The following is a 60948-nucleotide window of genomic DNA, read 5'->3' as shown; positions in this document are numbered from 1 at the left end:
ACGGTTTTGAGGATACTGCGAAAATGATTCTCTCCTCCATGTGTCCAACCGCATGCGACCATTTGCAAAAGGTACATGCATCAGTATAGTTGCCTAGCTGCGCAAAATGTTATGCAGCAGTGATGCAATGACGCAGCCGGTGTGTTCGAAGCGTTACGCTTCGAACACGCCGACTGTAAATTGCGTTTCGATACACCAGAGGTACATTCATTTCCAATGGAACGCTGCATTTGCCTTGCAGCATTGCGTTGCAGAGGCAGTTGCAGTGCGTTCTGTGTGGTGCATACGTTCGATAAATCGAACGTATGCATCAAATTGTATGAGTGGACTTGACAGAAAGTAGCAAAATATGAATGTAGATTTTTATTTTTTTGCACATATACAGTAAAAAGGTGGGATTACATAAAAAAACAGTTTGATTGCATAATTTCTTTACATTTTTTATTTATTTATTTGCCAAGTATATTATTTATTCGATGACATCCTCAAATTAATTCTGAGAGCCTATAATATAATTTCCCTCCAAAATGCAGTTTTGGAGCGAAATGCAATAATAAATAGTCAAGAGGCAGAGTAGGCTCTTTCAACAATGAGACCAACGTTGAGGAAGGTGGTATGACTATTTCTTTCACACACACCTCATTGGCTAGGTTAGCAAGCTAGGTTAGCTAGCTAGCTACCGCTAACTAGCCACATCTAGCACAAGCTCACTACTAAACTGACCTGGCAATCCTACTATCGTGGACACTTGTCTCCAAGCAGCATTTTTTGCGTTTATGTCCCTGTAGCTGTCAGCAGTTGTGTCAAAAAGACACGGTTTTGAGGATACTGCGAAAATGATTCTCTCCTCCATGTGTACAACCGCATGCGACCATTTGCAAAAGGTACCTGCATCAGTATAGTTGCCTAGCTGCGCAAAATGTTATGCAGCAGTGATGCAAGGACACAGTCGGTGTGTTCGAAGCGTTAAAACTGGGGCTGCGTCCAAAAACACCTGGGAATTCGGACTTCTGAGTGTTCAGGACAACTGAATTATTTAGGGGAAAAAATTAGCTCCAACTGGCAAAAATCATTTTTGAACTGTCATCCAACTCGGAATTCAAGATCGGAAACTCCGGCATCTTTCTACAGCTCCGACTTCCCGACCTGAAGATCACTGAAGTCATGATTTTACCTAGTTTCCCCCTCCCCCCCAGTTTCCAATTGTTTCGAACGCGCCAGTGATCCCCGATGTATGGTGCTTTAGAAACAACTGGGAACTCGGAAATAACCGTGGTCAAATCATGACGTCGGTGATCTTCAGGTCGGAGCTGTAGAAAGATGCCAGAATTTCCAACTTGGAATTCCGAGCAGGATGTCAGAGATTTACGAGTTCCCAGTTGTTTTGAACAAAAAACATGACGGGAGAGGTTCTCTTCTCCACTGCAACCAATACAGTAAATGTTAAGGAGTTAAGTGGAGTGTCGCCTTGTTAACGTCCAAAAACGGAAGTCGCGTCACAAGCTCTCTTTACATTTCCCCTGAAAACTGGAACATCCGGTTGTTGAGGACTTGGCAGAGGCTAACTCCATTAGAGAAGAATCAGTGTATAATACCCATGTATATCCCAGTCTTTCAGTTCTTGACTGACTGTAGTACAGAGAGGGTGGAACTAGAATTCTGAAACAAAATGCACCAAGACAGTTTAGTCAATGAGAATAAATTATACTTGTCAATAGAAATCTGGTGGCATCAATGACTTCTTCACCACTCAGCCAAATGTACATTGGCTAGGCTCGCTTCACTTCAGCGTATGTGAACACAAGCATTCTAGAACACTAAACTGTGGAACCATAGACTCAGAACACTGATGCATAGATCTTAGGGCAAAACCACAGAACATTCTATAGAACACCTTGCATGATGGCTTTAGTAAACGTCTATTCCTGATATGGCATCACATTGTTTGGGCAATACACTACACTTCATTTGCACCCAATACTGATATGTGTACACACACAGTTGGTCATAGTGACTCTTGACCTAAAATTAAACTAACACAGGCTGCTTCTGAAATGGCACCCAATGGGCTCTGGTCAAAAGATGTACACTATGTAGGAAATAGAGTGCCATTTGAGACACAAATGATATTTGGGACACACACAATGTCCAAAGGGTCATTGTCCTTCCAGACAGTTTTCTAAAGAGGCTGAAATGTGTGATTGAAGATTTTCAGACAGCACAAAGTGTACATGGTTAGTAGCGTCACTTGGATCATACACTGTATGAAATTAACATTATGGACAGAAGTATAAAAAGAGAATATATATATATTTATTAATTACACACACTAACTATTTTAATTGCAAGAAGAGACTGACCCTACCGTTACACTTGTTTAAACCGAGCTGCACTGGGGTCAGAATGCAGTCATGGCTACATTAAGACACGTGGACCCGTCATGAGATATGGGTCAAAAACGCACCTCAATGCAGGGATGGGATGTGCCACTGTACTTCAAATTTGACCTTTTTCCAGTGTCTTCTGGAGAACATCTCCACTTCAGTCACAAAGATTTGTTGAAAATAAACAAAGACAAACCAGGAGAAAGATATTTCTCCTACAAGCGTTCCTATTGGACATTGCCGAGGATGCTGATTGGCTCATTTTGTAAAGAAAATTCAGATGCTCTCCCTGTTTGGCTGATGATTAAGAAGGCAGGTGTGTGTGTGTGTGTTCAGAGGCCCTTGTTGAAGTAGACGTATTGTACACTGCCCATGGAGCTGAAAGAAAGTGAGAGGAAGACAGAGTGAGATCCAAACCAAGTCTAATATGTTACTGTAGGTGTGATCTTGAGCACTATCCTATGTGATGGAAATGTTATACTTGTGCTTTTCTAATAACTAATTTCTGTGTTCATGCAAGTGACTGACTGAACAAATCCTCACTTATCAATATCTGCAATTTAGCAGTACACCCAGACCTTGTTTTGAGAACGAAAGATATTTCAGTTTCAAGGTCTCAGCTTAGAGAGAAGAAGCCTCGTGAGGTATTGGTCAGTCACATGAATGAAGCAAACGTTAATGATTAATTAATTAAGAATAAGCTAAATCATGTAAATATGACTTGCCCTGCAGTATGTAAGAGAACTAAGGGGACTGCCCCGTTAGAGCTTCTGCCAGACGTTCATTATGGTCCATCAAGTTTGTTGGAACCCCTCCAGCGCGTTGACAATAAACAATGATTCATTTAAGATTGACTTCGAGTGTCCCTGTGTAAGAATTTCCACAACACCTACAACATGCCTTTGCTGATCGTAAAGATGAGATGCTAAAACAGCTACTACATCATGGAGGGGCCCTAATAAACGCTGCCCAGTCGACAAGCTACTTACCATTGCTGAGAGAACAGGGAGCAGGCTACCGGCACCATGAAGACCAGGCTGCAAAACAGACATGGAGGGTTAGGTGACTGTGTGCCCACTAAGACAGAGACAAGTATGTTTGCGTCCCAAATGGTAACCTATTCCCTACTACATGGTGCACTACTTTTGGCTAGGGCCCCATAGGGCTCTAGTTAAAAGTAGTGCACTATATAGGGAATAGGGTGCCATTTGGCACACCCTGAGAAATGTAGTACCAAACAACAATCTTCATGGTGAAACCTCCTAAACAGTCCTACTTACAACGCTACCACCACTATCACTTGTAAAGGTCCGTGGACGAAGGTGATCCTCTGTTAACAGAAAGACAGGGCTGGTTAACTGGTTAGCTCACCAAACAGCACCTCAATCTGCACTCTAAGCACACTTAGTCAAGAACAACGTAACTGGATATGTAGTCAACAGAACTGTAACTCAATGTTTATTCAATAACATTGTAGCTAGTTAGCCTATGCATGTCTAGTAGCAGAATTTGGTGTTTTGATTAAAGGCCCACCTGCATAAACCTGTTATCCTCCAGTCTCTGCATGATGATGGGGAGAATGACTAGGAGAAGAGAGGGGGCACAGGAGAAGAGAAAGTAGATAAAGGAGGGCAGGTGGAAAAATAAGGAGAGGAATGACTCATTGTAGGGAGTAACAGGATCACGCTCCACTTTCCATTGTCTATGGAGCGAGGAATGATCTCCAATTCTACAGCCCTCCCTCTTAAACCTTTGACACGTACTCATGCCCGGTGCTGCCATGGTAACCCGGGAAATTACCACCTGGGTGATGCCCTCCACAGCTGCTTTCTGTCGAGTGTAAGAGGAAAATGTTAATTTTTCTGCTCTTGTATAACAGTCAGAAATACGATATTTAGTAGAATATTTAATTATTCAAACATTACCTTGGAATGACCCAGTTTGTTTCCATTCTCATCTGTTACAGCGATGCCATTCAGGAGCTCTCTGAGAGGAGAGAAGGAGATGGTCAACAACTCACTGTTGTGTCCTCATGGGGATGCTAATACACTAGGAGCACAGATGAACTCACTGTTGCCTCATTGGGATATTGACAGTTAGCTGACACAAATGGAACCCAGGGCGCCACCAGGGGAGGAGCTTTCTACAGGAAGGGGCAGAGACAAGACAGGAAGGGGAAGTGGAACATGTAATCAATCAAACCAGTGTGTGTGTGTGTCTGTGCATCCAACTGTACCTTTGTATAGAGGTTGAGTCCCACAGCAGTAGCTAGAGAAGTGCTAGTTGCAGTTAAATAGGCTACTCCTATCTGACTGAGGAGGGAGAGCAGAGATAGAGTGTAAGACATTTAAATAGCGCTTGATATTCTCCATGTGCATTACATTCAGCGTAGCTGTGTGTGGTCTGCATGGCCTTACTTGGAGGTGATGGGGAAGCAGCGTTTCCGTTGGTGTAGTTGACTGGAACGTTGAACGACTTATTCACTCACTGCCAGAACACTACAGTAGGGACTGTCCGAGAGAGAGAAAGGTTTGAAATACATGACTAGAAGTCATTGCACCAAACTCACCTATCTTTGGTTCATCTATAGATCGATAATTCTGTCAGAAATATATATATAAGTGTGTGTGTGTGTGTGTGTGTGTGTGTGTGTGTGTGTGTGTGTGTGTGTGTGTGTGTGTGTGTGTGTGTGTGTGTGTGTACCCGTAGAACTGTAGCATACCGCCTGTTATGGCCATCCCCCCGGGCACTTGGAAGGACATTCGACCAATCAGGTTCATGCGATCGCCGGTGTCTGGGTGAAAGGCGGAGTCATAGAGCTTCTTGGCGTAATACAGCTGTTCCTCTGTGGTGCCAGGGGGAAGGGAAGATGCTCTAGAACAGGAGAACCACACATAAACCAGGTTCTCATCATGAGGAACAACCACTGTAGATATAACATTGCAGAGAAATTACTACTTCATAGTGGTATAATTAAGCAATAAGGTACAAGGCGGTGTGGTATACGGCCAATATACTACGGCTAAGTGCTGTTCTTAAGCACGACACAATGCAGAGTGCCTGGATACAGCCCTTAGCCGTGTTATATGGCCATATATCTACCCAGGTTATATCCACCCAGGTTAGAGCGTTGGACTAGTTACCGAAAGGTTGCAAGATCGAATCCCCGAGCTGACAAGGTACAAAATCTGTCGTTCTGCCCCTGAACAAGGCAGTTAACCCACTGTTCCTAGGCCGTCATTGAAAATAAGAATTTGTTATTAACTGACTTGCCTAGTTAAATAAAGATACAAATAAATAACTAGAAATAAATATACCACAAACCCCCGAGGTGCTTTATTGCTATTATAAACTGGTTACCAACGTGATTAGAGCAGTAAAAATACATGTTTTGTCATACCCGTGGTACACAGTCTGATTTTTTCGTTTATTTTATTTATCCGTTATTTTACCAGGTAAGTTGACTGAGAACACGTTCTCATTTACAGCAACGACCGGGGGAATAGTTACAGGGGAGAGGGGGATGAATGAGCCAATCGTAAACTGGGGATTATTAGGTGACCGTGATGGGTTGAGGGCCAGATTGGGAATGTAGCCAGGACACCGGGGTTAACACCCCTACTCTTACGATAAGTGCCATGGGATCTTTAATGACCTCAGAGAGTCAGGACACCCGTTTAACGTCCCATCCGAAAGACGGCACCCTACACAGGGCAATTTCCCCAATCACTGCCCTGGGGCAATGGGATATTTTTTAGACGAGATGAAAGAGTGCCTCCTACTGGCCCTCCAACACCACTTCCAGCAGCATCTGGTCTCCCATCCAGGGACTGACCAGGACCAACCCTGCTTAGTTTCAGAGGCATGACTGAAGTGGTATGCAGGGTGGAATGCTGATATACCACGGCTGTCAGCCAAACAGCATTTAGTGTTCAAGTGTGTATTTGAAATGTGTTTCTAGCATATCCCAACTCAGAGACGCATGCAGAGAGCTGGAGTCAGAGCCAGGGTCCACTATTTTACCAGCGTCCCAGGAGCAAATAGGGCCTTGCTCAAGGAATTCGAACCAGCGACCTTACGGTTACTGGCCCACTGCTCTAACCTCGAGGTATCTGTGTGTGCGTGTACTTCACAGTGGTGTGTGTGCGTTACCTGCAGCTCTCCACCAGTGCTTTAGACTCGTCCAGTCGTGAGTCTGGCAGTAGTGCTGTCCTCCAGTCTGTGATGTTGACAAAGTGCTTCAGTCTGCCACTAAACGTGGACTGATCCCACCGCGGCGCATCTATGTCAAACCTGCTCACAGCCATCGTAACCCTCCGCCTCACCACCTAGGTCTAAAGTCACAAACAAGGTCTCCAAACCACCTCGGCCATCCCAAACTGAGTTGAGTCTGCAGTCACCGTTTAGCTCCTTGGTCCTGTACCAACATCAACGTGGTCCAATCAGCCCCTCCGGCCTGCCCCTGCAAGAACAGAAAGACATGTTGATTCTTTTTCCTGTTTTCAGTTGTGAGAATTGCCCACTTTAGTAGACCTAATAAAGCATAGGTCTAATCTTGAGACAACATATGTTATTACAGTATCATATCATTCACATTTTCCTTTGTAAAAACAAATCTCCCCTCCCAGGGTTCAGTGGGTAACCTACTTTCTAACCAATCAAACCCGCTCTGACCAGTTAGCCATAACCTTTGAACCCAACCCTGGGGCAGACCTGGGAGGAGAGCGTGATCACGCTCTCCGTAGCCGACGTGAGTAAGACCTTTAAACAGGTCAACATACACAAGGCTGCGGGGCCAGACGGATTACCAGGACGTGTGCTCCGGGCATGTGCTGACCAACTGGCAGGTGTCTTCACTGACATTTTCAACATGTCCCTGATTGAGTCTGTAATACCAACAAGCTTCAAGCAGACCGCCATAGTCCCTGTGCCCAAGAACACAAAGGCAACCTGTATAAATGACTACAGACCCGTATCACTCACGTCTGTAGCCATGAAGTGCTTTGAAAGGTTGGTAATGGCTCACATCAACACCATTATCCCAGAAACCCTAGACTAACTCCAATTTGCATACCGCCCAAATAGATCCACAGATGATGCAATCTCTATTGCACTCCACACTGCCTTTTCCCACCTGGACAAAATGAACACCTATGTGAGAATGCTATTCATTGACTACAGCTCAGAGTTCAAATACCATAGTACCCTCAAAGCTCATCACTAAGCTAAGGAACCTGGGACTAAACACCTTCCTCTGCAACTGGATCCTGGACTTCCTGACGCCTCCCCCCCCAAGTGGTGAGGGTAGATAACGACACATCTGCCACACTGATCCTCAACACTGGAGCTCCCCAGGGGTGCATGCTCAGTTCCCTCCTGTACTCCCTGTTCACCCACGACTGCATGGCCAGGAACGAGTCCAACCCCATCAGTAAGTTTACAGACGACACAACAGTGGTAGGCCTGATCACCGACAACGACGAGACAGCCTATAGAGAGGAGGTCAGAGACCTGGCCGGGTGGTGCCAGAATAACAACCTATCCCTCAACGTAACCAAGACTAAGGAGATGATTGTGGACTACAGGAAAAGGAGCACCGAGCACGCCCCCATTCTCATCAATGGGGCTGCAGTGGAGCAGGTTGAGAGCTTCAAATTCCTTGGTGTCCACATCAACAACAAACTAGAATGGTCCAAACACCGCAAGACAGTCATGAAGAGGGCACGACAAAGCCTTTCCCCCTCAGGAAACTAAAAAGATTTGGCATGGGTCAAGAGATCCTCAAAAGGTTCTACAGCTGCAACATCGAGAGGATCCTGACTGGTTGCATCACTGCCTGGTACGGCAATTGCTCAGCCTCTGACCGCAAGGCACTACAGAAGGTAGTGCGTATGGCCCAGTACATCACTGGGGCTAAGCTGCCTGCCATCCAGGAGCTCTACACCAGGCGGTGTCAGAGGAAGGACCTAAAAATTCTCAAAGACAGCAGCCACCCCAGTCATAGACTGTTCTCTCTACTACCGCATGGCAAGCGGTACCAGAGTGCCAAGTCTAGGACAAAAAGGCTTCAATAGTTTTTACCCCCAAGCCATAAGACTTCTGAACAGGTAACCAATGGTTACCTGGACTATTTACATTGTGTGCCCCCCCCCAACCCCTCTTTTACGCTGCTGCTACTCTCTGTTTATCTTATATGCATAGTCACTTTAACCATACATATGTGTACATACTACCTCAATTGGCCCGACCAACCAGTGCTCCCGCACATTGGCTAACTGGGCTATCTGAATTGTGTCCCACCTCCCGTCAACTCCTCTTTTACGCTACTGCTACTCTCTGTTCATCATATATGCATAGTCACTTTAACCATACCTACATGTACATACTACCTCAATAAGCCTGACTAACCGGTGTCTGTATATAGCCTTGCTACTCTTATTTTAAAATGTATTTTTACTGTTGTTTTATTTCTTTACTTACACACACACAGTCAAGACTTTTGAGATGCACACAGGCCCTGGGAAAGCTAGAAGCAGGCTGGAACCAGAGCTGTTTGTTTGAACAGCAGGGTCATGGTGTGTACTCTCTCTGCTGCAGCTGCACACTGACTGAGCAGAATAGCATCTAGCATCTCAGTACAGCAACATATGAACAAACAAATAAATATATGAACAATTAATTAATTAATTAGCAAATGTTTGGTATTGGTGGTGTGAAGAGAATTAGAGAGTAAGGGCAGAGGGAGAGAAAGGTGCAGGGAGGAAGATGTTAATGAATAAGAGGGGGTGAGAGAGTTGAAGAGAAGCCTTGTGATGTGATGAGGTTGGGACTTGTCTGAGGCAAGGCTATGATCAACCACAGGTATTCATTTTCCACAGGGCAGTCTAGTTAGACTGGATGTCAATCATCTACCTCTGCATCTCAAAAACCCCTTTCCTTGTCTCTTCCTTCATCTGCACTGATCTAAAAACACAGGGTGTGAAACCTGTTCTGCAGAACTGTAGCACATGAGGGAAAGCAGACTAGGACATTAAGGTACTGGTTACTAATGGGTCCTAACAGTTCAACCATGAGAGATAGAGAAACTACCATAAAAAGGCAATTAACTTAAACTGAAGCAGGAAACAAGTACCTAGCTAACTTACATGCGATGCAATCTTACAAGACAGTCGAGAATAATTGTTGACATCGATCCTTTGCCAAGTGCATCTGCGATTTCATGTCTAGAACAGCTGCACTCACATATGAATTGGACCATCACATATTGTGGGGACATTCTTGGAATCACCGTAAAGCTGTCATTCAACAGCCCGATACAACTTGCCTGTCAAATTAGCCGCATTTTGCAAAGCATGGACAATAGCAGCTGTGTCCAACAAGCACGTCCAGAAATACGAAACGGTGCAAAACATAGAGCGAAACAATCGTACTGTAACTGTATCAATACATGCAAACAAAACAACTTTACACATACGTTACCTTTCAGAGCTGAACTGCAAAAATGTTACAACTTGCTATTGCTAATTGTTTCAACTGGGGATTGTAGTTGTTTGCGTAGTAGGGGAGGGTGCACTTGGCACTGGCACCGCCTCCTCTGCAGACCGGGGCAGCTCAATCTCTCTAGAAAAATAACTTAAGGAATACATTATTATATGAACTTTCAGTCATCTCATCCTTTAAAATATGCACGCAAAAGATCTTGACTTTTCTCTTTCTAAATCAAACACAAAATACATTGCAAATAAGAACATGACAACAATGCTTGTTAGCTAGCTAACGTACCTAATTTATATCCAGCTAAAACGACACAATGAGAAATAAATAAGATAGCTTGTTGTTATTTATGCCTCCACTAGTACACAATGTATTTCAATCGTGGGACCAATTTACGTTGGGAATTGTTAGTTGACAGAGCTTTTGTTAATAGCTAAAGTAGCTAATTATAATGCTAAGTGGCGTGCCCTAGTTTACGCCCACACTTGTTGTGCTCTCGCGTGAACTTGTGTACAACGTCATCACCCCCTACTAGGGGCCCTAGTAACATCGGTAGCGTATTGGGGAGATAAAGCAACAAGATGGTGAGTTGAATTTATTGCGATAAATAGCTATTATATTGTAGATCGAATCAAATAAAAGCATAATTAACAATATGATTGTTCAAAATGTTGCCACTGTACCTTTTAAGACATTCATAAATTGGTGAAACATTTAGATTTTTTGGGAAAAACTGACTGCAGCGGTCTTGTTGCTCTGTTGGTTTATCATGAGATTAGCAGCGTAGCATAGCTAAACCCTTTGAAACTGTTGCTAGCTACATAATTAGTTAGCTAGCTCAGTCGCTTCAGAACGCTTTCCCTATTTGTAACCACCGTGAATTCCTAGAGAGGGAGAGAATAATTAGTTCGAGAATCATCTTCTTTTTTTGTGTCCTCTCTGCGCATCCTTGAGGCTCGAGTCGCAGGCAATTGTTGTGGAGGGATGCGAGTAGCCAGATAGCTAGTTACTGTAGTTAGCTGATTTAGAAAGCAGCTATGCTCCTGTTGCTGCCCCATTGCTCATGTCACGAGTCGGGATAACGTATCGGGTTTTGATATGTTGCAGGGTTTGCTGTCAATCCTTCGGAAGCTAAAGAGCACACCAGATCAGGAGGTTCGGATCTTGTTGCTGGGTTTGGACAACGGGGGAAAGACCACTCTGCTGAAACAACTGGCTTCCGAGGACATCAGTCACATCACCCCCACACAGGTACAGTACTACTGGGGAACACATACGCACATCACTCGGGGTTTGGGGGGTGTTATTTGTGCTAGACTATCACTTATAAACCCTCTCTCTCTCCAGGGCTTCAACATAAAGAGTGTTCAGTCTCAGGGTTTTAAGTTGAATGTGTGGGACATCGGGGGACAGAGGAAGATCAGACCCTACTGGAGAAACTACTTCGAGAACACTGATGTGCTGGTGAGTGGCTTAACCATAGCTTCCTTCATGGGGGTACGACTTATTTATATATATATATATATATATATATATATATATTGTTGAAGTCAGAAGTTTACATACACTTAGGTTGGAGTCATTAAAACTCATTTTTCAACCACTCCACAAATTTCTTGTTAACAAACTATAGTTTTGGCAAGTCGGTTAGGACATCTACTTTGTGCATGACACAAGTAATTTTTCCAACAATTGTTTACAGACAGATTATTTCACTTATAATTCACTGTATCACAATTCCAGTGGGTCAGAAGTTTACATACACTATGTTGACTGTGCCTTTAAACAGCTCGGAAAATTCCAGAAAATGATGTCATGGCTTTAGAAGCTTCTGATATACTAATTGACATCATTTGAGTCAATTGGAGGTGTACCTGTGAATGTATTTCAAAGCCTACCTTCAAACTCAGTGCCTCTTTGCTTGAAATCATGGGGAAATCAGCTGAGACCTCAGAAAGTCTGGTTCATCTTTGGAAGCAATTTTCAAACGCCTGAAGGTACCACGTTCATCTGTACAAACAATAGTCCGCAAGTATAAACACCATGGGACCATGCAATTGTCATACCGCTCAGGAAGGAGACACGTTCTGTCTCCTAGAGATGAACGTACTTTGGTGCGAAAAGTGCAAATCAATCCCAGAACAACAGCAAAGGACCTTGTGAAGATCGTGGAGGAAACGGGGACAAAATTATCTATATCCACAGTAAAACAAGTCCTATATCAACATAACCTGAAAGGCCGCTCGGCAAGGAAGAAGCCACTGCTCCAAAACCACCATTAAAAAAAGCCACTGCACACGGGGACAAAGATTGTACTTTTTGGAGAAATATCCTCTGGTCAAACAAAAATAGAACTGTTTGGCCATAATGACCATCGTTATGTTTGGAGGAAAAAGGGGGATGCTTGCTAGCCGAAGAACACCATCCCAACCGTGAAGCACGGGAGTGGCAGCATCATGTTGTGGTGGTGCTTAGCTGCAGGAGAGACTGGTGCACTTCACAAAATAGATGGCATCATGAGAAGGAAAATTATGTGGATATATTGAAGCAACATCTCAAGACATCAGTCAGGAAGTTAAAACTTGGTCACAAATGGGTCTTCCAAATGGACAATGACCCCAAGCATACTTCCAAATTTGTGGCAAAATGGCTTAAGGACAACAAAGTCAAGGTATTGGAGTGGCCATCACAAAGCCCTGACCTCAATCCCATAGAAAATTTGTGGGCAGAACTGAAAAAGCGTGTGCGAGCAAGGAGGACTACAAACCTGACTCAGTTACATCAGCTCTGTCAGGAGGAATGGGACAAAATTCACCCAACTTATTGTGGGAAGATTGTGGAAGGCTACCCAAAACATTTGACCCAAGTTAAACAATTTAAAGGCAATGCTACCGAATACTAATACAGTGTGTGTTAACTTCTGACCCACTGGGAATGTGATGAAATAAATACAAGCTCAAATAAATCATTCTCTATACTATTATTCTGACATTTCACATTCTTAAAATAAAGTGGTGATCCTAACTGACCTAAGACAGGGAATTTGTACAAGGATTAAATGTCAGGAATTGTGAAAAAAGGAGTTTAAATGTATTTGGCTAAGGTGTTTGTAAACTTCAACTGTGTGTGTGTATGTATATATATATATATTTATTTATATATATTTATATATATTTATTTATATATATATATATTTATATATATATATATATATATATATATAGTACCAGTCACACCTACTCATTCAAGGGTTTTTCTTTATTTTTACTATTTTCTTCATTGTAGAATAATAGTGAAGACATCAAAACTATGAAATAACACATGGCATATCACTGCAGAATGCTGTGGTAGTCATGCTGGTTAAGTCTGCCTTGAATAATAAATAGCTCACTGGTAGTGTTACCAGCAAAACACCATCAAACCTCCTCCTCCATGCTTCACGGTGGGAACCACATGCAGAGATCATCCGTTCACCTACTCTGCGTCTCACAAAGACAGCAGTTGTTGGAACCAACAATCTCAAATTTGGACTCATCAGACCAAAGGACATATTTCCACCCATCTCATGTCCATTGCTCGTGTTTCTTGGCCCAAGCAAGTTTCTTCTTATTGGTGTCCTTCAATAGTGGTTTCTTTGCAGCAATTCGACCATGAAGGACTGATTCACGCAGTCTCCTCTGAACAGTTGATGTTGAGATGTGTCTGTTACTTGAACTCTGTGAAGCATTTATTTGGGCTGCAATTTCTGAGGCTGGTAACTCTAATGAACGTATCCTCTGCAGCATGAGATCCAGTTTCATCATAGCGCTTGATGGTTTTTGCAACTGCACTCGAAGAAACTTTCAAAGTTCTTGCAATTTTCCGGATTGACTGACCTTTATGTCTTCAAGTAATGATGGACTGTTGTTTTCTTTGCTTATTAGACCTGTTCTTCACATAATTTGGATGTGGTCTTTTACCAAATAGAGCTATTTTCTGTATACCACCCCTACCTTGTCTCAAAACAACTGATTGGCTCGAATGCATTAAGAAGGAAAGCGATTTCCAAAAAATGAACTTTTAATAAGGCACACCTTTTATTGAAATGCATTCCAGGTGACTACCTCATGAAGCTGGTTGAGAGAATGCCTAGTGTGCAAAGCTGTTATCAAGGCAAAGGGTGGCTACTTTGAATAATCTAAAATATATTTAGATTTGTTTAACACTTTTTTTGGTTACTACATGATTCCATATGTGTTATTTCATAGTTTTGATGTCTTCACTATTATTCTATATTATGGAAAATAGTACAAATAAAGAAACCCTTGAAGGAGTTGGTGTGTCCAAACTTTTGACTGGTACTGTATGTACACACACACACACACTTACACACCATCAGAAGTGTGCTACTAATACTTTTGAATGGAAACATTACTGCGTTTCAGATTTACGTCATCGACAGTGCAGACAGAAAGAGATTTGAGGAGACGGGGCAGGTGAGTCTTGTCTCAAGTGATGTTTGTGTGCTGTGTAATGTGCATATTCTACATACACACAGGTTTATATTGGGATCCCATGCTGACTTGTGTGTTCTAGGAGTTGGCTGAGCTGTTGGATGAGGAGAAGCTGAGTGGGGTTCCAGTGCTGATATTTGCCAACAAGCAGGACCTGCTGACGGCAGCCCCAGCCTCTGAGATCGCTGAGGGACTTAACCTGCACACCATCCGGGACCGCGTCTGGCAGATCCAGTCCTGCTCTGCCCTCACCGGGGAGGGGGTACAGGTGAGATGCAACAGGGTTTAGGGGCAATTTGTGTTTTCAATTCAGGAAGTTAATTGTTATGTAATTTTCCTCCCATCTGTTTTCAGGACGGAATGAACTGGCTCTGCAAGAGTGTCAATGCTAAGAAGAAGTAGCACAGATGTCCGTTTTCACACACCCCTGAGCCTTGGGGAGGACGGGGTGTACCTGTGAATGTACACACTAAATCAACATGGACTTGAAGAGAGTTTTTAACCGCCTGGCTGGCCTCTACACATTGTTTACTAAACTACAACTCTCGCTAGAACTACAACTTCCATGTTGCTCTTCAAAATGGAGTGGGGGTACAAAGGGAACTCATCCCAGGAGACCAGAGACCCCCCTCCCCAGCCTAACCATCCCACCTCCACCCTGTCAAGACATTCCAGCCTAACCATCCCACCTCCACTCCTTCAAGACATCCCTCCCCAGCCTAACCATCCCACCTCCACCCTGTCAAGACATTCCAGCCTAACCATCCCACCTCCACTCCTTCAAGACATCCCACCCCAGCCTAACCATCCCACCTCCACTCCTTCAAGACATCCCACCCCAGCCTAACCATCCCACCTCCACTCCTTCAAGACATCCCTCCCCAGCCTAACCATCCCACCTCCACCCTGTCAAGACATTCCAGCCTAACCATCCCACCTCCACTCCTTCAAGACACTCCACCCCAGCCTAACCATCCCACCTCCACCCCTTCAAGACATTCCACCCCAGCCTAACCATCCCACCTCCACTCCTTCAAGACACTCCACCCCAGCCTAACCATCCCACCTCCACTCCTTCAAGACACTCCACCCCAGCCTAACCATCCCACCTCCACTCCTTCAAGACACTCCACTCCACCCCAGCCTACCCATCCCACCTCCACTCCTTCAAGACATTCCACCCCAGCCTAACCATCCCACCTCCTCTCCTTCAAGACACTCCACCCCAGCCTAACCATCCCACCTCCACTCCTCCAAGACATGCCAGATCTTTATACTGTCCTTCACCACAATATCAGCCTATTCACTCACTCTTTACAGGTTGTCCTGGAGACCCAGCTCTCTCTTCTCTCTCCTAGCTTGGGTGCCAGTCTCTTTAGCTTACATTCCACTCCTTGTACTCTGTGTCATATTGCAAAGCATGCCAGGAGTGGATTGATAGCCAAAGAGACTGTTATCCAGACTCTCATCACTCTCTCCCTCATATTCTCCTTCGTTCAGTTGTTTTTAATTCCATGACAAGCTCCTTTCTTGCTGCAGTTCTGTTTGAAGTGAGGTATATTTTTGTAATTCTTTATTTATGGTGAAGTAGAGGGTAATAGCGTACTGTGAGATGCTCGCAAACGACAGAAACAGTGTGTGGTTACTAGGATGACAGGGAAACATTGAATACTGTGCTTTACTCCCCTGTGAAAACGGTTATGCGTGTTAATATGTAAAAAAAAATATATATATATAACAAGACAAATAAATACACTTTAGGGCTAATCTGAAATGGCACCCTGGTACCTGAATAATGAACTAGTTTTGGCCGCAGCCCATTTGAGTAGAGCTCTACAAAGCGAATAGTGTGCCATTTCGGACAAAGCCTATTCAATCAAATGGGAAAAAATACACATTTTTTGATGATAAATTAGGCACTAGGGCACGAAGGGGTGTGGTATATGGACAATATACCACTGCTTAGGGCTGTTCCTCTGCACGACGCATTGCAGAGTGCCTGGACACAGCCCGTAGCCATGGTATATTGGTCATATATCACAAACCCCCGAGGTGACTTACTGCTATTATAAACTGGTTACCAGCGTAATTAGAGCAGTAAAAATAAATGTTTTGCCATGGCTGCCAGCATTCAGGGCTCAAACCACCCAGTCTATAATTGTATATAACCCCTATTCATATGTTATGTGCAAATAGTAGAGTGCGTATTAGACCTGTACTATGTAATCTAGCATATCTGCATATGTCATAGGTGTTGATTGATTTTAACCGGGTGTATGGCAATGTATTTTTCGGTGTGATGCATTGTCTTTGGTTTTAGAGGGCATTTACACAAAAGGCTTTTTCTTTTTGAATGTGATCTGTCCAAGGATTGAAGGTACGTGAATAAAATGTGAGGGGGGAAAAAAGAGAGCATTGTTTTCTGTCCTGGCTGTAGAGTGGTAGTATAAAGAGGCCCCAGCCAAAACACACAGTTGTGTGAGATCCTGTGGAGGACTCCACCACTTTACCCCAGACAACACCGCCACCTGCCCAGACCCATGTCATTGCCAGTCCCTGGAGACCCCACACCAGAGGCCTCTCCAAAACACTAGTGCCACACACACGGCAGGTGGGGTCAGCTGATTTTGACATTTACAGGGCCCAGCTGGTCGGGCCCCTGAATGGGCCTGCTCTCTCTGTGTGTCGTGGCGTGCAGCCTTTACAGTTAGCCTATCCACTCTACCACATGACTCCTACAGGCCTAAGTACTAAAGTCAGACCATAGCTGTTTTTTGGTTGGTTTAGGCCTGCTGCACATAGTTGTGGGTGTGTCACATCTGCTACAGGGGAGAGAGCACTGGCCATAAAACACTGACGTCCAGCTGTGTGTGAGCGAGAAATGCATTCTGAGGGCCTGTGGCTGTGGGACTATAAAATGTCTCTGCTCTTACAAAGACTCATTGTGAAACTCTTCTTTCTCTCGCCTCTCCTCTCGATTCCTACATGGGCCCCAGGCACTGTGTGATTACATATGCTGCTAACTGTATGTGACTTTCCGTCAAAGTGTCTGATAAATGAGATCTTTATTGTTTGCTTCGAGACGTTAATCAACGTGTTGTGGTCTTTAAATCTCTGGGCACAGAGAGAGGCTCCGTCCCAAATGGCACCCGATGTCCAACCCTATGGGTCCTGGTCAAAAGTTGTGCACTACAAAGGGAATAGAGTGCCATTTGGGCCCAGAGGCGGGGCTAAATCTCTTTAAGGCCTGTTATCTTCTACACAAGTCTATTTGAAAGCTCTGAATGAGAGAACACAAAGTTCTGTGGTTGTTTTATCTGTGCATAGAAGTGGTGTGTGGGCGACGTGAGGAGCCAGACGGGGGAGTGTGATGCCTATCTTTGAGGCGACAGGACTGCTGCCTTTTTCTCCTTGTGAATCAGACAGCTGTTCTACAGCTGTGTGTGTTTGAGAGGCAGAGAAACCAACCAGTCAAGTCCCTAACCACCAAGCTTCACACTGGCCCCTTTCTCTTCAACTCATCATGGCTGAGTTACTACGATGACAGATGAAACAGGAAACAGATTTCATATCCCACCAACAGATAGGAAAGAGGTGGGTGTTGCACAGAAGGTGAATACATAAGAATGTGCATCACTTTAAAGTGTGTTACGATAAATCAAACCATACACTCTCATTGTTTATTGGTAATACAGTCTTGGGGGTCATGGAGTCTTGTGAGTGAAGATGTGGGAAAGGAAATGGACACCTGTCTACTGGGCTATACCACCTCCTGGGCTTTTTGCTTCCTTTGTGTTTTTGGTATGTTTTAAATTGCATGGTTGTGAATGTTACCGGGCCAGAGGCCACCCTGAAAAGGTGAACTTGTGAAACCATGCCTTAATTAAATAAATGTTTGAAAACCAGTCCTTTTGACTGCCTCTACTTCCGCACATCAGACTCATGTGATACTGCTTGTTGGCCGGGGACAGCCTGAGCTCCTCGCTGCAGATGATCTGATCTACAAATCACCTCACCATCCAAACCCATCGCCATCAACTAGCTCTGGTCCAGGGCATTAAGTGGGGCTTGCTAAAACTGAGCTCAGTGTTAGCAAGCCGTAACAACACCCTGGACCAGAGCTAGGTGTCAAGGTGCTGATGGAGAGATTAGTGAACCTACACATGGCCTAGCTAGGACTATGGGTTTAAAGAAACGTTTAAGTCAAGCCCAACCTTGTCGACAACGAGGCGATAGTATTGTCATACTCTCTTTCACACACACAAAAACCAACACCAACAACCCCACCCTGTTAGACATCTTCCTCTCTCTGATGTGCTGCCACTACACATTAAGTTTCCACTGCAATAAAAACCTAGGGATATTACACTGCTGATGTTAGTATGTAGTTCTGTTGGTGGGAGGAGGATCTCAGTTTCTCTGACTCATTTCTCGAGTTAACAGATGACTGTGTGTGAGCTGTAGGGTTGAGGGGGCGGACAGCGAAGGTAAGACTGGCCCAGATTCAGCCACCCGGCCCCCCACAGACCAACCTCGCCTCAGAGATCAGCTGATTTCTCAGATGGAGAGTATGTTAAGTGGAGCTCAGCTCTCTCCTCAAGGTCTTACCAACATCCCCAACCCAGACTCCACAGAGACAGAGCAGAAGGACTTTCTCCAGAGTGTGAGATTGAGTGAACGAGTGGGAGGGAGGCTCCCACCCCCGACTCTTCACCAGAGAAAGAGCAGGACAACTTTGACTGTGTCTTTCTCCCACCCCTCACCACAGGATCTTACTCTCAGACTAACACCCAGTAAATAAGAGGCTTAGTCCGATGTTTTCCCATATGGGTGTTGGTTGTATTCTTATGGGAGTCGCCCTTCAACCCACCACATGACGACATTTAGTTCAGTTGTGTATTAGTAACTTAAAACAGTTGACAGATATGAATAGAAAGGCTGAATGGGAGAGAAAAGTAAGAAGCCTCTTGGGCTATGACGACAAGAAATGGAAAACTGAATTCAATTCTTTGATTTATTTGGAACCCTCCTCCAAATGACATGTCCTTAATTTTTCATTTCACAAAATATTTACAAAAAAGATAGTTTTCCTTTTTTACATTTTTATATTGGTCGACTGTTCTTGTAACAATGGTTCCTTTCAGGCGTTTTTTGACCAATGGTTACGTCAGGCAGTCCAGTTTCTCTTTAGAAAAAGTCCATGAAAAAACCCTCAACCAGTACTTTCGCTCATCCTTTTTAAAACGTTACCGATTATTTTCTCTTTTCTTTTTTTATATTCCAGAGTGCTTTATAAAACTTCCCCGCATGCTTACAGCCGCAAACTTGAAGCAGAGAGCTTGTGTGCTTGTTGAAAGGACGTGACATCACCCTGCAGGAAGTACATCATTAACGCATTGTCACAGTCACACCCCTGGATGCTTGAGCTGATTTGTTTTGTCTGTCCAGTCCAGCCCATATAGTGGCTCGGAGAGCCTCAGTCGTGTCTACCAGGCCAACTGGCTTTAAGACAAACATGAAACCTGCTCATATGGGGTTATTACTCATATGTCATATGGCAATAACTCACGTGTCATGATTCGTATATTAATAACTAGAAAATAAAAGGAGTCAGTCTCTTAGTCTTTCAGACGGAAGAATTTAATCCGAGGGGAAGCCTGACAGCAGGAGGGAAGGGGTTTGGATCCACTTTCCAGTGAGATGGGCATAGAGAACAGGAACAGAGAAGATCTAAAATGGAGGAGGCTTACCCCTACATCCTGAACTAGGGTCAGTCTCTGCCATTTGACCCTATGATGTTTAAGGTTAGGATTGGGGGGGGGGGGGGGGGGGGGGGGGGGCGCGGGGAAACTGATTGTAGACCTGTGTCTACGATTGAGGCAAATTCTACACAGAGCGAAATCCCAACACCCCCAAAGTGCATGGAGGGAGTCCCACACACACACACAGAAGAGAACCTGGAAGCATGAGTGTGTGTGTTCAAGCTGTACAGTACATTCCTGAACTCAGCAAGGAGAGGAGACAAAAGTGCTGCAACAAAACCAGAGCTTTAACAGTAATAAACCATCCTTCTCTTCACACATCCATCAGATACCCCATGTCCAACAGACAGAAAATAATAATTATAACAATATTATAAGGCTAATCGATCTCACTACGACAGGGAGGGAGATGTCGCTAAAACATTTTAGTTGAGCCGAACTGCTTCAGCGTCAACAGTTGCTGCACAAACACATATAATCATCATACAGTAATAACACTGTCTGTCTGACGAAGAAAACATACAAAACTAATACATCAACCCTGACCCCGAGTGTGGTGCGTGCGGAAATGCGTTTGAGCAGAGGATTGTCCGTATAACCTGTAGAAGTGTACTTCTGTGTGTGTAGCGGTATACATGTTCCGAATGTGTGTATGTCTGTAAGTGCATCTAATTGTGTGTGTGTGTGTGTGTGTGTTAAATAGTAGCGCAGTGCTAACCGGAGACCTATTTGCTTGTAGAAATGTGTGTGTTAACTGGTGACATAGTGCTTGGTGGAGGGCTGCCCATACAGCCCATAGAAGTCTGTGTGTCGGTGCGTCTGCTGTGCATCTATCCAGTCTCTGACAGCAAGCCCTTGCATGGCTGGAGCTCCAGAGGCTAGGCCGGGGGGATGGGGATAGTCCTGGGCGCTTACCCAGGGAAAGGAGCCTGAACGTGGGTAGGGCGGGTGGCCGCGGTGCCCCGACACGGAGGGTACCCCGGAGCAGTAGCAGTTATCCATGGTACACACCAGGATCTTACGCCCACCATACTGGGGGAGCACAGACTGCTGGGAAGAATGGGAGGAGCTACTGCCGGCAGGGGGGAAGTGGGAGGGACCGAACACAGACCCTGAATGGTGATTGGTCAGAGAGCCGCTTCCACTTCCTGTTCCGCCACCTTCGCTCATGTGGGAGGGGCCACAGGGGCCCAGAGGCTGCTGATTCGAGGATTGGCCCTCTCCGGGGGCAGAGTTTGGGCCCTGGAAGGACTGCTTAGAGGAGGAAGATGAAGAGTCCTTGAACCCGGAAGCAGTGTTTTTCCCGGCGCTCCCGTTGCCTTCTGGGAACGCCGAGGAGTGTTTGCGTTTCTCCGCCCCCGAGCCGAGGCCGCTGGGAGACGCAGGGACGGACTGGAGGAATGAGGAGGGAGGGTTTAGGGGGGCTGGAGGGGGGTGAGAGAGGTAGAGGAGGAAAGAGAAGAGGGGATCAGAATTACCTTGATCCACTAAGACAAACCAGATAAGGCTGTGATGGTTCTGTAAAGATAACACTCTCTACCTTCCATTGTTTTCCGTAGGCTCTTCTCTCTCTTGGAGAGTTCTGACAGGAACAGCTTAGAGTTGAGACTTCCCACCTTGTAGGGAGGGAGTGCACTGCCCACGCACGCTTGAGACCTGCAACACACACAAATATGTATGTAACAAGCCTCGTATCTTAGCGCTCCATTAAAAGTATAGTTGCGGGACCGGAGTCTAGATGAGTGGTTAACACTCTGGCCTCCGGAACCATGCGATTCCCCCTGTAGCGAGGATCCCAGTTCAATCCCTGAATGAGCCCTACGCATTTCTGCTGCTACGGCTCATATCCTGTAATAAAAACATACAAGGAGTCTGGAACTTCACCCGCCTCCCACAAACATACTGTACCTATAGTTGCAATGCGTGTAACAAGCATGACCATTATAACATGATTACAGTGGTAATGTGCATAATAAGCCTTGTGTAATCTCCTTTTTGTATCTGTAATAACATGTTTGTAATGGTCCTGTCTCTCACCGCTCCATGAGGATCTTGACAGGCTTGGTGTTCTTCATGAAGCCCAGCTCCTCAGATTTGCCAAAGGCCGTGTGGACTGAGCTGAGCAGCTTCTGGGCCTCGTGTCTCTGTTCTCCCAAAGCTAGAACCTGGCCTGCGTTCTCCTGGCAGAACCTAGAACGGGCCCGCTCTAGAACCTCCAGCGTACGGGACAAGTCTTCTTCCAAGAAGTGCTGCATCCGCAGATACTGCACACGCACCTCCTCTTTCAGCTCACACACTCGGTCCTGTAGGAGCGAACACATACTGTTATACACACATCATTATCTTAGTTTAATAGGATCTCTATGGTTATATACTGAACTAAAATATAAAATGCAACATGTCAAGTGTTGGTCCCATGTTTCAAGAGCTTAAATAAAAGATCGCAGAAATTTTCCATACGCACTAAAAGCTTCTTTTTCAAAAATGTGCACAAATTTGTTTACATCCCTGTTAGTGAACATTTCTCCCTTGCCAAGATAATCCATCCATTTGACAGGTGTGGCATACCAAGAAGCTGATTAAACGGCATGATCATTACACAAGTGCACCTTGTGCTGGGAACAATAAAAGGCCAAACATTTCTCAAGTTGAGGGAGTGTGCAATTGGCATGCTGACTGCAGGAATGTCCATCAGAGCTGTTGCCAGATAATTGAATGTTCATTTATCTACCATTTATCTACCTCAATCATTTTATAGAGTTTGGCAGTACGTCCAAACGGCCTCACAACCGCAGACCACGTGAAACTACGCCAGCCCAGGACCTCCGCAGGTGAAGAAGCTGCCAGTCGAGGACTTGAGGCATCTTGTTTCTCAAACTAGACACTAAATGTACTTGTCCTCTTGCTCAGTTGTGCACCGGGGCCTCCTACTCTTTTTATACTGGATAGAGCCAGTTTGCGCTGTTTTCTGTGAAGGGAGTAGTACACAGCGTTGTACGAGATCTTCAGTTTCTTGGCAATTTCTCGCATGGAATAGCCATTATTTCTCAGAATAAGAATAGACTGACAAGTTTCAGAAGAAAGTTCTTTGATTCTAGCCATTTTGAGCCTGTAATTGATCCCGCAAATGCTGATGCTCCAGATACTCAACTAGTCTAAAGAAGGCCCGTTTTATTGCTTCTTTAAATCAGACCAACCGTTTTCAGCTGTGCTAACATAATTGCAAAAGGGTTGTCTAATTAGCCTTTTAAAATGATAAACGTGGATTAGCTAACAACGTGCCATTTGAAAACAGGAGTGATGGTTGCTGATAATGGGCCTCTGTATGCCTATGTTGATATTCCATTTAAAATCTGCAGTTTCCAGCTACAATAGTCATTTACAACATTAACAATGTCTACACTGTATTTCTGATCAATTTGATGTTATTGTAAATGGACAAAAAAAATAAAATATTATTTTCATTCAAAAACAAGGACATTTCTAAGTGACCCCAAACTTTTGAACGGTAGTGTACATACATACATACAGTACCAGTCAAAAGTTTTAGAACACCTACTCATTCAAGAGTTTTATTTTTTACTATTTTCTACATTGTAGAATAATAGTGAAGACATCAAAACTAGGAAATAACACATGGAATCATGTAGTAACCAAAAAAGTGTTAAACAAATCAAAATATATTTTATATTTGAAATTCTTCAAAGTAACCACCCTTTGCCTCGATGTCAGCTTTGCACACTCCTGGCATTCTCTCAACCAGCTTCATGAGGAATGCTTTTCCAACACTCAAATATACGCTGAGCACTTGTTGGCTACTTTTTCTTCACTCTGCGGTCCAACTCATCCCAAACCATCTCAATTGGGTTTAGGTCGGGTGATTGTGGAGGCCAGGTCATCTGATGCAGCACTCCATCACTCTCCTTCTTGGTCAAATAGCCCTTACACAACCTGGAGGTGTGTTGGGTCATTGTCCTGTTGAAAAACAAATAGCCCCACTAAGCGCAAACCAGATGGGATGGCGTATCGCTGCAGAATGCTGTGGTAGCCATGCTGGTTAAATGTGCCTTGAATTCTAAATAAACCACAGCGTCACCAGCAAAGCACCCCCACATCATCAAACCTCCTCCATGCTTCACGGTGGGAACCACACATGCGGAGATCATCCGTTCACCTACTCTGCGTCTCACAAAGACACGGTGGTTGGAACCAAAAATCTCAAATTTGGAGTCAGACCAAAGGACAGATTTCCACCAGTCTAATGTCCATTGCTCGTGTTTCTTGGCCCAAGCAAGTCTCTTCTTATTGGTGGCCGTTAAGTGGTTTCCTTGCAGCAATTCGACCATGAAGGCCCGATACACACAGTCTCCTCTGAACAGTTGATGTTGAGATGTGTCTGTTACTTGATCTCTGTGAAACATTTATTTGGGCTGCAATTTCTGAGGCTGGTAACTCTAATGAACGTATCCTCTGCAGCAGAGGTAACTCTGGATCTTCCTTTCCTGTGGCGGTCCTCATGAGAGCCAGTTTCATCATAGCGCTTGAAGGTTTTTGCGACTGCACTTGAAGAAACTTTCAAAGTTCTTGCAATTTTCCAGATTGACTGACATTCATGTCTTAAAGAAATGATGGACTGTCGTTTCTCTTTGCTTATTTGAGCTGTTCTTGTTATAATATGTACTTGGTCTTTTACCAAATAGGGCTATCTTCTGTATACCACCCCTACCTTGTCACAACTGATTGGCTCAAATGCATTAAGGAAAGAAATTCCATAAATTAACTTTTAACAAGGCACACCTGTTAATTGAAATGCATTCCAGGTGACTATCTCATGGAGCTGGTTGAGATCATGCCAAGCTGTTATCAAGGCAAAGGGTGACTACTTTAAAGAATCTCAAATATATCTTGATTTGTTGAATACTTTTTTGGTTACTACAAGATTCCATGTGTTATTTCATAGTTTTGATGTCTTCACTATTATTCCACAATGTAGAAAATAGGAAAAATAAAGAAAAACCCTGGCATGAGTAGGTGTGTCCAAAACTTTTGACTGGTACTCTGTGTGTATGTGTATGGATAGATGACAGATATATCATAGATATACACACATACATACACACAGAGAGAGAGTTTGAGAAATCAGACGTACCTCCACCACACACTTATCAGAGTCCAGTTTACAGAGCTGCTCATCGATGTCCTGAACTCTCTCCTCCACCCTCTCCTGCTGCCGCAATAGATTTTGCTGTGGGAAGGGGAGACGGGGGAGAGAGAGAACGACGAGACAGAGAGAGCGAAAGTGGGAGAGAACGAGAAATGGTAAGTTCATAGTTTGGTTCCATAACTCTGAACAAATCAATATGATGAGTGAAGACAAACAAAACCAGCCCACTACCAAGCCTCCAGCAGGCTGAGACAGCTAATTTAGGCTCTATCTAACAAACACGCCATCTAAGGGGAAGAAGAGAGGGGGCTGTCATGGCAACCAATAGATATCTTCTGGTTGCATGTGTGTGAGGTATGAAGGGATGAACTGGGGGGGATAGCCACATAACTGACTATTTTTTAAATATAATTTAAGAACAAATTCTTATTTACAATGACAGCCTACCCCGGCCAAACCCAGATGACACTGGGCCAATTGTGCACCGCCCTATGGGACTCCCAATCACAGCCGGATGTGATGCAGCCTGGATTTGAACCAGGTACTGCAGTGACGCCTCTTGCACTGAGATGCAGTGTTTTAGACCACTGCGCCACTCGGGAGCCCTTTGTTTAAACTTGGACACCTGTTTGCTGCGCAGCCTGCACGACTCGGGAGAGAGGGTGCGCACTGCAGCAGGGCGGGGGATGGGCAGGGGCTGGGAGTGTGTTGACATGGGAGGGAGAGAAAAAGTAGCCACTGACTCACGCTAGTTAAACAAACTTATAAATGCCATAGGTTATCTATCATCCCATTTGCCAGCAGTATACCACCCTGCATCCCACTGCTGGCTTGCCTCTGAAGATAAGTAGGGTTGGTCCCTGGATGGGAGACCAGATGCTGCTAGAAGTGGTGTTGGAGGGCAAGTAGGAGGCACATTTCTCTGGTCTAAAAAAAAAAAAATCTGTCAATGCCCCAAGGCAGTGATTGGGGACATTGCCCTGTGTAAGGTGCTGTCTTCCGGATGGAACGTTAAAATTGGTGTCCTGACTCTGTGGATCCCATGGCACTTATTGTAAGAGTAGGGGTGTTGACCCCGGTGTCCTGGTTAAATTCCAAATCTGGCCCTCATACCATCATGGCCATGTAATCATCCCCAGTTTCCAAATGTCTCATTCACCCTCCCCCCTCCACTTCCCTGTAAGTATTCTCCAGTTTGTTGTTGTAAAAGAGAACGTGTTCAGTCAACTTACCTGGTCAAATAAGGGTTAAAAAAATATGGCAGTGGCTGTCTTTACTGTATCAAATTGATGTAAAGAAGCTAAGATTGCCAGACGTTAGCTAGCTAGGCTAGTTGAGGATATTTTGCTGCGATCCCTGTCCTTGTATACAACTCCATTCGGATTAAACAGACTACCTGTCGGTTACTCGTTGTAGCCTTATCCTCATTTAGCCAATTAAATTCCGTCATTTTAATTATATTTTGCACTGATTACGAGATCTCCCACGTCACGTTGCTCCACATTGAGCCTCCGACTGGTGCCAACAACAAGATGCACGCATGAACCTATGTAGGCTACAGTCTTTATATGGGGCACACGTCAATAAATCTACATACAAAAATGTGTTGGTTTATTGAATTAAGAACTTCAAATGTCATGGTATATCCGTGTGTGGCAATGTCACATAGATCATTTCAATTGAGACAAAGCCTTTTCATTGTTAAAATAGACCAATTATTTTTTTTAAAAATTATTCACAAGTATTCGAATATTAACGTCAGTTTGGATATTTGAATAGCCGAGCACATCCCTAGGGTGGAGAGCAACTGGGGGGCAGAGAGAGATGTTCCTACTCTTCCTTTCTCCCGCTGCTCCTCAATACTCTTTCTGAGCCCCACAAACACACATTAGGCCCACTCATGATACCGTTGTCACAACACTGGTTATTCTGGGCTGGCGTTAGCATGGCTACAACACACACGCTCAGATTGGCCAAACCAGAGTACCAGGCCAGCCGGAACAACTGACGCCAAACTAAGGCCAAAAACACAAGATAAGGAATTCCCAGACTTCCCAATCCCACATTGAGTTCTAGCCTTTACTCCCTAGGAACATCTCTGGATCTGAAATGTATGATTTTGATTTGCGATTCAGCAGAGGAAACAAGACAGAAATTGGAACATTCCACTCCCTGGGGGAAAGGTTATAAGTAGCGCAATTCACTGCTCCTTTAGCATCTTCACAGACACAGTAGAGGTCTGTGACCTGAATGCTAGGAGTTCTTCACAGGTCCAACAGACCCGAAATTCAAAAAGATCCGACCCGGGACTTGAGCAGGTCCGGGGTCCTAAATTCTGACTTGGGTCTGGTCCGATATAATTGCCATGGGTTTCTGGACACATCCTCTGTTAAGATAATGTGTGTGAGGTGATGAGAACTGTGCAAGCTTGTTATCTGTGTCAGTCAATTGCAACTCAAAACGTATAGTTTATGTCCAGCTGAAAGTGGTTGATTTAAATGTATGCTCACTCAGCTGAGCTTCACAAGTAATACCAAACGGATCTATTACCGGTGTGATTATATAGCCTACCTCAAATTTTGAAACATAGATAAAAAATAAATAAAAAAAGGCCCGAACAACAATGCATTGTCAGGGTAATTCCAGCAAAGCCAATATGCAGTGATAATTTATTGGGCCTCTAACAAACCTCACTGATAAGGTACTGTTTTTAATTGGTTAATGTTGTATAGACTTACGTTTAAGTCATGTTAAAAGAAAATATGAGCGGTAGTTCTCAGCTTGCATTTAGACCCAAAAGGTTGGTTACCACTGTTCTAGAGTTTTCCCTGTTAACACTATCAACATTTCCCTTTACTGTGGTAATTGTGATCGAATCAATGCAATATTAGCCACTTTCAATGCAACATACCGAAACAAACTAAATCAAGAGATTTTGTTGTAGGCAGAACTAGGGTTGCACATTTTGGGGAATATTCAGGAGGTGGAAACTTTCCGTGGGAATTAACAGGAATATATGCAAATTAATATTAATACCATTTAAATATGTATGTTTTTTTGAATTGGATATATTTACCATATCATATGAGGACATGACAAGGTAAAAGGTTTGTTTCTAAGTAGACATTTGCAAATGATTAAATCCTTCCAAACTAAAAAAAAGAAAGTTACGAATTGAACTTTAACTAAATGAGTTGACTCTTCACATGGGATGATTTCACTGAACAACAAAAGGGAATTTTGAATGATCCCAAAGATCCATCACATCTCCCAAAAACATTCTCCACAAACATCTGTAAAATGACAAAAGCTTTAGTTTCTAGACTGTCTTCCTCTCAGGCTTCCATGTCTTCTACCTGGACCTCCTCAATGTCCACCTCTTGAACATCAGACTCTGAAGCCTCATCTTCACGGTCACTTTCCAACCTTGTTGAAGATGGCTGTTTGTCAGGCTCAAAAAGCCTCAAATTTGCCCGGATGGCCACCAATTTTTTAACCCTTGTATTGGTTAGCCTGTTGCGTGCTTTGGTGTGTGTGTTCCCAAACAAGGACCGGTTGCGCTCTGAGGCGGCCGATTGTTGGTGGGATTTGGAGGATGATGGAGGCAACAGGGGAGAGAGCCTCAGATGCACGAAGTCCCTACCACCAGGTGGCTGATGAGATATGTTGGCACGACTGCCATATTGCATCTCCATCCCAAAGCCCTTGCTTGGAAGTGTACTTCGCCAGACTGCCAAGAACCTTGCCCTCATACAGACAGGATGCTCTTGCCAGCATACTTGGGGTCCAACATGTATGCTGTGGCGTGTATGGGCTTTAGGCAGAAGTCTTCACGCTTTTTGATATATTTCAGAATTGCAGTTTCCTCTGCTTGGAGCAACAGTGAAGTGGGTAGGGCAGTACGGATTTCTTCTTTTATTTAACATCAGACAGGATGGCATTGTCTCCCTCAATCCATGCAATGGCTACTGCTATAGGTTTCAGGAGTTTCAGGCTGATTACCACTCTCTCCCAAAATACATCATCCAGGAGGATCCCCTTGGTTGGGCTGTCCATATTGGCAAACTGTGATATGGCCATTTCTTGGAGACTCCTTCCTCTCCAGGAGACTGTCAAACATGATGACAACACCACCCCAACGGGTGTTGCTGGGCAGCTTCAATGTGGTGCTCTTATTCTTCTCACTTTGCTTGGTGAGGTAGATTGCTGCTATAACTTGATGACCCTTCACCTACCTAACCATTTCCTTGGCTCTCTTGTAGAGTGTATCCATTGTTTTCAGTGCCATGACGTCCTTGAGGAGCAGATTCAATGCATGAGCAGCACAGCCAATGGGTGTGATGTGAGGGTAGGACTCCTCCACTTTCGACCAAGCAGCCATCATGTTCGCAGCATTGTCTGTCACCAGTGCAAATCTGGGCCTTATTTTTAACCAAATGTTGCAATTTGACTTGCGATTTAGAGCAAAACACTTGTGTTAACTGTTGGAATCATGGAAATAGAAAGTATACTCTAATTATATAGTTAGAATTAGAGGTCGACCGATTATGATTTTTCAACGGCGATACCGATACCGATTATTGGAGGACCAAAAAAAGCAGATACCGACTAATCGGACGATTTTTAAAATGTATTTGTAATAATGACAGTTACAACAATACTGAATGAACTCTTATTTTAACTTAATATAATACATCAATAAAATCAATTTAGCCTCAAATAAATAATGAAACATGTTCAATTTGGTTTAAATAATGCAAAAACAAAGTGTTGGAGAAGAAAGTAAAAGTGCAATATGTGCCATGTAAGAAAGCTAATGTTAAATAACCAGGAACACGTTGACAACAGCCACCCTCGAAGCAGCGTTACCAATGCAGAGCAAGGGGAACAACTACTCCAAGTCTCAGAGCGAGTGACGTTTGAAACGCTATTAGCGCACACCCTGCTAACTAGCTAGCCATTTTACATCGGTTACAACAGCCTAATCTCGGGAGTTGATAGGCTTGAAGTCAAAAACAGCTCAATGCTTGAAGCACAGCGACGAGCTGCTGGCAAAACCTGTTTGAATGAATGCTTATGAGCCTGCTGGTGCCTACCATCGCTCAGTCAGACTGCTCTATCAAATCATAGACTTAATTATAAAATAATAACACACAGAAATACGAGCCTTAGGTCATTAATATGGTCGAATCCGGAAACTATCATCTCGAAAACAAAACGTTTATTCTTTCAGTGAAATACGGAACAGTTCTGTATTTTATCTAACGGGTAGCATCCATAAGTCTAAATATTCCTGTTACATTTCACAACCTTCAATGTTATGTCATAATTACGTAAAATTCTGACAAATTAGTTCTCAACGAGTCAGGCGGCCCAAACTGTTGCATATACCCTGACTCTGCGTGCAATGAACGCAAGAGAAGTGACAATTTCACCTGGTTAATATTGCCTGCTAACCTGGATTTCTTTTAGCTAAATATGCAGGTTTAAAAATATATACTTCTGTGTATTGATTTTAAGAAAGGCATTGATGTTTATGTTAGGTACAGTCGTGCAACGATTGTGCTTTTTTCGCAAATACGCTTTTGTTAAATCATCCCCCGTTTGGCGAAGTTGGCTGTCTTTGTTAGGAAGAAATAGTCTTCACACAGTTTGCAATGAGCTAGGCGGCCCAAACTGCTGCATATACGCTGACTCTGTTGCAAGAGAAGTGACACCATTTTTCCAAGTTAAAAGAAATTCATGTTAGCAGGCAATATTAACTAAATATGAAGGCTTAAAAATATACACTTGTGTATTGATTTTAAGAAAGGCATTGATGTTTATGGTTAGGTACACGGAGCAACGGCAGTCCTTTTTCGTGATTGCCACCGCATCGATTATATGCAACGCAGGACACGCAAGATAAACTAGTAATATCATCAACCATGTGTAGTTAACTAGTGATTATGATTGAGGTTTTTATAAGATAAGTTTAATGCTAGCTAGCAACTTACCTTGGCTTCTTACTGCATTCGCGTAACAGGCAGGCTTCTCGTGGAGTGCAATGTAAGGCAGGTGGTTAGAGCGTTGGACTAGTTAACCGTAAGGTTGCAAGATTGATACCCGAGCTGACAAGGTAAAAATCTGTCGTTCTGCCCCTGAACAAGGCAATTAACCCACCGTTCCTAGGCCGTCATTGAAAATAAGAATGTGTTCTTAACTGACTTGCCTAGTTAAATAAAGGTGTAAAAAAATAATATATATATATACATTTCCGATTGTTATGAAAACTTGAAATCGGCCCTAATTAATCGGCCATTCCGATTAAATCGGTCGACCTCTAGTTAGAATATAATAGTGGGCACTTTGAATACAGTGTTGTTTGACATGACAACGATGAAAATGCCAGCGAGGAGCTATTGTGATAGGGTATGAACTAAAGTGTTGATAGGTGTTTCCTAGGGGACCCTATAAGCTTTGGCTACATTGTATGTTCTCTTAGCTACTTCATGTTCCTAACATTCTTACTTTGCGTTTACCTCTAATTTAGAAGATACTGTTGCGCAAACATGATTTAAGTCAACACCATCACTGGTATTATCAGGCTTTGTAGCTAATTACACTTGCTCTTACTCAATACATTTATTAGCTAGCTAGCGATTGGCTGCTAACAATCAGCGGCTAACAAGATTTAGGAACAACTTACTAAGAAAAGACAAACTAGCTGTTTGCAGATGTAAGAAACACAAGCTAATAGTACAAATATAGAATGCTAGTAGGTTTATATTAAGAAGCAAAGTGGCAACTGCATCGTTGTCATCAACATTGTTCACCCACAACTGCATGGCCAGGCACGACTCCAACACAATCATTAAGTTTGCAGACGACACAACAGTAGGCCTGATCACCGACAACGATGAGACAGCCTATAGGGAGGTCAGAGACCTGGCCGGGTGGTGCCAGAATAACAACCTATCCCTCAACGTAACCAAGACTAAGATGATTATGGACTACAGGAAAAGGAGCACCGAGCACGTCTCCATTCTCATCAATGGGGCTGTAGTGGATTAGGTTGAGAGCTTCAAGTTCCTTGGTGTCCACATCAACAACAAACTATCATGGTCCAAACACATCAAGACAGTCGCAAAGAGGGTACGGAAAAAGCCTATTCCCCCTCAGGAAACGGAAAAGATTTGGCATGGGTCCTGAGATCCTCAAAAGGTTCTACAGCTGCAACATCGAGAACATCCTGACCGGTTGCATCACTGCTTGGTACGGCAATTGCTCGGCCTCCGACCGCAAGGCACTACAGAGGGTAGTGCGTACGGCCCAGTACATCACTGGGGCCAAGCTGCCTGCCATCCAAGACCTCTATACCAGGTGTTGTCAGAGGAAGGACCTAAGAATTGTCAAAGACCCCAGCCACCCCAGTCATAGACTGTTCTCTCTACTACAACATGGCAAGTGGTACCGGAGTGCCAAGTCTAGGACAAAAAGGCTTCTCAACAGTTTTTACCCCCAAGCCATAAGAAACCTGAACAGGTAACCAAATGGTTACCCGGACTATTTGCATTAACTATTTGCAAAAACTAACTAGCAGAAATTGTTAACAAGTTAGAAATGATTTAAACACACATTGAAGTAGACTACTATTTACTTGTTAACAAAAAATCATGCATGTCATATAAAATATATTTTCCCCACCCAGTACTGTAATCAAAATTTACCAGAAAGCATGTAGTCCTTGGCTCAGACAGTGTAGTAGTGTGTGCTCAATGGTATCTCAGCATGCAAGATGTTGAGAATCATGTACATGTGATGGAAGAGTGCACTGTGCATGCAGAGGGTTTGGGGTAGTTTAACCAAAATATGCCATAAGACCTAGAATTGCGTTGTGTATCGCACAGAAAAAGGTTCCCTGTTATAAGCCAACTTTTTAAAATGAATTTAAGCAAAATTCCCCAAATCCCCGGGCTTAACTTCCCACTGAAAATTTCCGGAAATTTACCATTAAGTTTCAGACCCTTTGCAACCCTAGGCAGAATGCATTGGATTAGGATTCTATTGCATTGACACGCACTACTCAGCCCGTACTCTACAAAGACTTGCGTGGCATAAACAAGCAGAGCTGCAGGAGGCCTATATGTAAATAGACCATTGTCATATATGGCTCTGTGCCATGTACTTTGAACTGGACTGTGCTTACAGCATGAGCTTGTTTTGAGATCAAAGCGAGAGCTGCATGTAGCCACGTGTCCACATTTTGTTCATATCCTTTGCTAGTTAGTGAGGTATTAGCCCAGTTATAGATCATTTGTAGTCAGCAATAGGGAAGGGGAAATGTGAATACCTAGTCAGTTGTACAACTGAAAGCATTCAACTTAAATGTGTCTTCCGCATCTTACCCAAGGGGAGTAATTTCTTCCTACAAGAGCTTTTTGAAAAAGCGAGTCAGGTAAAGAGCTTCTTTATTCTGCCTTAAAAGGGGCAGTATCATATTTTGAGACAGGCTTGAATAAGCTAAGTAGCCAATAGACAGAGGGTAACATAATTTGTTTGATTCTCTGTAATAAATAGTACAGGAATAATAATGCATTTATTCTGAATTATTATTGTATGAAACAATTAAAGTCACCTCCTTGTCTGAAGGACAAGTGGTTAAACAGGTTAATGTAAAGCCCTGCACGTTTTTTCCCAAAAGTCTCATGGAATGTAGGCCTACATTGAACACCACACATTGGATGCTACTGTATGCTGAATGACAGAACAGCTATTTCCATGTTAAAATGTTATGGGATGTATTTTCTCCATTGTTTTTGATGGTAGGCCACTCTGGTAGACCTACATTATGATCAAATTGCCACTGTTAAAATTAACTTAATGGGTACAGCCTCAGTGTTCACAGTAAACGCGCACTGGAAGTGGCACATCACTTTAACGTTCAAATTTGTGCTCAGCAGACCTGAAATATGCTCCGTGCTTGTGCACTGCTTATAACCAACATTGAAGGAGTGTTTGCAGAGGGGCATGGTTTATATAGCTACTCTACTGGTGCCTAAATTAGACGGTAGCGTGTCAAATATAATAAAAAGTTTACCCAATTAATCAATGGAAAGGATATACGTTTCCCCTTTCATCTGTGTCTGGTGTTAGGTAGTTACTGGCTAGCTAGGTCTTCATCTGTGTCTGGTGTTAGGTAGTTACTGGCTAGCTAGGTCTTCATCTGTGTCTGGTGTTAGGTAGTTACTGGCTAGCTAGGTCTTCATCTGTGTCTGGTGTTAGGTAGTTACTGGCTAGCTAGGTCTTCATCTGTGTCTGGTGTTAGGTAGTTACTGGCTAGCTAGGTCTTCATCTGTGTCTGGTGTTAGGTAGTTACTGGCTAGCTAGGTCTTCATCTGTGTCTGGTGTTAGGTAGTTACTGGCTAGCTAGGTCTTCATCTGTGTCTGGTGTTAGGTAGTTACTGGCTAGCTAGGTCTTCATCTGTGTCTGGTGTTAGGTAGTTACTGGCTAGCTAGGTCTTCATCTGTGTCTGGTGTTAGGTAGTTACTGGCTAGCTAGGTCTTCATCTGTGTCTGGTGTTAGGTAGTTACTGGCTAGCTAGGTCTTCATCTGTGTCTGGTGTTAGGTAGTTACTGGCTAGCTAGGTCTTCAGCGAGCATGGAGCAAAAGGATCGTTCAAAACTGACGCAGTTGTCAAGTCAAAACATCCGTCAGTGCTGCTGTGAACCGCATCACAACAGACATGACAAACGGGAGATGTATATAACAACATATAGATATAATTGATGCAATTTCAATGTTCTTTGAGTTGCTTTGTTGATCACCAAATTTGCTTGAGATGATTTGACTGCAACACTGCGTCCAAATTGCTTGACATAAGCGTTTCAAAGAGCTGTTAGTCAAGGCTCATGGATATAAGCTCCCTGACCACAAGACTGTCTTCTCAAACTTCCTGGAAGTTAGCCATGTGAGGAAAAAGTAATTTTCAGAATGACTGTGCATAAAAATACGCAACATGTGTTTTGTTTAATTCTGTTAAGTAATTTTCTTTGACCAGATTATGTTCCAACTGTAATGTTGTGTTTGCCGCAATATAATAGAATTACCGATAGCTACTCGCACTCAAACCATGAAAAGGAAAAACCAACAAGGGCGAGATGCTAAACTTAATGCCACAATATAATAACCTGTTCATACTTTCCCTATAAACAATGTCTTTTGATATTACCCTAATAAAATGTTTGGTATGGCTATTATTAGGTTTAGCTACTGCAGCTCTATAAAGGTATGAAAAATGTTTTAGGCCTACCAGAGTTACTCCTATAATCTAACAATATAATGAATTTTCTGATTGAAAATCTTTCTCTCGGTCTCTTTAGGGCTAGCCTAAGCCTCTTTTTCTTTATATAACTTAGGTAATATTAATATCATACAGTGGACCCCTAAGCCTAAAGGCCGATGAAATGTCCTGATGCATTTTGTGCTCAAATCTCTGACAGCTGAACCGTAAAGGTGGACAATTATTGTTTAGGAAAGTAAAAACCAATAAAACAGGCTATAAAGTTTTGAATATGCTACAGATCTAAAATAAATATATCTGTTGTAGGCAGTTTAAGAACACTTAACTGTGGATAATTTGGCCAATAATCGCTTGTTTATTGATGGCGCTGGCCATGCCCAGTTGGTTTCCTTCGCTCGATCTTTCTACTCCCGGATCTGAACGGGCCTCTTGGTTCGGGACCAGCACGGGTCTGTTTTTCCATGGGCCTTTCTGCGGAATGGGTCTGACTATACACACGTCCAATTGGAACAGGTCTCCGTCTCATTCAACATCTTCTCCACGAGGACTCCCAGTAGGGGAGGCTGCAGGGCATCTCTACCCCCGTCACGACCACCTCCACCAGACACACTTAAGCGTCAGTGCATAAGCCCCGGGTTCCCGAAGTCACTCACCACATACGGAGATGGTAGTCACAGCAACAATCAGAGGATAGGAATTCACACTGTAGGTTGTTAACCAAAACATAAATGTCCTCCTAACCATTCCAATGTGGCTGTTCCCAAAAACACACCCATCCACCTACACACAGAGTACTAACATACTATTGAGTCAGACACCAGAAGTAGTCGCCAATATGAGTCAGGAGAAAAGCCTGTATGACTCTGACTAGCCCCTATCTGATATCCCAAATCTGGGGATAGTTTGTCGTTTTTAAACCAACCACAGCTTTCCTTACTAGAAACCAGGAAATAAAGAGATTCACAAGAAAACTAAAAAGAAGCCATAAACAACCATTCGTCATCCTTTTCTACCAAAGAATGGAGTGAAGAATCTCACTTCACCCCCCCCTCTCCCCATACCACCCCCTTCTCCCGGACTGCGGACCCAGGCGAGGATGCACCTGTGCTGAGGAGATAAGGCTGGCTGAAACCCCTCATTGTTCCACCCCTCCAACACATTGTTTGTCACTCTCAGCAGATGAGAGTGGGGGTTGGAATGGATCAAAATAGAAAAATGCATTCACCCAAGTATAGACTCACATCACACAAACACACCAGGTTTTCCCGTTGGCCGGTAATAGCCGGCTTTTGGCTGATTAAAAAAAAGAAAGACTATAAGTTACCGCCGGCCAATTGTCCGGGACAAGAGAAAAATGCAAAATAATGCATTTTAGCCTGTTCATTGATTGAAATACCAGTCGACGCAGCTTCAACGTGTCACACAACACTTTGAAATGAGCTGCAGGGCAGTATGCATTTTGAAAACAAATATTTAAATTGTCTGAAACCTGAACATTTTACTACATATTATGAGGCATGTCTTACCTTGCTTCAAAAGTAGCCTAGCCAATGCATATGGGTCCGGTAAATTTCTTAAAATGTCCAGAAAATTGAAATGCTGCCGGTCCAATGTGAGCTGCCACATTTTCCTAACGGAAGCCCTGACACACACAAACACAATATTTTCCCCAATTTCAGCAGCTTTGTCCTTAACTAAAAGAAAGGGTGTAAGAGACATAATAGATCTTAATCGTACCCGTATATCGTTGCGTCGTAGCTCAACGTCGGTGACCCCGTGTCCGTGACTGGGATGACATCGCGTGAAGCAGCAGTACTGACACACGGCAGTCTGTTCTGCCTCACAGTGGTAAAGTCTGTACTCGTCGTGCTGCGGACACGTCCAGGCCTTGACCGCCTCAGCCTCCACCAGCAGGTGTCCCAGGGCGGAGCAGGGCTGCTGCAGGTGTGTCTGGACGTGGCTCTGACAACAGGGGGCGCTACATCGTAGGCACACCTTGACGGCCGGGAGCGGTGGCCCACGGCGGCACAGAATACACTGCAGCACCGGCGAGGCCGCCTTCTCTACAGACAGCGCGTTAAACTTGTCCACGATGTTGGACAGCTTGTGGTTCTTCTCCAGAGCGGGCTTCTGACTGTAGGCGTGGTTGCACTCAGGGCAGCGGACCAGTGAGGAGTCTTTAGCCCAGGCCTCTGAGATGCAGCCCCGGCAGAAGTTGTGCTTGCAGGGAAGCTGGATGGGCTCGGAGAAGACGTGCAGGCAGATGGGGCAGATCAGCTCCTCTTCGAAACAGTTCCTCCACGTCTCGGACAGGTCGGAGGTCGCCGTGTTGGAGGCCATGTTGGGAGTGGCGGACATAGACACGCAACAACGACAAGCTTCTCACATGAAAAAATAACAATCCTATGGCTCTATAGCCATATACTGAGCCCCTTGACTATAGCGCAAATGTCTTGAGGACTGTATAATGAAATGCTCTAGTCCAATATGTTAGTCCTTGAGGGATAATTGTCTATTGTGCAAGCGCCAAAAACGGAGCAATGAAAGGTTATTTTTAATCACCAGCACCGTCAACCAGTTTAGTCCAACCGACTGATGACACTGTCAGTGACTCTTGTGAATGTCCTCAGCTCTCTGCTATTGCTTTAAATCCAGGCAGCAGTGCACATCCTGTAGGGCAGAGCAGGTAGGCAGATTCCACAACGACAGGCGCAGTCAGAAAAGGCCTCCGGGCAGCGATGACAACACCTCGGTGATTACAACACACAGTCCGGGCTGACGTTATGCATATTACCGTAAAGGTGTAGCAAGCCCTTCCCGTGTATCTTAAATCACACGAGTTAGGGAAGAAACGTCTGACTTTGTGCGTAATATATGCCTATTTCTGGCACCTCAATTGTTCGTATTTTCAGCTAGCTACACGTATATGCTACGGTATGATAGCAATGAAGGCACAGAGATCTACCAAGCAATACGGTTCAGACATTACACTGAATCGGTCTAAATTAGGGCCGTTTAGATGGTTACATCACCGCCAAGCTTGAATTGATTTCTATACAGCTGATGAAAGACTTCAACGCTCACCCATTACTCTCCCCTTCTGCGTAGGTCTTACTTTAGCTTGACGACTTAGCCTCGACTTCCTCGTCGGTTTATGTTTGTTTGTTCCTCAATCGATTGAAGTCCAGAAATGAACATAAGGAAAATATTACGTTGCCGAATGTATTCCTATACCCACACCCTGAATAAAGCGATTTGTAAATCGATCAAGCTTGCCCAAGGTTAATAAAACGCCGATGTTCCAATGAAGAGAATATTAATTATGTTCTTTTGTCCTCCTCCAAAAATGCAGACTATTTTAGGTGCATTCACAATTAATATGATTATGCTCGTGACAGCTTTTTCTAAGTAGGATCTAACAAAAAAATATTATTCGGATTTGCAAATCAGATACATATGACAAGTGTCCTTCAATAAACATTGTATCACGTTGCGACGCACTTTGATCCTCACGATAGCGACAAAATAACAGCCTATTTGTTTGATGTGTAATGTCGTCAGCTATGAAGCCTCCACGGGCAACGATCGCATATCTGCACACAAGGCCTCGACGTTTCTCACCAAATACTCTTTCCTCTCGGCTATGTTGGCCTTTAAAGACTTGATCAAAAATATCATACAAATACTTCGTTAGATGGCTATGTACTGCATAGTTTATGGTTTAATAGCCGACTCCAGTTCATACGCACAAAACAAAGGGTTTTTAGAATACACTGGAATGTTGGCTGCTGTGGCGAGCATTCAGATCAGAAACACAGACCATCAAAACGTCTCCAGACCCAAAATGTCCTGGCTTCATTCCTTTGGTTTAATCAGAGACGGATCATGACTATTATCAACTCACATTTCGAAAAAAACAACTCTCCGCTTACTTCGTAAGCTTAATTAAATCGTTTCAATTATCTGAGACGTCACATCACTATGTTCTGCCGCTGCACAACGCATAAATAAGGCTACGCAAGAATATTTACGACTACCACAGATTTAACATTTACATCCAATATTCTATCTAATGTATATAAAAAATATATATATAACACCCTTCTAATCTTAACTTAAAGAGGACGTCGCTATTCTGGCCTTATTCAAATGTAGCTGTCATCAGCCATCTTGCACTCCTCATTTAAAAAAGCAAGAAAGAATCCATACAGGGCCTTGGTTATTCACAAAACTCGTTTGGTTTGCTGATCACACCGAAACAAAAAGAATCCGTCGCGTTCAAACACGCCTCGCCAGTTCTTTCAGATCCAGCGGTGTATATGTGGCCATTTTCGAGGCCTTCTGTCGCGTTGTTGTTTATAGCCGAGTCCACGGCAAATTGTCTTGATCATACAAATCCAATCTGTATCTGAATTATAATTTGTGACCCTCGTTTTTAAATCGCTCTCTCCTTCTTTCTAGGGGAGCGTCGGGGAGAAGAGGAATGCTGGCTAGCTAGACTAGTCGTTCAATCGGGCTAAACATCGGCTCCCCCTCCTTCCGGCTGGTCCCGTTCCTCCTCCACCATCACGTGACCTGTCACACAACCGATGTGTGTCACGTTAACGGAAAGAGTTGGGGAGAAGAGAAAAGGGGCGCGGGAGACTGGCTTTTAAAAGGCTGAATATTTGGTGCATTGTTCACGTCCATCAAACCTGATACATTGTGTGTGTGTGACACGCAATCATGCAGTACAGTCAGAAAGCTGTTTAGCAGTTACAATAAATTCATAAAACCAAATGCTTAACGTTACCTTGACTTGGAAAAGTTCCAGTGTTGGATAGCCATAGCAAGCATCCCTCTACTTTTTTGAGCCAGGTGTTTCAGTCTCAATCTCAATATATATCTGCCCTAAACAAATCCCAGACATTCAATTGGAATTAAAATACCTGTATTTTCTAGCTAAGTGAAAGAGAAAGTAGACTTGCTTCTCCTTAATTTATGAAGAAATGTAATTTGTTCAAAACTGTTCAACTTCTTGCTCTTTGAGTCAACTACTCACCACATTTTATGTACTGCAGTGCTAGCTGTAGCTTAGGCTTTCAGTATTAGATCCATTCTCTGATCCTTTGATTGGGTGGACAACATGTCAGTTCATGCTGCAAGAGCTCTGATAGGTTGGAGAATGACCTCTGGAAGTTGTCATAATTACTGTATAAGTCTATGGAAGGGGGTGAGAACCATGAGCCTCCTAGGTTTTGTATTGAAGTCAATATACCTTGAAGAGGATAGAAGCTACCCTAGTGCTCCTGAGACTACTGTAGACCTTCATTGCAAAACAGTGTGTTTTAATCAATTATTTGGAATATACACTATATTTACAAAAGTATATGGACAACCCTTCAAATTAGTGGATTCGGCTATTTCAGCCACACCCGTTGCTGAAAGGTGTATACAATCGAGCACACAGCCATGCAATCTTCATAGACAAACATTAGCAGTAGAGTTGCCTTACAGGTGAGATCAGTGATATTCAATGTGACACCACCGTCATAGGATGCCACCTTTCCAACAAGTCTGTTCCTCACATTTCTTCTCTGCTAGAGCTGCCCCTGTCAACTGTAAGTGCTGTTATTATGAAGTGGAAACATCTAGGAGCCACCGAGTGCTGGAGCGCGTAGCGCGTATAATCGTCTGTCCTCGGTTGCAACACTCACTTCTGCCTCTGTGAGCAACTTCAGCATAAAAACTGTTCGTCGGGAGCTTCGTGTAATGGGTTTCCATGGCCGAGCAGCCACACACAAGCCTAAGATTACCGTGCGCAATGCCAAGCATCGGCTGGACTTGTGTAAACCTCGCCACCATTGGAAACGCGTTCTCTGGAGTGAAAAATCACACTTCACCATATGGAAGTCCGACGGACGAATCTGGGTTTGGCGGATGCCAGGAGAACACTCCCTACCCGAATGCATAGTGCCAACTGTAAAGTTCGGTGGAGGAGGAATATTGGTCTGGGGGCTGTTTTTCATGGTTAGGGCTAGGCCCCATAGATCCAGTGAAGGGAAATCTTAACGCTACAGCATACAATGACATGTTAGACGATTTTGTTCTTCAACTTTGTGGCAACAGTTTGGGGAAGGCCCTTTCCTGTTTCAGCATGACAATGCCCCCGTGCACAAAGCAAGGTCCATACAGAAATGCTTTGTTGAAATTGGTGCGAAAGAACTTGACTGGTCTGCACAGAGCCCTGACCTCAACCCCATCGAACACCTTTGGGATGAATTGGAACGCCGACTGTGAGCCAGGCCTGATTGCCCAACATCAGTGCCCAACCTCACTAATGCTCTTGTGACTTAATGGAAGCAAGTCTCTGCAGCAATGTTCCAACATCTAGTGGAAAGCCTTCCAGAAGAGTGGAGGCTGTTATAGCAGCAAAGGGGGACCAACTCCATATTAATGCCCGTGATTTTGGAATGAGAGGTTCGACGAGCAGTTGTCCACATACTTTTGGTCATGTAGTGTATTTAGTATAGTTTTATCTAAAAAGGATAACTTTTTTTTATGTTAAAGGTTTTTTTATTTTATGAAATTCACTGAGGAGGACGGTCCTCGCCTTCCTCCTCTGAGGAGCTTCCACTGATATTGAAATAAATATTAAGAAAAAGAGGCTGATACTCATAATGTTCCTCTCAGAGGAGGCTGGTGGGATGAGCTATAGGAGGACGGCCTAATTGTAATGGCTGGAATGGAATAAGTGGAACGGGGTCGAACGTGGTTTCCATATGTTTGATACGGTTTCATGGATTCCATTCCAGCCATTACATTGAGCCCCTCAATCAATCAATCAATCAAATGTATTTATAAAGTCCTTTTTACATCAGCCGATGTCACAAAGTGCTGTACAGAAACCCAGCCTAAAACCCCAAACAGCAAGCAATGCAAATGTAGAAGCACGGTGGCTAGGAAAAACTCCCTAGAAAGGCAGGAACCTAGGAAGAAACCTGGAGAGGAACCAGGCTCTGAGGGGTGGCCAGTCTTCTGGCTGTGCCGGGTGGAGATTATAACAGAACATGGCCAAGATGTTCAAACGTTCATAGATGACCTGCAGGGTCAGAGGAGTAAATATCAGTTGGCTTTTCATAGCTGATCATTCAGAGTTTGAGACAGCAGGTACGGTAGAGAGAGGGTCCAAAACAGCAGGTCTGGCACAAGGTAGCACGTCCAGTGAACAGGTCAGGGTTCACTGGACCAGTTGAAACTGGAGCAGCAGCATGACCAGGTGGACTGGGGACAGCAAGGAGTCATCAGGCCAGGTAGTCCTGAGGCATGGTCCTAGGGCTCAGGTCCTCCGAAGGAAAGAGAGAGAAAAAGAGAAAGGGAAAGAGAGAAAGCGTGAGCGAGAGAAAGAGAGAAAAAGAGAATTAGAGGGAGCAATACTTAAATTCACACAGGACACCGGATGAGACATGAGAAATACTGCAGATATAACAGACTGACCCTAGCCGCCCGACACAAACTATTGCAGCATAAATACTGGAGGCTGAGACAGGAGGGCTCGGGACACATTGTGGCCCTGTCCTACGATACCCCCGGACAGGGCCAAACAGGCAGGATATAACCCCACCCACTTTGCCAAAGCACAGCCCACACACCACTAGAGGGATATCTTCAACCACCAACTTACTACCCTGAGACAAGGCCAAGTACAGCCCACAAAGATCTCCCCCAAGGCACGAACCCGAGGGGGGCGCCAACCCAGACAGGAAGATCACGTCAGTGACTCAACCCACTCAAGTGAAGCACCCCTCCTAGAGACGGCATGGAAGAGCACCAGTAAGCCAGTGACTCAGACCCTGTAATAGGGATAGAATCCCAGTGGAGAGAGGGGAACTGGCCAGGCAGAGACAGCAATGGCGGTTCGTCGCTCCAGTGCCTTTCCGTTCACCTTCACACCCCTGGGCCAGACTACACTCAATCATAGGACCTACTGAAGAGACGAGTCTTCAATAAAGACTTAAAAGGTCGTGACCGACTCTGCGTCTCTCACATGGATAGGCAGACCATTCCATAAAAATGGAGCTCTATATGAGAAAGCCCTACCTCCAGCTGTTTGCTTAGAAATTCTCAGGACAGTAAGGAGGCCTGTGTCTTGTGACTGTAGCGTACGTGTAGGTATGTACGGCAGGACCAAATCGGAAAAATGGTTAGGAGCAAGCCCATGTAATGCTTTGTAGATTAGCAGTAAAACCTTGAAATCCCGTCCTCCTATAGCGCCTCCCACCAGCCCCCACTGGTCCCTGTTCATGGAAATCTTAAGTAAAAAGCGAAAGATTTATGCCATATGAAGAGAAACCAGATTGTTGGCACTGGCAGCACCAGGAGTTCCAGTAGAGGTTAATATGTTCTGCTGCCTAATCAGAGAAGGGCTATGCGGGTAAACCTCACTACAACCACCCACCGGGCCCGGCCACAGTCCACAGTCACACTATAGCCGGTACAAGAATCCCACAGTCTAGAAGGTTTGCATCAAAAGTTTAAATACAATTTAATATTTTGTTGTTAGCTACATTTCCAACTTGACAATGACTTTTTTATTACATCAAGATCAGTTTGCTTTGAAATTACCAATGCCTTCATGCAGCTGCTTGCCTCCAACACCAGCTACAATGTATAAATAGTGATGGGTCGTTTGCAAATGAACGGCTATTTTTGAGCGAATCTTTTATTTAACATCAGGAACCGAATCACATCATGAGAAAGTGCCATTTATTTGGCTCCCAAATTTGCACACGGCTAACTACGGCTTTATGGGCACAAAACGTTTTTCTGCAGATAAGTCACAAAATAATTATCTGAAGAGGGTGAATCCTCACTTTAGTAACCAGTGGTGACCTGTCATTCAGGGCAGGTGGGGCTGTTTGATACAGCCTGTGATCGAACCAGGGTCTGTAGTGACACCTCCAACGCTGAGATGCAGTGCCTTAGACCGCTGTGCCACTCAGGAGTTTGCAAACAATGTAAAAAATATACAGTTGAAGTCGGAAGTTTACATACACTTAGGTTGGAGTCATTAAAACTCATTTTTCAACCACTCCACAAATTTCTTGTGAACAAACTATAGTTTTGGCAAGTCGGTTAGGACATATACTTTGTGCATGACACAAGTCATTTTTCCAACACTTGTTTACAGACAGATTATTTGACTTATAATTCGCTGTATCACAATCCCAGTGGGTCAGAAGTTTACATACACTAAATTGACTGTGCCTTTAAACAGCTTGGAAAATTCCAGAAAATGATGTCATGGTTTTAGAAGCTTCTGATAGGCTAATTGACATCATTTGAGTCAATTGGAGGTGTACCTGTGGATATATTTCAAGGCCTACCTTCAAACTCAGTGCCTCTTTGCTTGACATCATGGGAAAATCAAAAGAAATCAGCCAAGACCTCAGAAAAAAAATTGTAGACCTCCACAAGTCTGGTTTATCCTTGTAAGAAATTTCCAAATGCCTGAAGGTACCACGTTCATCTGTACAAACAATAGTACGCAAGTATAAACACCATGGATCTACGCAGCCATCATAATTGTTGGGAAAAAAATCACCTGGCCCTGATGAACTAGACCCCCGCCTCCTACACCTAGCCACAGACATCATTGCTCCCCCCTTAACATGTATTTTTAACCTTACGCTTGATATAAAGGAAATCCTCAAGTTATGGAAATCTGCTTTTGCACTACCTCTCCTGAAAGGTGGAGATCCCTCGCTATTTGACAACTAGCGACCCATATCAAAATTGTCTGTGCTGTCAAAGGTACTGGAGTCCTTAGTTAGTAGGCAGCTAAAGACCTACTTCCAAGAAAACAACATCTTAAATGGAATGCAATCAGGTTTTAGGTCTGGCCACAGCACTGTTTCAGCAACATTGAAGGTTTTAAATGACATCCAGTGTGCTCTTGATAAGAAGTTACATTGTGTGTCTGTTTTTATTGATTTGTCAAAGGCTTTTGACACTGTGGACCATGCTGTGTTAGTACAAAGGTTAAAATGTTGTGGAATTACTGGTCATGCTCTAGATTGGTTTATAAATTACCTATCAAATCGTACATCATGTGTAATGGCGGATGGTTGTAAATCTGAGTCCATAGAGGTGTGCTCAGGTGTTCCGCAAGGTTCTATTTTGGGCCCACTGTTGTTCATTTTGTATATCAACAACATTGGGGATCTTATTGAAACATCGGATGTTCATTTTTATGCAGATGATACTGTTCTTTATTCAAGTGGTGGTAGTTTATCTTTAGCTTTTGAAAATGCCCAAAGAGCATTTAACATCATACAACAGACTCTGTATGATTTAAAGCTGATTCTAAATCTGGGTAAAACAAAATGCATGGTATTTTCAAATGCCAGGCATGTTACAAATCATGTCATTGCTACATTGGCTGGACATACTATAGAGAAAGTTAAAGTGTACAAATATTTGGGTGTGTGGGTTGATGATAAGCTGAGCTTCACTGTGCATGTAGAGAACTTGATAAGGAAGCTCAAGCTGCAAATAGGATTGTATTACCGGCATAAGGCTTGTTTTTCTTTTGAGGCCAGGAAGGAGCTGGTACAATGTACATTACTGTCTGTTTTAGATTTTATTGATGTTATATATATGCAGGCCTCAGCCACTACTACCCTGAGAGCACTTGATTCAGTGTATCATGCAGACCTCAGGTTCATTACAAATCAGAAACGTCAAACACATCATTGTGATCTCTACAGCGCTGTTGGCTGGTTGTCATTGACCTTGCATAGGCTTAAACACTGGTATACACTGATTTATAAGACCATATTGGGTAAAATTACATTTTATCTCTGTTCTTTTTTAGTCAGGTCAGTAAATAAATATCAATTACGGTCCCATCCTGATTTGCTTCTAACAGTACCAACATTAGAACAGGTCATGGTAGAAATAGTTTTAGTTACTTAGCACCGTGGTCCTGGAATTCTCTCCTGAACATTTTAAAATGTGAGTTTAAACACTTGATCGGTGTATATATCATAGAAGAGTGTAATTGTTTTTAGTCAAGATGTTTGTGTTTTTAATGTAATATGTAATTGTTGTACTGTATGTGTGTTTATAGTTTTGTTTAATGTTGTGTTAGTGTAAGTTGTTTTGTCTGAAACGTTGTTCCCACTGCTGCTATTGAACCAGGTCTCTCTTGGAAAAGAGATATTATCTCAATGAGAAAAAACCTGTATAAATAAAGGTAAATTAAAAATGTAATAAAATACCGCTCAGGAAGGAAACACGTTCTGTCTCCTAGAGATGAACGTACTTTGATACGAAAAGTGCAAGTCAATCCCAGAACAACAGCAAAGGACCTTGTGAAGATGCCGGAGGAAACAGGTACAAAAGTATCTATATCCACAGTAAAACGAGCCCTATATCGACATAACCTGAAAGGCTGCTCAGCAAGGAAGAAGCAAATGCTCCAAAACCACCAAAAAAAAGCCAGACTACGGTTTGCAACTGCACACGGGGACAAAGATCGTACATTTTGGAGAAACGTCCACTGGCCTGATGAAACATAAATAGAACTGTTTGGCCATAATGGCCATCATTATGTTTGGAGGAAAAAGGAGGATGCTTGCCAGCTGAAGAACACCATCCCAACCGTGAAGAACGGGGGTGGCAGCATCATGTTGTGGGGGTGCTTAGCTGCAGGAGGGACTGGTGCACTTCACAAAATAGATGGCATCATGAGGAAAGGAAAATTATGTGGATATATTGAAGCAACATCTCAAGACATCAGTCAGGAAGTTAAAGCTTGGTCGCAAATGGGTCTTCCAAATGGACAATGACCCCAAGCATGCTTCCAAAGTTGAGGCAAAATGGCTTAAGGACAACAAAGTCAAAGTATTGGAGTGGCCATCACAAAGCCCTGACCTCAATCCTATAGAAAATCTGTGGGCAGAACTGAAAAAGTGTGTGTGAGCAAGGAGGACTACAAACCTGACTCAGTTACACCAGCACAGTCAGGAGGAATGGGCCAAAATTCATCCAATTTATTGTGGGAAGCTTGTGGAAGCATACCCGAAACGTTTGACCCAAGTTAAACAATTTAAAGGCAATGCTACCAAATACTAATTGAGTCTATGTAAACTTCTGACCCACTGGGAATGTGATGAAAGAAATAAAAGCTTAAATAAATCATTCTCTCTACTATTATTCTGACATTTCACATTCTTAAAATAAAATGGTGATCCTAACTGACCTAAGACAGAGAATTTTTACTAGGATTAAATGTCATGAACTGTGAAAAACTGAGTTTAAATGTATTTGGCTAAGATGTATGTAAACTTCCAACTTCAACTGTATATATCATTGAGGTGATTAAGCTACATACTGTAACGAACATGGTCTCTTTATTGTTTTCTTGAGTAAGGCAGCTCCAAAATACAGGCGTTTCAGCCTAGCTCAGTGCTTTCTGTGGTGGTAAGGCAAGCCAGCAGCAAATACGGAGCGTTGCGCCGTAATTGGCTCAGTGTTCTGTTACTCATGGGGACACTACGTCACCGCCAAGTCTAAGGGTAGAGCTAGAAAATTCTAGCCCCTTGGGTGCTGCCATAGAGTTATATTAGAAGTGCCCATCCAAAAATATCAGATCACGTTATATCTACAGTAGCTTTGATTGGACTGATCATGTCAACATAATACTTTCAAAATCTTAGCTAGCAGTCATCATGAATCAAGTCAACAATTTACTGGCAAATCATTTTTAATCATTGTCATATGAAGAGAAATTATAGTTAAAACATATCGGTGCTTATCGGCCATAGGACATAAACATTACACGACAAGTTGGAAATTGCAAATTCAACAATGAGTGGCTTGGAATGAATCAGTGACAGTGGCTAACTGCAAGCATTGCAAAGCAATCACTAGTGTGCTATTCAGTGGAGTGGCTGTGGGGTCCCAAATCTGGGATTAAGGGTCTCTTTTCCAAGTTTAAAATGATAAACATTCAACATTGGCCATGCTGTCAATGAAGCATGATTTGTGCCACGCTCAAAACTGTTAACTCCTAACTGCAAAAACTCAACTTCAGTTAGTTCAAGACAACTGTGAAGTCGGAAATAAATGAGCTCTGACTGGGAAAATACGTTTTGAACGGTCATCCAACTCGGAATTGTAAATCAGGCCTATTTCTAGAGCTATGACCTGAAGATCAATGACGTCATCATGATTCAACCTTGTTTTTTCAGAGTTCCCAGTTGTTTTGAAAGCACCATAAATCCAGAGAAGGCCAGACTTTGATGACAAAATTTGCCCGCGAAGGAACACCGCTCCACCTTCTTGTTGAAGTGAGCACAGCACAGCAAGGTGAGTCCAAAAATGTATTGCATAAATGATGTAATATGCCAGGGAGATATGTATACTGTAGCTAAGAAAATCCTAATAAGTGTATGTTGTGTAGTAAAATGTTAGTAGTCCATGTGCCTCACCCTAATAATTTGGTCTATTTACCCCCCTTTAATTTATCATACGGTTCTGACTTGGTGTACAGGGAGAATGGCCCATGTTCTGAATTCTGTCGCTGTACATTTCAAAAGTGCTTAATAAATAGTTATATTGACTACGTCTGTCCTAGCTCGCTCATTCATTGCTCTATAACGGTGACAGAAGGTGACCACAAACTGCCAGGGCCTACATTAAGCTGTCCCAACAGCAGAGTCCCAACAGCAGTCCAAGCACCTTACCACTGCTACACCTGGCTATCAGCGGAGCCTTGTCTGGCAGCGAAACAGTTAATTCAGCCTCATTTACTGCCTTTAAAAAAAACATAGCAGATATGGGTGAATTGCAAATGTGGTTTCTACTGACAATTGAGATGTAAGGGGATAAGGGGACGACAAGCAGATGAGAGGCAATCTGTAATTTCGATTATCAGCTATGTTTTTTTTAAAGGCAGTAAATGAGGCTGAATTAACTGTTTCGCTGCCAGACAAGGCTCCGCTGATAGCCAGGTGTAGCAGTGGTAAGGTGCTTGGACTGCTGTTGGGACAGCTTAATGTAAGCCCTGGCAGTTTGTGGTCACCTTCTGTCACCGTTATAGAGCAATTAATGTATTTTTTAGTGTCGTGTCGTGTCTTTGCTGGCATGCCTCAAACATTTTGGGGGGAATTTGACCCACCAACATTTACATGCTAAAATCTTCCCTGTAACATACTAAACATACTTAGGAAATATCTATGAGCAACAATGACAGAACGGGTCCGTGCATAAAAACAATGACAGAAAGGGACCGGCATAAAAACAATTGTTGACACTCATAATGTTCCTCTCCACGGAAATCCAAATTCATTCCAGTTTAAAACCTTCAACAAGTAAAAAATTCAATCCATCGTTAATTTTAAAATTCCAAATAATAATCAAATCAAACAGTATGTAATCAATTCAAATTAGGCAAACCCAATGGTCATCCAGCCCCCCCCCCCCCCAAAAAAGCAATCAATCGATCAAAAAATAATCAGATAAATCTGTCAGTCAACAAAATGTCTGTGACTTTGTGTTGGGGGATGGGTGGGGTCTGGACTAGTGCTGACACGAGTGCTGAAAGGAATTGGCAGTTGTGGTTGGTCTGTGCTGTATCCAGAGTAAAAAAACAAGAACTGGGAACTAGGGCTGCTGCAGGTGCTGGGTCGGGATCTGGGAGGAAGGACAACTGGAGGAGCAAGCAAACACACATGCGAGCCCTAGACCCAGAGGTCTAGCCTAAAATTAAGACCCAAAAAATGATTTTGGTTGTCATTCATGATACAGACAATTTCCTTTTGTGGCTATGGTAACTAGTAAAAAACGATATACAGAGGACAGCAGCAAGACAGCGTTCCTCAATGCAGTGGTATTACCACAGAGTTTCTAAACCATCGTTGGTATTACTGTTACAGAACAATATACATGGTTGATATAGGCCGTCATTGTAAAATAAGAATTTGTTCGTAACTCACTTGCCTAGCTAAATAAAGATTAAATAAATAAAACAATAATAATAAAAACAAATAAAACGCTGTGCCAATCAAGACAGTGGCAGCACACAGACGCTCATAGTGGGTTTAGCAATAAATGTAGCAAGACATAACTTTCAACAACTATATGTCTCTAGCGCTCTGGCTACTTAATCAAGTGTTCCAAATCACATATTTCTTTAGGTAGATAAACTCTGAATGAAACTGCACGTTGAACACATCTCCAATACAAAGTATTGCATGTAGTGTCCAAAGCCTGTAATTACATGCATGACGGACTTCCTAAAAGGCTAGTGCACCACGATTATATTTAAACAAGTGTAGGAAGCCCAGCCGTTAAGCCGGGCATCAAAAAATTAGTTGATACTCATAATGTTCCTCTCCACGGAAATCTTTAGTAAAAGGCGAAAGATTTATGCGATCTGAAGAGAAACCAGAGTGTACTACCGATAATCAGGGAGTGAAACCATCTAGATTCGCGACACTATCAGTCCCGGTAACGGATTTATATTGTTGCGCACAACAATACCGTGTGGTTATAGACGCATAAATAAGGCGTCCACTACCGTGTTCATGTAACTTTATACGTAAATGTTTTGGGTGGAAATACGACAGGTAATCAAATACCGTTTCCATATACACAAGCGAAGGGGACTCTGGGTAATATAGCATACACTACTTCCTGATTGTTACAGCATTGACGTCTGGAATGTCGCTTTACAGTTTACAAGTAAAAACAACCTGCTGACCGAAATTAAATGTTTTTTTTTTTTTACTTTATAAGAGTGGTCTGCATTTCACAAAAACAGAGACCGATTTGGCAAATAGGCATGCGCAGTTTAGACCCACATACATCCACAGCTCAAAAACACTTCCCAAACTTTAAATATTACTTTTCCAAAGAGGAATGGACAACTTCAATACCAACAGGTATATCACAATCATGGCTCAAACGGTGGTGGTGTATTACTTATTATTAGGAATAGGTAGAAAGAAACATACACGGGCATGAGAACAGCAGTTTAGCCTGGTCGCTCCGAGAGACTTCTACCAAAGACAGTACAGGATGTGTTTGTACTATGATGGAAAACCTGGAATTGAAAATATATTGGTTCCCAGCGATTTTTTTTAAAAACAAATTAGAACGGAACTTAAAAGGAGAACCGCATAAACGAAACGTGGAAGGGGTGAACAATGGGACGTTCTTGACTTGATTCTCTAAACATTTTTTTTCGGGGGGGGGGGTCCAATCCAACTTTATTTGTCACATGCGCCGAATACAACAAGTGTAGACTTTACTGTGAAATGCTTACATACAAGCCCTTAACCAACAGTGCAGTTCAATAAGAAAATATTTACCAAGTAGGCTAAAATAAAAAGTAATAATGTAAATGTGATGTAATGTACAATGCATGATATTAATCAATTTTTTTCTTATCCACCCCCCCAAAAACTTGTGAAAAGAGAAATAATAATAAAGTTATACTATTTTTAAAGCAAAAGCATGAAAATACCTGAAAGCGAAAACTGCGCTCATGCAGAAAAATCGACTTTCATAAACATTGCCAATTGGTGACAGAACAGGGGGAGTGCTTATAGAACGCCAGCAAAAACAAATCCTAATTTCACACTACTTTTAGAATATAATTACATTTTAAAGCACATATGAATGTCCTGCTTATTATAAAGTTCGTATCATCATCGCATTTCAACTGTATAAAAAAGTATACTTAAACCAGTGGCTAGCATTAGCTACAGCCTATAGCAATGAGCATTAGCATTCTAGTTCAACTGATCCATCCAAAATAGTTATTTTGCAAAGATCACAACCAAATATATTCTTAACGACTGTAAAAGAAAGAATCAAAACATCAGTGTAAGTGTATGAGAACCCCAAAAAGTGATTTTGTTTAAGTAATTTAAAAAAAACGTAAATCGAGGCTATGTTGAATGAGCGGTGATGGTGATGGATTTCTTACTGCCGCCATGAGTCCGTTTTTCGTGTACTGAAAAAGTCTGTAGAAAGAAGCTTGACATTAATCCATGCCCTGTCCAAATCCTACAGTACAGTTACCAACAATTGCTCACGGAGAAAAATAACCATTGCGACACACAGTGGTAGTAGAAGCTAGCACAGCGAGGCTGTCGCAGGGCGTGTAACTGTCCACCGGCAATTACTGATGCTGTGTTCAAGACAACTGGGAACTCGGAACAAATCTCACTGGAAAATTTGTTTTGAACGGTCATCTAACTTTCGGTCCAAACGCTTAAAAGACTATGCCCTCTATGCCCTCAGCCCTCAAATTAAGTGGACACTTCTGACGACGTATCATGACGTCTGACGAGTATACACTTGCAGGGCAAGGGGCGAGGGAGGAAGGAATGATTTTTAAAAGGACAACCCTTGGCCGGAAATGCATCACTCATTCATCCCCTGATGATTGTGTTTTCAGCCACCGGTAGCTTGTGGGTGCTTTATATGCGTTTCAGTCAATTATGAGTGCATGTCTACTTATATTAAATATATAATTATTAATATACGCCTAGTGTATGATAGCTAGCAAATGAATTAGCTAACTAATGTTAGCCTGCCTGGCTGGAACTGTTTTATTGCTACAATTTCCAAAAGCTAACCAAACAAAAACATATGTACTTTTTACAGACATGTTTGTGCCGTCATGTGCATTAATAGCACAATTTCAAACTTATTTGCAATCGTTTTTACTTACACTTGTATGTTAATTAACTTCTCCATTGATGTTGTTTTTAAGTTTTTGCAGACTTTTCTTAGCGGATGTACAATCGTCGTGAATTGAATTATGCTGAGTTTCAGCCCGGAGTGAACATAATTTTACACTCGCAAAGCCGACTAAAAACGAGGGCTGAGGGGCTTACATTGCAAACTTCCCTTGCTTGGCTAATCATTTGGACTGCCCTCCAAGATGGTGACGGGGATTCCCCCAAGGGCATAAGGAGAGGGTAAATGGACGACGGTGTGTCTTTTAAGTGTTTGGACCGTATCCTTGGAATTTCAAGTCGGGAACTCTGGCCTCTTTCTGGAGCTCCGTCTTTCCTACCTGAAGATCACTAATGTCATGATTTGACCTCATATTTTTCAGAGTTTCCAGTTGTCTTGAAAGCATCATTACTACTGATCCCGGGCGTTGATGGCGCATAAAGAGGTCCATAAAAAGTACAAGTAACCTCTGCGCTGTACATACAGTGCCTAGTTCCCCCTATCTGAGATACCTACTGCAGCCCACATCCTCCACATACAACATACGTTTTGCCAGTCACATTCTTTTAAAGGTTCCCAAAGCACACACATAAAATTAGATTAGATTTTTGATTTGAACCATGGGTCTTTTCAGTTCGCTGCAGCTAGCGACTGGAACGAGCTGCAAAAAACACTCAAACTTGACAGTTTTATCTCCATCTCTTCATTCAAAGATTCAATCATGGCTGCTTCGCCTGATGTATTGTTGTCTCTACCTTCTTGCCCTTTGTGCTGTTGTCTTTGCCCTATAATGTTTGTGCCATGTTTTGTGCTGCTGCAATGTTGTTCTCCTGTGTAACGATCGTCTGTGGTGGTAGAAGGATCGGACCAAAGCGCAGCGTGGTAAGTGTTCATGTCTTTTTAATAAACAAAACACTGGAACAAAACAATATACGAAGTGAACAAACGAAACAGTACTGTGTGGCAACAAACACTGACACGGAAGACAAACACCCACAAACCAAAAGACAAAACAGGCTACCTAAATAGGGTTCCCAATCAGAGACAATGACAAACACCTGCCTCTGATTGAGAACCATATCAGGCCAAACGACAAACCCAACATAGAAACACAAAACATAGATAACCCACCCAACTCACGCCCTGACCACACTAAAACAAAGAAAATACAAAAGTACTATGGTCAGAACGTGACATCCTGCCATGTTGTGTTGCTACCATGTTGTTGTTGTAATGTTGTATTGCTACTAAACTGTGTTGTCATATGTTGCTGTCATGCTATGTTGTTGTCTTAGGTCTCTCTTTATGTTTTACATTTTTTATTTATTTTTATTTAACCTTTACTTAACTAGGCAAGTCAGTTAATAACAAATTCTTATTTACAATGACGGCCTACCAAAAGGCTAAATGCCTTCTGCGGGGATGGATTAAAAATGGATTGGATTAAAAATAAAAATATAGGACAAAACACACATCACGACAAGAGAGACACCACAACACTACATAGGGGTTCCAGAGTGGCGCAGCGGTCTAAGGCACTACATCTCAGTGCTAGAGGCGTCACTACAGACCCTGGTTTGATTCCAGGCTGTATCACAACCGGCCAAGATTGGGAGTACCATAGGGCAGTGCAAAATTGGCCCGGCGTCGTCCGGTTTAGGGACGTCATTATAAATAATATTATTTTCTTAACTGACTTGCCTAGTTAAATAACGGTTAAATTAATTAATTAAATAAAAATGTATTGATTGAATATGTCTTCACACCCCAGAGTTAATACTTGCTGGGAACACCTTGGCAGCCATTTCAGCTGTGAATCATTTTGAATAACATTCTACCAAATTTTCACAACTCTTAAGAAAACATACAGTATACTGTAGTCATTGTTTTTGTAAAAATTTCTCAATCTCAGTAAATTTGGTTAGGAATCATTGATGGACAGCAATATTCACACTCAACACCTGGAAAGCAATTCTGGTGTGTCTTTGGCATTACAATTTGTGTAATTGTCCTGCTGAAAAATTAAACTATCCTATGGTGGGTTTTCCTCAAACTTTTTAACTGGGCTTTGCTCCTTTCATATGTATTTTGATCCTGACAAACTCCCCTGCCGATAACAAGTATACCCGGACCCGGCTCCACGAGGGGGCTAAAGGGGGCTTAGCCCCCTCAGTTCAAATTTGAGCCCCCTCAGTTTTTGTTTTATGTCCCTATATAAAAATAGCCGAAAGTTTACAATGAAAAGTTAAAATGATTGAGTGACAGGCTGGCACAAAAAAATCTGTATCTCCGCTGCGCTGTTTCAGCACAATGAACAGTGCGCGCTGCGGTGTTTGTAGGGGGCCTATGGAAAGCCACGGGGAGGTTAAGTATGAATCCTTTGGGTTTCCATAAAAAGTGGGGAAAAGCGGTTCTCATCTCTGTGGTAGGCTAAGTGAATAAGGTAATACTCCTCCGCTGTAATATTTGATTTTGATTTATAAGGGCGGGGTCAAATTTACGGTTGAAGCTGCTTCACTCAACTCTGCCTCACGTCCCACCACTACCAAGTTTAGTTAGCTTCTTAGCTAGCTGTAAAAAAGCATTATTGTTATTAGCCTTAGCCTATTTAGCTAGCTCGAACCAGCTAATCTACCATGATGGATATCAGAAATTGGCTTCGCCAAAGTACCCAAACAGAGGAGAGCGATGAGCAGCAGCAGCAGCATCACACCATGAGGCCTCCGTCAAGCTCCAGCTAGCTCCGTATGCAGAGCCTACCCACCCTTACACAAGCGCCGCTAGGATAAACGCTCCTCCTCCAACTTTTTCGGATGATCTTGGAACAGAGGAGCCAGCCCTACCCTACCCTAGCCGCCCGCAGGTTTTTTGTCCAAAAACATTAATTTAATAGGCTATGTTTTGGTTATTTGGATCCCCGGTTTTGTTCTGTTTGCATTAATTCGTTCCAATTCGAGGTTGTGTCGGTATTCTAAGCCAAACTGCAATTCATTATTTTTGTTTGCAAAAATAACTAGGCTACTACTTTCAGCGTTTTATTTACATTATTTTGGTAAGACGGTTGTGTGTGCGACTGCATTCACATAGGGCAATTCACCTATTACAAACAGCCTATCTATCTTGTAGCCTATATTCATTACCAAAATGGCCTTGCTGTAGGGCTTTGTATATTGTGCTGATACAACGCAGCAGAGATAGGCTACAGATTTCAAAAGCACTCAATGATCTCTGAGTCTTGGCATTTGAACTTTGTTTATTGTCCCATCGCGCTCTTGCGACTCCTTGTTGCGGGCCGGGCGCATGCAAGCTGACTTTGGTCACCAGCTGGACGGTGTTTCCTCCTACACATTGGTACGGCTGGCTTCCGGGTTAAGCCAGCAGTGTGTCAAGAAGCAGTGTGGCTGGGCAGGGTTGTGTTTCAGAGGACGCATGGCTCTCGACCTTTGCCTATTCCAAGTCCATAGGGAAGTGGCAGCGAAGGTACAAGACTGTAACTACCAATTGGGGTAAAAAAATAAAATAATAATATTGGTCCAGCCATGTCTCAGTCAGGCAGATGACAAAGCATTCCCCATAATCTCTTAGTTCGGATCAAAAGCAGGAGTTCATCCATTTTGTGATCGGACGTTCGATAGTAGCAAGGCATGCAGAGGGGGCCAGCTCTCCTTCCATGTCCGGGTGTATTCCCACCTGTAGGCAGTGACTACCCAGGTACGTTGTTAGTCAATTCCACAGGTTTAAGAACGATGTTGTGGATCAGAGACGCCATACGATTTCTCCCTGATGCTTAGTAGTTCCAAACGACTGTATTTGTGTAAATATTTAGTCCTCCGTACAAATAACACTGACAAAAGTGAGAGACATAGAATCAGCGCTTGTACCGTGGCAAGCCTCATGGCCACCATTTTAGAAAGACAAGACTTGTAGGACTATAGAAAAAGGAAGTCGGAACAAGACGTAGTGGCTTTGCCAGCTGCTTCATAATCACAGTGTTTCACACAATACAATAATAATCAGTGTGTCTTGAGTCCTTGTACCTCCAGTCTGGCGTCAGTCACTATCAACAATTATTTGAGTTTTATTTGTATTTTTTTTATAGGGGCAGTGCACATTAATCAACGTTTCAATGAAAGTGTCGGTTTAGCTAGCCGGCTAAATGTTCAACCTCAGTCCCTGGGTTGAAAATTATGAGTTTAATCCATAACATACAGCATCGAGTCTAGTAACCACCATCAACCCGAGATTCACAAACAGAACACTGGAAATCATGTGTATTACAGAAAGGAACAATATATCAATTTGCTAAACATTGTGTTAACCACACAACTAAATATGAACGTTATTGATCTTAAATTTCCCCATTACAATTGTTCTTTAGGTTATTTTGTAACAGACACATTTTGATGTATCTTTGTCCACCTCTGCAGACAGACAGGGTTTTATGGTTGTTTTGTTTTGCCTGTCTTTCCCTCTGGGTCCTCCTGTCTCTGATAAAGGCGGATGATCTTGGTGTCATGTAGTTTCTTCCAGGTCTTCATCTCCAGGTTGTAGTTGTGATTAGAGTAGAAGATTACTTTGGTTTTAGAGTTCCTTTCAACATAGTAGTTGGGATATTTATCGTGGTCCTCTGTGATAAATCCATACGCATCCACCTGAGAGGGGAAAGAGGGAGAGAGAAGAGGATCTCCGATGACACCATGTGACCTATATGTAGACTGCAGCCCCCAAGTTCAATAAAGAGCTAAAGTACCCTAGTCATTTCTATGATACACTACCCCATGTTGTGTGTGTTCTTAAATATAAAATATGCCATTTAGCAGACAACTTTATCCAAAGCGATTTGCAGTCATGTGTGCATATACTTTCGTATGGGTGGTTCCAACTGGAATCGAACCCACATAAGGCAATCAAATAATTCAATGGTGATCATATTAGTGTCTCCTCCATTGTTTGTGTTTGCGTGTTCGGGGCGTACAGACTCACCATGTCACAGGTGTGCAGGGCCAGGAAGAGTGAAAATGCTCCGTTAGTAGGTCTGAATATAGACCACAATGAACTCTTCATCTCCTCGGACCACATGAACCTACAGATGAGGAGCACACGCGCACAGTTTCATTTCAGAAGTCACTTAGAAGTGAATGTGATCACAGGGTTCTACGTAGCTAGCTTGGCGCTATGACCTTGCTAAGCTAACTTGACTAGTAATTTCTATGGGAACTGCCCCATGTTGTGTGTCTTCTTAAATATAAAATATGCCATTTAGCAGACAACTTCATCCAAAGTGATTTACAGTCATGTGTGCATATACTTTCGTATGGGTGGTTCCGTCTGGAATCGAACCCACAATTCTCGCATTGCAAGTACTGTGCTCTTCCAACTAAGCCAGAATGGACCACGTTCAAAATGCCACAAAGTGCCTTAACCATATGTGTGTTGAAGGCCAGTAGACTAGGGCCTTTTCCATCCTTGTCAAGGGGAGTACTAACCTTCTCTCCTGTCATACAACACCTATTGGACAACACATTGGGACAAATATAAGCAACCACCAAATTATTATAATTATTGGACACTTTGTTATACCTTTTGCGGATGTATCTGAGAAAGTCAGGGTGAAGAACATAGAAACGGGTCTCATCAAACTGTCCTGAGTAGTCCTTCCACGGCCTGCAGATAAGACAGCAGAGACAACACTGAGCAGTGTAGAGTGAGTGAGTGTGTGTGTGTGGGGAGGGCAAATAGTCTGTGTGTGTGTGTGTGTGTGACTATCCACGTCACAGGCTTACTCTCTGTCCTTGTAGGGTCCTTTAGAGACTGGTGTCTTCCCCAATAGACCCTGTAGCCACTCGAAATCCCTCAGCCCCTCTGGAATCAGCACATACTTTATACCCTGCATAGAACAGAGACACTGTGTGTGTGTGTGTGTGTGTGTGAACACAGTGCCATCTGTCATGACTTTTACAGCTCACATGCAGTCTTTTATTATATTTTTAAATCATCACTTTGTCTAATAAATCAATGTTTATTTTTATATAACAAAAAAAAAACATATAATTGAATTCCCTGTGCCTCCTTGGGCCACTGAATTGCTCAGTCCGGCTGTGTGGGCGTAGGGATACAAATGTTTATATATTTACATACATCCCTGATTGCTGCCCAGCCCCTGCCTGCTGTCTATTCAGGGCAGAATGGCATGATTATCTACAGGGCAGAGGCCCATGGTATATTCTTCAGTATAATAATAAGGTCTAACCCGGAAGCCAGACGCATCAATGTGTCAGAGGAAACACTGTCGAAATGACGACCATTGTCAGCTTGCAGGTGCCCGGCCCGCCACAAGGAGTCGTTAGAGCACAATGAGACAAGGACATCCCAGCCGGCCAAACCTAATCCGGATGAAGCTGAGCCAATTGTACGCCGCCTCATGGGTCTCCCGGTCACGGCCGGCTATGACACAGCCTGGGATCGAACCCAGGCTGCAGTGGCGCCTTAGCACTCATTGTTGAATTTGCGATTTCCAACTTGTTGTGTATTGTTCATGTACAGTGGCCGATGAGCACAGATGCATTTAATCTATAATTTCTCTTCATATGACAAGGATTAAAAGGATTTGCCAGCAGATTGCCGACTTGATGCATGATGTCTAGCTTGCTAGCTAAGATTTTGAAAGTATCAGTCCAATCAAACCTACTGTAGATAAAACGTGATTTGATGTAATTTTATCTGTGGCCAATGACCTTGAGCCTTCTTGGATGGGCACTCCTAATGTAAGTCTAAGGCAGCATCCAAGGGACTTGAATTTTCAAGCTCTACCTGCAGATTTTCCGGTGACATAGTGTCCCCATTAGTGAGAGAACACTGAGCCAATCACGGCACAACTAGAGAACATTACCAACCCCTACACTCTGTATTATCCAATGGCTGCCCCACCACAGAAAGCACTGAGCTAGGCTGAAATGCATGCATTTTGGAGCTGCCTTACTCAAGAAAGCAAAAAACAGACCATGTTTGTATGCAGCTTTATTAACTCAATGGTAATATGTTTTTACATTGTTAGCAAACTGATATGTGACACGTATTAATTCCAAAATAACATGCAAATCAGGCAACAAACAGGATCTGCCCCACCTGCCCTGAATGACGCGTCAATTCAATAATTTATTTAGAATTTATTTTCCAGAAATATTTTTACTAGCTCCCGTTTAATTGTCAAATTGAAATATCATTATGTTTCCATGTCACTATAATGCACTTTAGACTAAATCTTCATCAGAAAGTTTATTCGGGCGTCAATCCTCAAGATAACGTTAGAAAAAATGTGAAGAGGCATGCAAACCATGAACAGCATGTCCTTGACTTTTATAATAGAAAAATAGCTCGACATTTACTTCATGAATGGTTGCTGCTGATCGAAGCCAAATCAGACGAAGTGATTGTTCGGATGGAAGACAGTCATACTGCACAATCTCTCTTGCTTTTGGGCGGGACCACTACCAGAACTAGGATAAATGCAAATTAACGTTCATTGATCTGTTATAATCAGATCACCTTGTGACTTTATGCGGCGGGCCAAACACTCCGTGGTACGGCAGGTAGCCTAGCGGTTAAGAGCGTTGAGCCAGTAACTGAAAAGTC

At 43.1% G+C, this 60948-nt stretch overlaps 3 protein-coding genes, 2 non-coding genes and 1 pseudogene across 5 annotated transcripts in view; 1 reads left to right on the top strand and 5 right to left on the bottom strand.

Annotated features, from left to right (window-relative positions):
• Positions 1-348: 348 nt before the first annotated feature.
• On the bottom strand, positions 349-10375 carry LOC129828659 (sideroflexin-2-like; annotated as a pseudogene).
• Positions 10374-18276, top strand: LOC129828658 (ADP-ribosylation factor-like protein 3). Its single transcript, XM_055889764.1, has 6 exons — positions 10374-10462; positions 10986-11129; positions 11226-11342; positions 14303-14353; positions 14454-14639; positions 14726-18276. Exons 1-6 carry the CDS (start codon positions 10460-10462, stop codon positions 14771-14773), a joined length of 549 nt encoding a protein of 182 aa, XP_055745739.1. The 5' UTR covers positions 10374-10459; the 3' UTR covers positions 14774-18276.
• A 1095-nt stretch (positions 18277-19371) lies between these two features.
• LOC129828657 (E3 ubiquitin-protein ligase TRIM8-like) lies at positions 19372-40148 on the bottom strand. Its single transcript, XM_055889763.1, has 5 exons — positions 37318-40148; positions 25283-25378; positions 22171-22436; positions 21674-21789; positions 19372-21557 (listed from the first exon to the last, which is right to left on the bottom strand). The coding sequence occupies exons 1-5, from the start codon at positions 37936-37938 to the stop codon at positions 20884-20886; spliced, it is 1773 nt and encodes a 590-aa protein (XP_055745738.1). The 5' UTR covers positions 37939-40148; the 3' UTR covers positions 19372-20883.
• A 10757-nt stretch (positions 40149-50905) lies between these two features.
• Positions 50906-51021, bottom strand: LOC129829266 (U5 spliceosomal RNA). Its single transcript, XR_008755356.1, has one exon. It is a non-coding gene; the product is annotated as a U5 spliceosomal RNA (small nuclear RNA).
• A 5361-nt stretch (positions 51022-56382) lies between these two features.
• Positions 56383-60948, bottom strand: part of LOC129828656 (alpha-N-acetylgalactosaminide alpha-2,6-sialyltransferase 1-like) — a 22538-nt gene continuing 17972 nt past the window's right edge. The window contains exons 6-9 of the mRNA XM_055889762.1: positions 59100-59203; positions 58897-58980; positions 58300-58399; positions 56383-57968 (exon numbers count right to left, since the gene is read on the bottom strand). Of these exons, the coding sequence (XP_055745737.1) occupies positions 57756-57968; positions 58300-58399; positions 58897-58980; positions 59100-59203 (501 nt within the window). The 3' untranslated portion in view covers positions 56383-57755. The remainder of the gene's footprint in view (positions 57969-58299; positions 58400-58896; positions 58981-59099; positions 59204-60948) is intronic.
• Positions 58696-58824, bottom strand: LOC129829274 (U6atac minor spliceosomal RNA). Its single transcript, XR_008755363.1, has one exon. It is a non-coding gene; the product is annotated as a U6atac minor spliceosomal RNA (small nuclear RNA).

The sequence above is a fragment of the Salvelinus fontinalis genome, chromosome 30 (assembly GCF_029448725.1).
Source record: "Salvelinus fontinalis isolate EN_2023a chromosome 30, ASM2944872v1, whole genome shotgun sequence".
NCBI classification, from domain to species: Eukaryota; Metazoa; Chordata; class Actinopteri; order Salmoniformes; family Salmonidae; genus Salvelinus; species Salvelinus fontinalis.
This window is presented reverse-complemented; position numbering and strand designations above follow the sequence as displayed.

Bases quoted from the DNA above. Each gene is read 5' to 3' on its own strand.
- LOC129828658 (XM_055889764.1), top strand. The intron at 11,130-11,225 runs GTACAGTACTAC...CTCTCTCTCCAG, and splicing joins GTCACATCACCCCCACACAG to GGCTTCAACATAAAGAGTGT. The intron at 11,343-14,302 runs GTGAGTGGCTTA...ACTGCGTTTCAG, and splicing joins TCGAGAACACTGATGTGCTG to ATTTACGTCATCGACAGTGC.
- LOC129828657 (XM_055889763.1), bottom strand. From the start codon at position 37,938: ATGTCCGCCACTCCCAACATGGCCTCCAACACGGCGACCTCCGACCTG. The intron at 25,379-37,317 runs GTACGATTAAGA...CCCTTCCCACAG, and splicing joins TACGACGCAACGATATACGG to CAAAATCTATTGCGGCAGCA. The intron at 21,558-21,673 runs GTAGAGAGTGTT...ACCCCCCTCCAG, and splicing joins CCTACGGAAAACAATGGAAG to CCCCCCTAAACCCTCCCTCC.